The 72,089-nt window shown below is 38.9% G+C and overlaps 4 protein-coding genes across 4 annotated transcripts; 2 read left to right on the plus strand and 2 right to left on the minus strand.

Annotated features, from left to right (window-relative positions):
• Positions 1 to 10,169: 10,169 nt before the first annotated feature.
• LOC125111466 (olfactory receptor 52B4-like) lies at positions 10,170 to 11,114 on the minus strand. The gene has a single exon (XM_047753404.1). It carries the CDS (start codon positions 11,112 to 11,114, stop codon positions 10,170 to 10,172), a length of 945 nt encoding a protein of 314 aa, XP_047609360.1.
• Positions 11,115 to 19,443: 8,329 nt separating this feature from the next.
• Positions 19,444 to 20,388, plus strand: LOC125111788 (olfactory receptor 52B4-like). Its single transcript, XM_047753861.1, has one exon. The coding sequence runs from the start codon at positions 19,444 to 19,446 to the stop codon at positions 20,386 to 20,388; it is 945 nt and encodes a 314-aa protein (XP_047609817.1).
• A 20,181-nt stretch (positions 20,389 to 40,569) lies between these two features.
• LOC125111999 (olfactory receptor 52B4-like) lies at positions 40,570 to 41,514 on the plus strand. The gene has a single exon (XM_047754238.1). The coding sequence runs from the start codon at positions 40,570 to 40,572 to the stop codon at positions 41,512 to 41,514; it is 945 nt and encodes a 314-aa protein (XP_047610194.1).
• A 14,391-nt stretch (positions 41,515 to 55,905) lies between these two features.
• On the minus strand, positions 55,906 to 56,850 carry LOC125111937 (olfactory receptor 52B4-like). The gene has a single exon (XM_047754108.1). It carries the CDS (start codon positions 56,848 to 56,850, stop codon positions 55,906 to 55,908), a length of 945 nt encoding a protein of 314 aa, XP_047610064.1.
• Positions 56,851 to 72,089: the final 15,239 nt, after the last annotated feature.

Here is a 72,089-nt window from a genome sequence, read left to right on the forward strand (position 1 = left end):
TCGAACTGACCAAAATTAAAGGAACACCCAAGGCACATATTAATCCAACTGACCAAAATTAAAGACAAAGAGAAAATATTGAAAGCAGCTAGGGAAAAGAAACAAATAACATACAAGGGAACCCCAATATAGTAATCAGCAAATATTTTCAGCAGAAACTCTGTAGGCCAGAAGGGAGTGGCAAAATATACTTAACATGATGAAAGGAAAAAACATCCAATCAATATTACTGTAGCCAGCAAGGCTCTCATTCAGATTTGAAGGAGAAATCAAAAGCTTCACAGATAAGCAAAAGCTAAGAGAATTCAGCAACACTAAAACAGCTTTACAACAAATACTAAAGGAGCTTCCCTAGGCAGAAAAGAAAAGACAGCAATAGGAAGCGAAAATACCACAAATGACAAGGCTCACCAGTAAAAGCATATATACAGTAAAGATATGAAATCATCCATGTACATTTATGCTACCCGACTCAGAAATCTTGAGAAGAGGAGAGTACAAATTCAGGACACTGGAGATATACTTGCAATTAAGAGACCAACAATTTAAAACAATCTGGTAAATATATAGACTCCTATATCAAAAATTCAGGGCAACTGCAAATCAAAAATCTGCAATTGATACACAAACAAACAAGAAAAATCAACTCAAATACAACACTAAAGATAGTCATCAAGCCACAAGAGGAAAGAACAAGAGAAGAAGGGAAGAAAAAAAGCAACAAAAACAAATCCAAAACCGTCAATAAAATGGCAATAAGAACATACATATCAATGATTACCTTAAATATTAATGGACTATATGCCCCAACCAAAAGACATACACTGGATGAAGGGATACAAAAACAAGACCCATATATATTCTGTCTTCCAGAGACCCACTTCACTTCTAGGGACACATACAAATTGAAAGTGAGCAGATGGAAAAAAATATTCCATGCAAATGGGAACCAAAAGAAAGCTGGAGTAGCAATACTCATATCAGACAAAACAGACCTTAAAATGAAGAATATTTTAAGAGACAAGGAAGGTCACCACCTAATGATCAAAGGATCAATCCAAGAAGAAGATAAAACAATTTTAAATATCTATGCACCCAACATAGGTTCACCACAATATATAAGTCAACTGCTAACAACCTTAAAAGGACAAATCGACAATAACACAATCATAGTGGGGGATTTTAACACCCCACTTACAGAAATGGACAGATCATACAGACAGAAAGTCAATAAGGAAACAAAGGCCCTGAATGATGCATTAAACCAGATGGACTTAATAGACATTTATGGGACATTCCATCCAAATGCAACAGGATACACATTCTTCTCAAGTGCACATGGAACATTCTCTAAGATTATCACATTCTGGGCTACAAATCCAACCTCAGTAACTTTAAGAAAATTGAAATCATATCAAGCATCTTTTCCAACCACAACGCTATATGACTGCAAATCAACAACAAGAAAAAAACCGCAAAAAACACAAACACGTGGAGACTCAACAACATGCTACTAAACAACCAATGGATCACTGAAGAAGTCCAAGAGGAAATTAAAAAATACCTAGAAGCAAGTGACAGCAAAGATACGACACTCCAAAACCTATGGGATGCAGCAAAATCAGGTCTAAGAGGGAAGTTTATAGCAATATAACCCTACCTCGAGAAACAAGAAAAAGTTCAAATAAGCAATGTAACTTTACATCTAAAGCAGCTTGAGAGAGAAGAACAGACAAGACCTAAAGTTAGTAGAAGGAAAGAAATCATAAACATCAGAGCAGAAATCAATGAAATAGAAATGAAGAAAACTATAGAAAAGATCAATGAAACAAAAAGCTGGTTCTTTGAAAAGATCAACAAAATTGACCCTTAGCCAGACTTATCATGAAAAAAAGAAAGAGGACTCAAATCAATAAAATTAGAAATGAAAAAGGAGAAGTAACAACGGACATCACAGAAATACAAAGGATCATAAGAGACTGCTACATACAACTATATGCCAATAAAATGGAAAACCTAGAAGAAATGGACAAATTCTTAGAAAAACACAATCTTACAAGACTAAACCAAGATGAAATAGAAAAGATGAATGGACCCATCACAAGAACTGAAATTGAAACTGTGATTAAAAAACTTCCAACAAACAAAGGTCCAGGACCAGACGGCTTCACGGGCAAATTCTATCAAACATTTGGAGAAGAGCTAACACCTATCCTTCTGAAATTCTTCCCAAAAATTGCAGAGGAAGGGATACTCCCAAACTCATTCTATGAGACCACCATCACCCTGATACCAAAACCAGACAAAGATAACACAAAAAAAAAAGAAAGAAAACTACAGGCCAATTTCACTGATGAACATCGATGCAAAAATCCTCAGGAAAATACTAGCAAACCAAATCCAAGAATACCTTAAAAGGATTGTACATCATGGTCAATGGGATTTATCCCAGGGATGCAAGGATTCTTCAATATCCACAAATCCATCAGTGTGATGCACAACATTAACAAACTGAAGAATAAAATCAATGTGATCCTCTCAACAGATGCAGAAAAAGCCTTTGACAAAATCCAACACCATTTCCGATAAAAACCCTTCAGAAAGTGGGCATGGAGGGAACCTACCTCAACATGATAAAGGCCATATATGACAAACTCACAGCTAACATCATTCTCAATGGTTGAAAGCTGAAAGAATTCCCACTGAGATCAGGAACAAGACAAGGATGTCCACTCTTGCCACTACTATTCAACATAGTTTTGAAAGTCCTAGCCGTGGCAATCAGAGAAGTAAAAGAAATAAAAGGAATCCAGATTGGAAAGGAAGATGAAAACTATCAGTGTTTGCTGGTGACATGATACTATACCTAGAGAATCCTAAAGACTCTACCAGAAAACTGTTAGAGCTCATCCATGAATTTGGCAAAGTCACAAGAAATAAAATTAATACACAGAAATCGACTGCATTTACATACTAACAACGAAAGATCAGAAAGAGAAATTAGGAAAGCAATTCCATTTACCATTGCATCAAAAAGAATAAAATACTTAGGAATAAATCTACCTAAAGAGACAAAGGACCTGTACTCTGAAAACTATAAGATGCTGATGAAGTAAATCAAAGAGGACACAAATAGATGGAAAGATATACCATGCTCTAGGATTGGAAGAGTCAATGTTATCAAAATGACTATACTACCCAAGGCAATCTACAGATTCAATGCAATCCCTATCAAAATAACAAAGACATTTTTCACAAGACTAGAACAAATATTTTATTCATTTATTTATTTATTTTATTTATTTTCCTTTGTCTTTTGAGGGCTGCACCTGCAGCATATGGAGGTTCCCAGGCTAGGGGTCGAATCAGAGCTGTAGCCACCAGCCTATGCCAGAGCCACAGCAATGACAGATCCAAGCTGCATCTGCAACCTACACCACAGCTCATGGCAACACCAGATCCTTAACCCACTGTGCGACGCCTGGGATCAAACCCACAACCTCATGGTTCCTAGTCGGATTTGTTTCCACTGTGCTGCAATGGGAACTCCAAACACAATATGTTAAAGTTTGTTTGGAAGCACAAAAGACCCAGAATAGCCAAAGACATCCTCAAGAAGAAAAATACAGCTGGAGGAATCAGGCTCCCTGACTTCCGATATACTACAAAGGTACAGTCATCAAAACTGTGTGGTACTGGCACAAAGACAGACATATAGATCAGTGGAACAGGATAGAAAGCCCAGAATTCAACCCATGCACCTACAGTCAACTCATCTATGACAAAGGAGGCAAGAATATACAATGGAGAAAAGACAGCCCCTTCAATAAGTGGTGCTAGGAATACTGCACAGCCACAAGGAAAAGAATGAAATTAGAACACTCCCTAACACCATACACAAAAATAAACTCAAAATGGATTAAAGACCTAGATATAAGACCAGATACTATACAACTCTTAAAGGAAAACATAGGCCAAACACTCTCTGACTTAAAAGACAGCAACACCTTCTCAAATCCACATCCTAGAGTAATGACAGTAAAAACAAAAATAAACAAATGGGACTTAATTAAACTTAAAAGTTTCTGCACAGCAAAGGAAACCCTAAACAAAATGAAAAGACAACCCACTAGAATGGGAGAAAATCTTTGCAAATGAATCAACTGACAAGGGAGTATCTCCAAAATTTATAAACATCTTCTGTAGCTCAATACCAGAAAAAACGAACAACCCCATCAAAAAATGGGCAGAAGATCTAAACAGACAGTTCTCCAAAGAAGACATACAGATGGCCAAAAAACCATGAAAAGATGTTCAGCATCACTAATTATTAGGGAAATGCAAATCAAACCCACTATGAGGTGCCACCTTACACAGGTCAGAATGGCCATCATCAAAAAGTCTACAAACAATAAGTGCTGGAGAAAAAGTGACCCTATTACCCTGTTGGTGGGATTGTAAATTGGTGCAACCACTGTGGAAAACAGTATGGAGGTTCCTCAGAAAACTAAAAACAGAACTACCGTTTGATCTAGCAATCCCACTCCTGGACATCTATCTATCCAGAGAAAACCATAACTCTAAAAGACACATGTACTCCAATCTTCACTGCAGCACTATCTGCAATAGCCAAGACATGGAAACAACCTAAATGTCCATCGACAGAGGAGTGGATAAAGAAGATGTGGTATATATACACAATGGAATATTACTCAGCCATTAAAAGGAAAGAAATCATGGCATTTTTAGCAACATGGATGGACCTAGAAATTATTATGCTAAGTGAAGTCAGTCAGACAGTGAGACACCAACATCAAATGCTATCACTTACATGTGGAATCTAAAAGAAGGACATAAGGAACTTCTTTGCAGAACAGATACTGATGTACAGACTTTGAAAAATTTACAGTTTCCAAATGAGACAGGTTGGGGGGGGCTACATTGGGGGTGTGGGATGGAAATGCTATAAAAATTGGTTGTGATGATTGTTGTACAACTATAAATGTAATAAAATTCATTGAGTAATAAAAAAGATACTCATTACTAAACACTTAAATGTACGTTATTAGTGTGTGTGTGTGTGAACATTGGCGTGTCTGTATGTGTGCATGTGAACAAAGGACAACATTTTATGTGTGTCTGTGTGAATATGTGTGTGTGTCATTCCCCCACTACTTATTATAGCTACTAACATTACTAACATAGGGAGTACTAAATTTAGAAAATAATTTTTCATTTTAAAGAGCAAGTGTATGGAGTTCCCATCGTGGTGTAGTGGTTAACGAATCCAACTAGGAGCCACGAGGTGGCGGGTTCCATCCCTGGCCTTGCTCAGAGGGTTAAGGATCCGGCCTTGCCGTGAGCTGTGGTGTAGGTTGCAGACCTGGCTCGGATTTGGCGTTGCTGTGGCTCTGGTGCAGGCCGGGGGCTACAGCTCCAATTAGACCCCTGGCCTGGGAACCTCCATATGCCGCGGGAGCGGCCCAAGAAATGGCAAAAAGACAAAAAAAAAAAAGAGCAAGTGTATGAAATTCTCATTATAGGCTATTGGGAAAATAGTTAAATACATAAAGGAGTTTCTTTTGTGACTTATGCTTATCTTATAATATATACATATTATCAGATAATATATGTATCATATTCATATATGATATGAATTATCATATTTTATATATATATATCATATAATTCCACCTTCTCTCCTACTTCAAAGTAATCAAGAGATGTGCAAAATCTTATATCCTATTGTTTTCACAGAGATTTTTAACAAATGTTTTCTTATATTTGAAATGTATTTTAATTAATTTGTACTAGCTACAGATTATAACAATTTCAGTTTTTCATAAAGTAACTAATCATTCATATTTAACATATAGTATATTTCACAGTTTTCAGTTTTCAAAATAACATTCTTTGCAAATAGTTCCTCATTTCGTCTGTCTTTAATTTTAGTTACATAGGAGAACTAAACTTTATGTAGCCAAACACACACGCCCACACAAAGTTGTTCTGGAGTTCCTGCTGTGGCACAGAGGGTCAAGGATGCAGCCCTGCCACAGCTGTGTTGCAGGTTGCATCTGCTGCTTGGATTTGATCCCTGGCCCAGGAAATTCCATATGCCATGGGTGTGGCCGAAAAAGAAAAAGAAAAAAAGAAGTTGTTCTTATTCTAAGATAATTTCCATTACTTCTTTTTCATTCAATTTACTTTAGACTTTACGTTCTTATATTTATTATTTCAACAATATCCTTTTTTAGTGAAACCTAATAAACATAATTACCAATAATTATATTCATAAAACATAACTATTAACTCAGAAAATATTTTGCCATTTAACTGTATTTTTATGCATTAGTATATTGTGTCATGATTTGTATGTCATATTTTTATTTAATGTTGCATACTAAGCATTTCCTGTCACACAAAATATACTTAATATGTATATTAATTTATTACCTAATATATTTTCATGTCAACAATATATTTTAAAACCTATATCTTAGTTCACCTGTAGACTCTTGGTGAATGTTTATCTTCAAATGATTGCCAGTATCAATAAAGTCATCATAAATGTAATTATGCATAAACTTTAGCTGGGCTCTAGGTGGTTTTTTAAATATGGAATAGGTTCTTGAAAAGTGCATGAACATCTGACATGCTTCTGGCCAGGTGGAATATGTACAAAATGTTAAGAAAATACTTATTATAAATACTAGGGTCATTTATGTTTTTCAACTATACTGAAAATAATTAAATGAAAATTTCTTAAATTAAGATGTCATTATGAGCTAAACTGTAGTTTAACAAATTTTATCTAGCAGAAATTTCTATATAAGTTTTTATTTCCACAAAAATAATGACCTTCTTCCAACAGCAAAAAGTACACAATCTAAATACCCTTAGCAATGCTTAGCTGTCCAAAAAATTCAAGGATAAAATTCTGAGTGAGGCAGGAGGTTAGAGGTTAACGACAGTGTCCTAGCCCAACCAGTCTATAACCCTCAGGGACAAGCCTGTTGTCCAACAAATTCAGGGTTTGAAAAGGAATGTAGATGTGAGAGAGAGAGACTGTGTCACTACACTGTAGAGCAGAAATTGGCACAAAACTGTAAATCAATATACTTTAATAAAAAAATAAAAATTTTTAATTCAGGATTTGTTTGTTTTGATCCACTGCAAGGAAGGAGACTGGAAGAACAGTAGGGTATCTCACTAAACAAATGAAAATACAGTTATTACAGGATTTAGGATACAGATTGGTTTTAGGCAAATTACAAATAAATCAGTGTTTTGGCGAGCTCCAAGTAAAGCAAGGGTATCTGTAACTTATTTATTTTGTCTTTTTAGGGCCATACCTGCTGCATATAGAGATTCCCAGGCTAGGGGTCTAATCGAAGCTGTAGCCACCAGCCTATGCCATATCTGAGCCGCATCTGCAACCTACACCACAGCTCATGGCAACACTGGATCCTTAGCCCACTGAGAGAGGCCAGGGATCCAACCTGCAACCCCATGGCTCCTAATTGGATTCATTTCCACTATGCCACGACAGGAACTCCCCAAAGGTATCTATAAAGGGATGGACAGAAGTTCTTAAATTTTGTTTTAGACACAACTGCCTGAGCTGAGAATGGGTGGCTAAGCTGTCCTAGTTGGCATCTGATGGAGGTACTTTTGATTTGAAAAATCTGTAATTCCCTACTTAGACATATGTAATTAAAACTGGATGAAGTCTTCACTAAGATGAGAACATTTGGCTGATACTTATCTGATAAATAGCTAAGTTATAGAAAAATAGGCATTTTTTAGATAGAGCATTTTAGGCACTAGAAAAAGCAAGTTCAAAGAGCCTACACTTAAAATGATACTGGAGAGTTCAAAGAGAGAAAGTCAGGGCTGTAGCAATGCAGCTGTGAAGGGGAGGCAGGAGATAAAGCAGATGAGATAAATAGGAGTCCAATACGGTAGGTCCAAATACACAGAGTTTAAGATTTGAGGATTTGATTTATAGGCTTCTCTTTTCTGGGTGATTCTTGGAAAATCATTGGGGAGGTACAGGAGGAAATCGATGCCATGGAAGCAGAGGAGAGGGTTCAAGAACAGAACTTTGAGCCATTTCCAAATGCTATTTACAGGTTGAAAACATAAGGTGAGAAAAATGACCACTGACAAACACACAAATTACACCATTTACTGCCCATATCATAAAGGCTCTGTGATATAAAGTATAGGGTAGGAGTTCACATCATGGATCTGCGGGTTATATACCTGACTAGTATCCATGAGGATGCAGACTTGATCCCTGGCCCTGCTCAGTGGGTTAGGTATCAGGCACTGCAGTGAGCATGGTCTAGGTTGCAGACACAGCTAAGATCTGGCATTGCTGTGGCTGTGGTGTAGGCCTCAGCTGCAGTTCTGGTTTGATCTCTAGCTTGGGAACTCCCACATTCTGCAGGTGCAGCCCTAAGACGCAAAAACTATGGGGTAATATGCCACCATGTTCTCTTCAGGAGAAGCAATGAAATCGTTGATGGAAACTGTAGGTAGTTAACAAATACTGCAGAAAGGACTAGATTCATCCTGACAGGATTAGTGGAGTGAAAAAAGTCTGGAAATTCCTGATATTCCTAAAAATTATGATTGTTTGTGCTTCGGGGGGAACGTGTAGCTGTAAGAAGCATTCTGTACAAGGTAATTAAGACACTAATTAATGCTCTGTCTTGTTGGTATGATGGAAATAATGTATCACAAGAGAAAAATAGAAAGCTGAGTCAAAATTTATTAGGTTCAGAAGTATAATCTTTAAAAACACTAAGGTAAGTTAGTCCCTTTATTTTGTGTATATTCTTGATTCCAGTAAGACTCAAAAGAAAGTATCTTATTTTGCATTTTGTGTGTGTATGTGTGTGTAACATGTGTGTGATGTATATGTATATATGCTAATTTAAATTGGAGAATCCTTAAAATCCAAAATTAAATGAATCTCAAAATGGGGTGATGAAAAAAATCTGTGACTACTTTTTGTATTCAGATGAAAATGGTAGAAATAATACATCTTAGTAGCCCAAAGGCATACATATTTATTATCTTTAGCCTAAATGTTATTAGTTTCTTACTTTTATGAAAAGTAGTCAATAAGATCACTAATCAGTTGCTGACATTTTTGTTTTGGGTGTGACATTGTAGGACATGGCATGATAATGTTTCCATCATGGAAACTAGAAGAAGACAAATAAATTTCAAAAATTATATATTATGCCATCAGAGAACTAGAACAGTAAAAAAAGATTAGACGAATAAAACTTCAGGAGGCAGGCAAGCCATTCAGAAGCAAACTGTCAATTGCCAAGCACTCTTTCCCCTAGCAACTATTTGCTAATTCTGGGTGTAGGCTAAGGATCAGTCTTGGCCCAGGAGGAAGGCTTCTCCTGGGGGAAAGTGAAGCCAGCAGAGCTTTTAGAGGCTACATAGGACTGCAATAAAAATTTCAAAACTTGGAGACCTCAAATGCATAGCTCTTTTTTCCTATGGGACAGGTGCTGAATACTGTGGCTGCACTAAATGCTGGTGTCTAAACCAGGAGATTTAAAAGGCCATATGAAATCCGTTGCATTCCTACGATGCCTAAGTCAGAAAACCTTACCAGCAGGAGTGGGTGTAACTAACTGTATTCCAACCTCTCATTTTCTGTCATTTTTCGCTTTTGAGGCTACAAAACATGAAATCTGAAAAGCTAAGTTAAAAGATCTCTAGAAGGAAAAACTGAGTCTTCCACAGTTATTTTTAAGATTGAGGAGAAAAAGGTCTTCCAGGATCTTAGTTTAAATCGCTGGTTAGTTCTGTCCTAGAAATAAGAGCATAAAAGACAAAGACAGAGTGTGACTAAACTGCTGAAACCTGGTCTTATCACAGGGTAGAGTGATCAGCTGCTCACCTTATCTGAACCACAGAAGACAGAAAAACACTTGTGATAGAAGATAATATTATTTGTAGCCTCTAATAGATTTTTTATTAGCATAGTAGTCTAAAACTAAGAAATGCTTGATGTAAAAAGAAGAAAAACTTTATGATCAGTGATCAAGAAAAGAAAAGCAGACTGATGCTAAAGCTTACCTCAAGCCCAGGGAGAATTTTTAAGAAAAGCACAATGTTAATTTCCACCAGCACATTCATGTCTGCTTTGTAAAGAACGCGTGAACCACCTGGTCCCTGATCTGTTTGGTCTTGATCCCATAAATGATGGGGTTCAGCATAGGTGGGGCTAGAATATAGACATTGGCTAGCAGAACATGAACGTGGGGTGAGATGTGACGTCCAAACCGCTGAGTGAGGACCGAGAAGATGCCAGGTGCGTAGAAGAGAATGATGACACACACGTGGGAGCCACATGTGTTGAGAGCTTTGTGGCGAGCATCTCGGGAAGGGATGTGGAAGACAGCACGGAGAATCAGCACATAAGAAATAAAAATTAGCACAACATCTACGACCAGAGTTGACATTAGGACGAAAAACCCATACCAGATATTCACGCCTATGTCATCACAGGAAACACGAGCCAAGACAATGTGCTTACAAGCAGTGTTTGAAAGGATGTTACTTTTGCAGAAGGTCAGTCTCTTCAGAAGAAATATTATGGGGAATATTGTACCAAAACTTCTCAGAAAGACAGTCACTCCAGTTTTCCCTATCAGTGCATGTGTAAGGACAGTGGTGTATCTCAGAGGGTGGCATATGGCAACGTAGCGGTCAAACGCCATCACCAGCAGGGTGCCTGACTCATAGATGAAGGTGGAAGAGAGGAAAAACACCTGTGTGATGCAGCGACCCAGGGAGATCTCCCCAGCACGGAACCAGAAGATGGCCAGGGCCTGAGGCACTGTGCAGGTGGACAGGACCAGGTCGGCCCCGGCCAGCATGCACAGGAACAGGAACATGGGTTCATGCAGGCTGCGCCTCGTGAGGATGATGAAGATGAGCAGGCTGTTCCCAAGCAGGGCAGTGGCGTAGGAAATGAAGAAGGGGATGGAAATCCACAGGTGCTGGTCCTCGAGGCCGGGGATGCCCAGCAAGTAGAAGACGGTGTGGCTGACCCCAGTGCGGTTTAAGGCAGTCATGTCCACTAGGACTCCACCATCTATGTGCAGAGATAGGGGGGAAAATGCAGATTATATTCGAAGATTTTCTTTGGTATCATCAGCACTTTGGCACCTTCCTGATCCCATTCAGTTCAGAAGATGGCATGGCTGTGTTATACAGAAAGATGAAGAAGTTTATTCTCGAAATGAGATCTTAATCACAAAAACAATATAGATACTTAAGTAACCAAGAAAACTAAATTAAGTTAATATCTCAGGTGTGCAAAATAAAACTAATATAGTAAAAAAAAAAAAAAGGAGGAAGCAATTATTTCTCTATCTGTGAAGCTTTTAAAGTACATAGCTGAAGTACCTCTTGAAGATAGTATAATATTCCAACAGGAAGGAAGAATAGCAAAGAGAGTTTTTCTTATGAGAGGCACAGAATAGAGCTAAGGAGCTCAAGAAATAAAGTCTGGTTCAAAGGTAACCTTCCATGTACTAGAGGAGTTGGTTGTCTAATCCAGCTTCACTCTGAGAAGCTTCTCCAACGCCTCACGCAGGCTTTCACAGTCTTGATCCAGAGGCCTTTAGCATCCCGCTTTGTTCTGCTAAGAGAACTCTCTCTATTCAGGGAGCTTCTCACCATCTGCCTGACAAGTCTTTCCCTCAGTTTCTTTTTCTCCTGCTTTCACAGGGAGTCTAGTGTCAGAGTACCTATCTCATAGACAGGAGCATATCTGATTATCTGGCAACAGATGGTGAACTTTCTGTGGTTTGTGTGATATCCTTTGTGCATTTCAGAACCTAGCACACTGAGGCATAATGTAAGACTTCAAAACCTCTAGCAATTTAATGCAATAACAAATAACAAATGTTGCATGGGTGGGATGATTAGATCAGGGCAGGAAGTCATGAATAAGCCCCTGAATAAATACCTGGGATATTTACAGGAATCAGGATTTGGGGCCAATCCGTGGACTCAGGTCCCTCAAACCCAGTGTTCCCACACTCTCCCTCCATTACAGCATTTTCTGTTCTGGAACATTCTATAATTGTGACGCAGGCCCAGTGGTGTACTGCTAAACTGGCTCATCCAGAAAATAAGTTGGAGCTCCTGCTGTGGCGCAGCAGGTTAAGGATCTGCCTGCAGCAGCTCAGGTCACTGTGGAGGCACAGGGTTTGATCCACAGCCCAGCACAGTGGGTTAAGGATCTGGTGTTGCTGTAGCTGTGGTGCTGGTCACAGCTGTGGCTCAGATTTGATCCCTCACACGGGAACTTCCATATGCCCTGGGTGGGGCAAAAATAAATAAATAAGGATAAATAAAATAAAATGAAGTAAAGTAATATAAAAGGCCTATTATATAGTGTTTGCCAATTTCTATGATGTACATACTGCTCTGTTCTCTCCAATTGGGTCTATTTCATACCAAAGAAAGGTCCTAATATTTTCAGCCTAGGTTAGGACCCATAACAACTATTCAGGAGCAAGTTTTCCCCTGAAATTTCTCCCCACAGCCATGCAATTTCACTCACCTTCTTCATATGGAGTTCTCATGAGCTACAGCGGAATTACACACCATAGGACTTTCAGAGCGATGGGAACCAAGGGTCTGAGATATTATGCATTTGCCTGAAGCCCTCAGGGACAACTATTACCCCAGGGAGTGTATACATAGAGCCATCCTTTCAACAATGCCCTCTCTGAACTGTCCATTTGGGTCACATCATTACGGCTCTCCAACCCTGTTCATACCACCCTGTGCCCACAACATCATTCCTGGACAGGTGGGCCCATGTGGTTTTCCCAATTAATAAACATATTACTACACAAATATTCCCGTTTGCCTTTTAATGGGCATTATCAAATATTGATTCTATTTTTACTCAGCACAAGTCATTTGAAATTAACATATAAATTATTTTTAAACTGAGTATAATAAATATATTCCTTCAAAGTTTAGACAAACTTGAAATTCGATGTATGCCATATGTTTAAAGACATTTAAGCTTTAGAGATTATAATAATGATGTTTTAAATATTTACATAAGAATATTTTAATATCTTTTTTAAATCTACCTGTGTGAGCCAAGGTCAACTGTGAAAAACATTCTTTATCATCTTTTTCTTTGGCTACTAAGTTACCTATGTTCAATTTTCTTATTTGGTAAAGTTCCTCTTGATAAAATTATCTCCTCCTTTTTATAGTATGTTCATATATTTTAATTTGTATTTAGTTAATCAAAGTAAATAGTAAATATTTGTAAAGGAAAAACAGTTTACATTTATGAAGGATTTTTGTGTTTGTATAGGGTAATAAAACTGCAGAATTCTAGTCAAAATGATTTAAGAAGCTGATTCAGAAGAACTCTCCTCCCACTTAAATTAGAGAGGAGCTTGATAAAAATTATTTTGTTGTTGTTTTTGATGAGTTCTCCTTTCGTTATAAAAAAATGTCCACTCATTGATGGAAGCTGATGGTTAATGTAACCTACTAGTCAAATTGCCTAGGTCACAAGACCCAGATATCTGGTCAAACAATGGTCTGGATGCTGCTGTTAAGATATTTTTCAGATGCAATTAAAATTTTTTTAATTTATTTTTATCATTATTTCCCCCTATACACAATTAACATTACTTTGGGCAAAACGCATTACTCTCCACAATGTGGGTGAGTCTCATGGAGCCAGCTGAAGATCTTAAGAAAAAGCAGACTAAAGTCCTGGCTAGAGTGAATAGTGCTATTATGAACACACGGTGCATATACCTTTTTGAGTTTTGGAGTTCCCACTGTCACACAATGAGGTTGGGAGCACCAAGACGCAGGTTTGATCTCCAGGTAGACACACTGGGTTAAAGGATCCAGCATTGCTGCTGCAGCAGCTTAGGTCCCAACTGTCACTCAGATCTGACCTCTGGCCCAGGAACTCCATATGCTGTAGGGAGGCTAAAAAAGAAAAAGAGAGAGAGAGAGAAGAAATTCCCCCAAATATGTTTTGCTTATTCTTTCTGTGAGTTGGTAATAAATCTTTCACTACCCTCATGTCACAGAAAGATTCTCCTTGTTTTCTTCTAAAGGCTTTATGGTTTATATCTTTATGTTTAGATCTATGGTCATTCTTGAATTAATTTTTAGGAACAGTGTAATTTAAGAATAGAAATCTATTTGTTTCCATAGAGATACGCAGTTTTACTAGAACCATTTTTTAATTTGACTCTTCATTATTAATTGGATTGTTTTGTCAGAGGTATTGAAAAACCAAATGTCCCTATAATTGAGTTTCCAGTTCTTGGATCTATGTTCTATTCTATTCCATTTATTTTTTGTCTGTTTTTTATGTCAGTACCACACTACTGAAGCTTTATAGTAAATATTTACTTCTGGTAGAGTAGCTTCTGTAACATTGTTCTTCTTTTCCAAATGGCTTTAGCTATTTAAGTTCTTTTGCTTTTCGATAACAAAGTTTAGAATCAATTTATAAATCCGCTTCTAAAAATGCTGCTAGGAATATAATTGTAGTTGCATTGAATCTACAAATTCAATTCTGGATATAACTGGAATCAATAATATTGAGTCTTCCAATCCACTGACATGAAGTATCTCATCTTTTATATAGGTCTGCTTTAATTTTTCTCAGCGATGTTTTGTAGTTTTCTGTATGAAGACCCTGAACTTGTTAAACTGGTTCTTAGATATTTAATGGAGGCACTGATTCTGTAGTAAATGATATACTTCTTAATTTAATTTTCTGGTTACTTGATACTCATATAGAAGAATACAATTTATTTATGTATTTTAAACCACATTCTATGACATGGCTGAATTCAAGTATTAGTTTTGATAGTTTTCTCATATTAAAAAATAAAACTCATTACTTTGGTTTCTAGAATATGAAAACTTCATTTTAAATTTGCCAAAATTGTCTTTGGGAGTATTCCTTCTTCTTCAACCTTTTGAAAAAGTTTCAGGAGGATGGGCACCAGATCCTCTTTATATGTTTGATAGAATTCGCCTGTGAAGCCATCTGGTCCTGGACTTTCATTTGTAGGGAGTGTTTTTATGACATCTTCAATTTCATTTCTAGTGATCAGTTGGTCTGTTTCTTCTTGATTCAGATTTGGCAGGCAGTAAGATTCTAGAAAATTGTCCATTTCTTACAGACTGTCAAATTTGTTGCCATATAGTTGTTCATAGTATTCTCTTATGGTTTTTTGTATTTCTGCACAATCTGTTGTGATTTCCCCTTTTTCATTTATAATTTTGTTTATTTGAGTTCCTTCTCTCCTCTTTTTAGTGAGTCTGGCCAGGGGTTTGTCATTTTTTTTACCTTTTCAAAGAACTAGCTCTTACTTTTATTAATTTTCTCTATTGTTTTTTGAATCTATTTTATTGATTTCTTCTTTGATCTTTAGAATTTCCTTCCTTCTGCTGACTTTAGGTCTTTTGTGTTCTTCTTTTTCTAATTCGTTTAGGTGGAGGGTTAAATTGTCAATTTGGGATCTTTCTTCTTTTTTGAGGAAGGCAAAGACATTCTATGATGCCACCATCACCCTCATTCCAAAACCAGACAAAGATAACACCAAAAAAGGAAACTATCGGCCAATATCTTTGATGAATATAGATGCAAAAATTCTCAACAAAATCTTAACCAACCAAATGCAATAACATATCAAAAAAAATCATACACTGTGACCAGGTTCATCCCAGGTTCACAAGGATGGTTCAACATACGCAAACCAATCAGCATCATACACCACATTAACAAAAAAAAAGTCAAAAATCATATGATCATCTCAATAGACACAGAAAAAGCATTTGACAAAGTCCAACATCCATTCATGATCAAGACCCTCGCCAAAGTGGGTATAGAGGGAACATTCCTGAATATAATCAAAGCCATTTATGAGAAACCCACAGCAAATATAATCCTCAATGGGGAAAAACTGAAAGCCTTCTCACTCCAATCTGGAACAAGACAGGGATGCCCACTCTCACCACTGCTCTTCAACATAGTTTTGGAAGTCCTAGCCACAGCAATTAGACAAACAAAAGAAATAAAAGGCATCCATATGCAGATAACATGATACTATACATAGAAAACCCTAAGGACTCAACCCCAAAACTCCTTGAACTGATTCATAAATTCAGCAAAGTAGCAGGATATAAGATTCACATTCAGAAGTCAGTTGCATTTCTGTATACCAGCAATGAAATATTAGGAAAGGAATACAAAAATATGATACTTTTTAAAATTTCACCTCAAAAAATCAAATACCTCAGAATACACCTGACCAAGGAGGTGAAGGACTTATATGCCGAGAACTATAAAATTTTAATCAAAGAAATCAAAGAAGACATAAAGAAATGGAAAGATATTCCATGTTCCTGGATTGGGAAAATCAGTATTGTAAAAATGGCCATACCACCCAAAGCAATCTACAGATTCAGTGCAATCCCTATCAAATTACCCATGACATTTTTCACAGAAGTAGAATAAACAATCCAAACATTTATATGGAACCACAAAAGACCCAGAATCGCCAAAGCAATCCTGAGAAACAAAAACCAAGCAGGAGGCATAACTCTCCCAGACTTCAAGAAATACTACAAAGCCACAGTCATCAAAACAGTGTGGTACTGGTATCAAAACAGACAGACAGACCAATGGAACAAAAGAGAGAATCCGGAAATAAACCCTGACACCTATGGTCAATTCATCTTTGACAAGGGAGGCAAGAACATCAAATGGGAAAAAGAAAGTCTATTCAGCAAGCATTGCTGGGAAACCTGGACAGCTGCATGCAAAGCAATGAAACTAGAACACACCCTCACACCATGCACAAAAATAAACTCCAAATGGCTGGAAGACTTAAATATAAGACAGGACACCATCAAACTCCTAGAAGAGAACATAGGCAAAACACTCTCCGACATCAACATCATGAATATTTTCTCAGGTCAGTCTCCCAAAGCAATAGAAATTAGAGCAAAAATAAACCCATGGGACCTCATCAAACTGAAAAGCTTTTGAACAGCAAAGGAAACCAAAAAAAAAAAAAAGGACAACTTACAGAATGGGAGAAAATAGTTTCAAATGATGCAACCGACAACAGCTTAATCTCTAGAATATATAAACAACTTATACAACTCAACAGCAAAAAAGCCAATCAACCAATGGAAAAATGGGCAAAAGACCTGAATAGACATTTCTCCAAAGAAGATATACAGATGGCCAGCAAACACATGAAAAAATGCTCAACATCGCTGGTTATAAGAGAAATGCAAATCAAAACTACCATGAGATACCACCTCACACCAGTCAGAATGGCCATCATTAATAAATCCACAAATAACAAGTGCTGGAGGGGGTGTGGAGAAAAGGGAACCCTCCTGCACTGTTGGTGGGAATGTAAACTGGTACAGCCACGATGGAGAACAGTTTGGAGATACCTTAGAAATCTATACATAGAACTTCCATATGACCCCGCAATCCCACTCTTGGGCATCTATCCGGACAAAACTCTACTTAAAAGAGACACATGCACCCGCATGTTCATTGCAGCACTATTCGCAATAGCCAGGACATGGAAACAACCCAAATGTCCATCGACGGATGATTGGATTCGGAAGAAGTGGTATATATACACAATGGAATACTACTCAGCCATAAAAAAGAATGACATAATGCCATTTGCAGCAACATGGATGGAACTAGAGAATCTCATACTGAGTGAAATGAGTCAGAAAGACAAAGACAAATACCATATGATATCACTTATAACTGGAATCTAATATCCAGCACAAATGAACATCTCCACAGAAAAGAAAATCATGGACTTGGAGAATAAACTTGTAGCTGCCCGATGGGAGAGGGAGGGAGTGGGAGGGATCAGGATCTTGGGCTTATCAGACACAACTTAGAATAGATTTATAAGGAGATCCTGCTGAGTAGCATTGAGAACTATGTCTAGATACTCATATTGCAACAGAACAAAGAGTGGGAAAAAAAATGTATACATGTAAGAGTAACTTGATCCCCATGCTGTACAGCGGGAAAAAAAATAAATTTGCCAAAATTTAAAATAAATAAATAAATTTATCAAAATTACAAAGAAAACGTTTTAGGAATAAGTATTTTTTAAAGTGTCTCAGGAGTTCCCTTGTGGCACAATGGGTTAAGGATCTGGCACTGTCATTGCAGCAGCTTGGGTCTATGCTGTGGTGCAGGTTTGAACCCTGGCCTGGGAACTTCCACATGCCCTGAGCACAGACCAAAAAAAAAAAAAAAATTCTTCTAAGTGTCTCAGTGTCTGATAGTCAATTTATTTCTGCTGTTTAAGACAAGATTAATAGTTACTAATTCTCATTAAAATGGAAAGAGGAATGTTTAGTGTAATGATGTAAACTATTTATTGGAAATAAGATATGTGCACACCCAGTCTGGGGATGGCATTGTGGAGGAGGGGTTGGTGTTGACAGACACAGAGAAGCATAACCTGACCCACGTGTAGCCACAGAGGGGGCACACTGGGAATGCAGCTCTAAATCTGGGTTCCCTGGGGTAGCAGCTTGCCCTGGAGTCTTCAGGGAAAAACGCATAAAATTCTCTGCTTCCTGACACCCAATACCTAGAGTCCTCCTTGATGCACTTCTAGGCTATGAAGACTGCAGGTGAAGCAGGTAAGTTATTTATCACTGCAGTGTAAACTTGTGGGGGGTAGGGAAGGAGAGGGCTCCATCCAGACTAGAGGACTGAAGGACCTAAAGTAGACATTTGAAAATATTAAGACTTACTTTTGTCTAGCATTAAGGAAGCAGAAGGACATCTGATGCTCTCAATTTAAAAACTCCTAGTGCTTGACTTGGAAAGCATCCAAGCTCCTTAACTTGTAATCACAGCCAAAATACTTCTGTTTCTATCTTTTTACCTTTGCATAATAGATGTAATCACACAACCACAGGACTGAAAACTGTAAAAAATCCATTACATACTTGTATGACAACAGTCTATCCTTAAAGTCTCAAATGACTTCATCTCATTCACCACCTAATTTACCTCCATCCAATGACATCCTACAGCCAAATAGACTGAATTACTCATTTCCATTAGGTTCCTACAATAGGGTTTTTTTTTTTTTTTGGTACCATTAATATATTTCCTTAACATATTATATTGGGTAGCTATTTAAGTGTCCATCTTCTCTGTAAGATTGTTACTTCATTTTTTAAAAAAGAGATAATATCTTATTCATTTTTTCATTTTATATTGTTCCCGGCTCAATATATGGAAAAGAATCAGGTAAGTTTGGAATATTTCAACTATGTCTGTAAACAGGAAGTCAGGTCAAGGTCATATGTCTAGGTATGCTTTCCTTTAACCACACCGGGGTCAGCCACACCGTCTTCTACTTGCTGGGCATCCCCGGCCTCGAGGACCAGCACCTGTGGATTTCCATCCCCTTCTTCATTTCCTACGCCACCGCCCTGCTTGGGAACAGCCTGCTCATCTCCATCATCCTCACGAGGCGCAGCCTGCATGAACCCATGTTCCTGTTCCTGGGCATGCTGGCCGGGGCCGACCTGGTCCTGTCCACCTGCACAGTGCCTCAGGCCCTGGCCATCTTCTGGTTCCGTGCTGGGGAGATCTCCCTGGATCGCTGCATCACTCAGCTCTTCTTCATCCATTCCACCTTCATCTCTGAGTCAGGCATCCTGCTGGTGATGGCGTTTGACCGCTACGTTGCCATATGCCACCCTCTGAGATACACCACTATTCTGACACACACGCTGATTGGGAAGATTGGAGTAACTATCTTTCTGAGAAGTTATTGTACCCTTTTCCCCATCATATTTCTTTTGAAAAGACTAACTTTTTGCAGAAATAACGTTCTTCCACACACTGGTTGTGAGCACATTGGCTTGGCCAAATTTTCCTGTGATGACATTCGAGTGAACATCTGGTATGGGTTTTTTGTCCTAATGTCAACAGTGGTCTTAGATGTTGTGCTCATTTTCACTTCATATGTGCTGATTCTCCGTGCTGTCCTCCGCATCCCTTCCCAAGATGCTCGTCACAAAGCTCTCAACACATGCGGCTCCCACGTCTGTGTCATCATCCTCTTTTATGGGCCCGGGATCTTCTCAGTCCTCACTCAGCGGTTTGGGCACCACATCCCACCCCATATCCACATCTTACTAGCCAATGTCTGCATTGTGGCTCCTCCTGTGCTGAATCCCATCATTTACGGGATCAAAACCAAACAGATCCGGGACCAGGTGACCCATCTCTTGTTTCCAAAAAAGATATGACTTTGGGAATGGTAGCAAAACTACAGTTTTTCTCAACATTTCTCACTCAGAGTCTGCGTAATAAACCAGTGCACCTTTTTAATTCATTCCTAGTCCATAACTTGAGATAAGTATTTGGAAAGAGATGAATTATGGATAACTGATAGACTATTCCTTCCTGGCTGGTCGCATCCTTCATGTGATGCAGTAGTTCTCTCTCCTCTTATCTACCTTGGAACATTGTTCTACATATTCTCCTTCTGTCTACTCCACCACAGTGTTATCTTTGAGGGGCTCACCTCTGTCCGCATACACTCTGTTATTTGTTCTATCTAAAGGAAGGAAGGGGGGGGAGGGGAGGGAAGAGAAGGCTCAGAGAGAGGGAAGGAGAGAGGGAAGCAAGCAAAAGTCTCAGGCATTCCCGTTCCCCTGCAGACTTACCCCTTCCTCTGCCTCCTCCTCCTCCCCTTCCTCCTCTTCTTCCCCTTCTCCCCTCCCTCTCCCTCATCTTTCTCCCTCTCCATCACAGAAAAACACCTTGAATGACTTGTCTATATGTTCAGGATTCGGTATATTTCTCTCCTTTTTTTAAATCTCACACTGATCATTTTCCCTTTGCCACTGCATGTGTGTCACAGTGACCACACTGCTGAATCCAGGGCTCTGTATCCATTCTACATCTTACATGACACATGAGAAATATTTGACACGATCAAACATTCTCTCATTCTAGAAGCTTCTCATTCATCCCACCTTAGACACTCTATTAGAAATAAAACCTGCGTAAAATAACCCATTTTTTTCAAAATAGAGATATTCACTGCTAATATTTTGCAGAAGATTGCTGTTTCCTACTGTGCGTGGGGGGAAGTAAATAATTTTTTTAAATTGGACTACATTCCACCGACTATTCTAGAATACACCCCTCACTTAGGAAAGTAATCTAGACATATTCCCATTTCTAAAACTACACATTTCTGCAGGCATTTTTAGTGCCTTTCCATTGCATTTATGTGAAGATGTGCCATAGGGAATTTAGCCAAGCATACGTTTTTCAAAAAGCTTGTTTTTTTTAATGGCTATACCCCTGGCATATGGAAGTTCCTAGGCCATGAACTGAATCCAAGTGGCAGCTATGATCTACGCCACAGCTGCAGCGACACCAGATCCTTTAACCCCACTGTGCCAGCTGGGAATCAAATCTGCACCTTCGCAGTGACCTGAGGCACTGCAGTGGGGTTTTTTGACCCACTGCGCCCCAGTGGTAACTCCTTCATAAAGCACTTTTTAAAAAGCATTTCTCACATGCAATTATTATTTATTGACTGTTCATTTCCCAGTCAAGAGCAGGCTCACCATTCTATATATTGCCTAGGGTCCATTATGCCATCTGAAAGAGTAGGTACTAAATCAAGATGTTTAAAGTACACTTCTTTGTAAATTGTACAATTATGAAATTATCACTTTAAAATAATTATAAATAATGAAATTCATAAAGAAGTTACACTATTTGCTTCTAGTAGTGTGGTCTACCTTTTTTATTCTTGGTTTTTTATGTATTTTACATATTGGAAACATTTTTCACATAGCTTAATACAGTAATTAATTTATAACATAATTTTAGCTGGCTTTAAAATAAGTCAGTTTATGGAAGAACCATAATTTACTTAGCCATTTCATTATTATTAACATGCAGGATATTTCGAATTTTTCAGCTGCCCAAAAAAAGTAATGTTTATTAAAACATTTCCTCATTTTGCCTGTCCATTAATTTTAGCCTTGAGTCCCTAAATATTATGGGGTCAAAGTATGGACCTTTTCCTTGTTTCTTTTCTCCCTTTGCTTTTCTCTGTGTTCCTCCAAAGAGATTCAAAATCAAACAAAACATATGTTATTTTAATGTTTGGCTTCTATTTAATTTATCATTTGAATAATTTCAAAATATTTTTGGTCATTGAAGCATATTTTCACATATTTGAACTGTGCAAGTATTGCATGCCTTTCTTTTTTTCAGCTAATGTTATGTGACATGTATTTTCCTTTGGCTTTAAGAACAACATATAAGTATTAAGATTTATAAGTATAATTATGCTGTTATGTGGTCTCCTGTATTTTAGCAAACTAGTGGATTCTTCTCAAATGTTTATATCTAATAATTGACAGTATAAATAAAATTGTTATGAACATAATCATTAATAAACATTTGCTGAATATGTGTTTTTTACATGCAAAAAAAATTTAATGCACCTTTTATAAATTCTAGGATAATTCATGTTTTCCAAAATTGAATGGCATCCAATAGCGATATGTAAAATTGATTCCATTTTCAACTAAATTATATTTTTCTTTGTCTTAAAGATACAATTTAATACAGTGAAATTTACTGTGTATAGATTACATTTCTATGAGTTTCAATAAACATGTAATCAATACTGTAATGAAGATAGTAGAACAATTCCACCACTCTACCAAAAAATCCAGGTGCCCCTTCCTAGTCAGCTACTCCTACCAGCTCTAGAAGCCTTACATCTGCTTCCTGTACTTACATTTTGCCTTTTTCAAAATGTACTGCAAATGGATTCATGCAGTTTTTAATTTAGTCACTTTTTTGTATTGGTGAATTGTAAGTTTTTAATATATTCTAGATATGAGACCCTTAAGAGAAATGTACCTTGAAAGTATTTTCTTGCAGTCAAGGGGTTATCTCTTCACTTCCTTGATATGTGCTTTCAAATATAAAAGTTTTTTTTAATGATTTTTATTTTTTCCATCATAGCTGGTTTACAGTGTTCTGTCGATTTTCTACCATACAGCTAGATGACCCAGTCACACACGCACATATACATTCCTTTTTCTCATATGATTATGCTCCATCATAAGTGACTCAATACCATTTCCAGTGCTATACAGCAGGATCTCATTGCTTATCCACTCCAAATGCAATAGTCTGCATCTATTAACCCCAAACTCCCAGTCCATCCTACTCCCTCCCCTTCCCCCTTGGCAATCACAAGTCTGTTCTCCAAGTTCATAATTTTCTTTTCTGTGAAAAGGTTGATTTGTGCCATATACTAGATTCCAGATATGTGATATCTTGTCTTTCTCTTTCTGACTTACTTCTCTTAGTATGAGAGTCTCCAGTTCCATCTATGTTGCTGCCAATGGCATTATTTTGTTCTTTTTATGACTGAATAGTATTCCATTGTGTACATATACCACATTTTCTTAATATATTCATCTCTTGATGGATATTTAGGCTGTTCCCATATCTTGGCTATTGTGAATAGTGCTTCAAAGAACATACAGGTGCATGTATCTTTTTCAAGGAAAGTTTTGTCTGGATATATGCACATGAGTGGGATTGCTGGGTCGTATGGTTGTTCTATATTTAATTTTCTATGGTACCTCCGTCAAGTGTAGAAGTTTTTAATTAATTTTTTTATGGCTGCACCCATGGCACACGGAATTTCCCTGGGCCAGAGATTGAATCTGAGCCACAGCTGCAACCTACAATGCATCTGTGGCAACACTGTATCTTTCAACCACTGCACCAGGCCAGGGATCAAACCCATGCTTCCCAGCAACCTGAGCTGCTGAAGTTGGATTCTTAACCTACTGTGCTGCACAGCCCTAAAAAGCAAAAAAGAAAGGGGGGGCAAACAAATCTACATAGACATATCATTCAAGAATATATATAGCTGGTAAATACACATATAAAAAGATCTTCAATGTAATACATCACTGGAGAATGGAAAATTAAAACAAGATACCATTACACACCTATTAGAATGGAGAAAAATTCAACATATTAACAATGCTAAATGCTGTTAAGGAGATAAAGTAACAGGAATTCTCATTCATTACTGGTAAGAATACAAAATTGTGCAGCAACCTAGAAAGACAGTTTGCAGTATTTTACAAAACTAAACATACTCTTAGTATATAGTCCAGCAAAAATATTTTGGTATTTACCTACATGAGTTGAAAAATGTATATCCACAGAAAAACCTGCACAAGACTCTTAAGAACAGCTTTAGTCAAAATTGCCAAAATGTGAAAACAACCAAGATGTCCTTCAGGAGGTGAATAGAAAATAAATGGATTTTAAAAACTAAATAAAAGTATTTGGGTTGGAAAGGGAGATATAAACCTGTATTTATTAACAGATATTTAACAGATGAATTGATTGCATATACAGAAAAGGCTAAGAATCTACACAGCACTAAGAGTTAGCAAGGCCATAGGATACAAATTTAAAAAACAAAAATAAATCCTACTTTTATATTCTAGCAGCAAATAATTAAAACAAAATTAAAAATCATTTCATTTATTATAGCACCAAAAGAAAACACAATAAAGTACCTAAAATTTTGTAGAATTTAATAGCCAGGGTGGTCAAGAAAAGAGACATGGCCCTATTAGCAGGGTGGTCAATTGAACACAATGTGGTTTTGAAAGAGGAAAAACACTAAGTGTCCTGAAGAGCACTGGTGAGTGAGGACTAACCTAAGACGGGACTTCTCCGGCTGTCATGTCAAGGAGTCTCAGGGATTGCTGCCCGAATGTTTACAAAATCTACTCAATTCTAAGAGAGACCATTGGTCCTTCTCTTTAGCCCTCAACTCCACAGCTGGGCTCCCCTGGTGGGTCAAATTAAAATTCCAACAGAAGGGCTCTAATAAGGCTTTACAGAAAAAACATTTCCCTAGCCACTGCTTACAGTTCTCCAACAATAAGACCAAAGAAGATGAAAATCCCCACAAGCTAAATTGTACTCAATAATTATTATTAACTCTCAGAGTTCCACTTGTGGCGCAGCAGAAACAAAGCCAACTAGTATCCATGAGGATATGGGTTCGATCCCTGGCTTCACTCAGTGGGTCAGGGATCTGGCGTTGTCATGAGCTGTGGTGTAGTTTGCAGATGTGGCTCACATCCTGCATTGCTGTGGCTGTGGCATAGACTGGCAGTTACAGCCCTGATTTGATCGAACTGGGAACTTCCATATGCCGTGAATGCAGCCCTAAAAAAGCTATATATATATATTATTAACTCTAAACAGGATCCTGGCACTGATAAATATCCTGTAGCACAGTGAGTTGTTGAGACTTCAATATTTTTTAATGGGGCACATTTAGAGATCTCTACCCAGCAGCCAAAATAGTTCTTAAAGATTTGCCTAGATCCCCTCAAGGGACAAGCCTGTTAAACTTAAGTGAGAGAGTTGTGCTCTGTGGGGTAGGTTACTATAGACACCCTCCTGAGAGCACCCTGACAATAGCCAGCAGGATAGCAGGACACTTTACACAAGGCAATCAATTCATCAAGACTATGTGATACTCAGTAACTGTCCTATTAGCCATATATCTAAGAGAATTAAAAACATATGTTCACACAAAAATGTATACACAAATGTTCACAGCAGCATTATGCATAAGAGCCAAAAAGTAGAAACAACCCAAATGTCCATCAACTGGTAAATGCAGTAACAAAATTAAGTATAGGTGTGCAATAGAATATTACTTGGCCATAAAAAAGGAATAAAGTACTGATACATAACTACTTCATGGATGAACCTTGAAAATATCATGCTAAGTAGAAGAAATCAGTTACAAAAAAAGCACGGATTATGTTTCGATTTATATAAAGTCCAGAATAGACAAATCTATGGGGACAGAAAGTACATTAGTGGTTGCTTAGGGCTATGGTGAATGGGAGGTTGGGGAGTGATAGTGAGGTTTGAGGTGATGAAAATGTTCTAAAACTGACCATGGTGATAGCTACACATATCTGTGAATATACTTTCTAAAAAAACATTGAACTATATATGTGAAACTGATGACTTGTATACTATGTAAACTGTATCTTAGAGCTGTTTTTTTTTTAAAAAAAAACTTTAAACAATTAAATTCCTATTGATGATATATGTGCTCAAGTGTCTATAAGAAAGTGTACTGATGTCTACAATCTATTTTGAAATATTTTTTCCTTTTTAAAAATATCTTTTTTTGATAGATAATGCTCCTTTCAAAAAGAGTTATAAAATGAATGGAAATGAATATCCCTATGTGTCAAAGGAAACATTTGAAAGCCTCATGTACAGTCACAGGTAAGCTAGGGTCTGATTCTTGCTTCTGGTTGTTTTACATTCAACATAGTTTCCATTTTTATAATTCATTTTCCAAATCTTCTATAATAATCCCTTTTGTTTCTTAAGAGTTAAGCCAGGAAATGTAAATTGATATACAAGTACATCAATTCATTGGGTTGGAAGAGAGAGCAGAATAGAGCTGCAAATTTTAAGAGTTTAGAGAAGTAGTTAAGCCATAAATCTCCAAATACTTTCCCCCTGTGGAATGTCCACTCATTCTTTTTGTGAGAGCAAAGTCCACATGAAATATATTTCTAAATAAGATAAACTGATGAATAAAAGGATGGATAAAAGGAATACTAGATAATAGGTATATATAGAAAAAGTATAGTAAGATGTTGATGGCAGAATATGGGTGGTGGGTATATAGACACTCACTATAAAATTCCTTTATTTTTGCTATGTCTTTGAAAAAAATCATAAGAAAATTCTAGAGAGAAATATGTTATGTTATCCTATGAAAATGAACATTAGTATCATTGAGTTACAACACATTGAATTAAAACAAATTAATGAGTCAAAACCAATAATAAAAAAATGCAAAGCAAGCATAGAGAAGATAAAAGTCTCCTTTACACTAAAATGTGAAATAACAAATGTAGAAGCAATCATCAAGACAAGAATATACCATTTTGCAAGCATCATAATGATAGCTGGCTCTGGCAGGAATAATGAATGATTCAAAACTCTCTGAGATAAATCCATTATGGAACAGTGCATTCCAACAGCCTCAAAAAGAAAGCCATCCTTTTGGGGAGAAATACAGTAGAACCACTTTAATAGGTCAAATCGATACCTCTATAATGAGACAAAAAAGGATGACACATGCCTCCTGATATGATCCACTGAGGATAGCACAATATCAATTAGTTGTCTTCCTAGCAAAAGTCCATAGCTGCTATCAACTCATGAGGAAATGATCAGAAAAACTCAAATTGACAGATATTACACCAAAAAGGGAGGATCTGTACTCCTTGAAAATGACAATGCCACAAAAGGCAAGGAAAGCCTGAGGAGGTGTTCTGCTTTAAAGGAGAATGAAGAGGAGAGGGAAAATGGTGATTAAAGAGAACACAGCTTCCATGTCCTTCCCCAGAGCTCAAAGGCTGGACAAGTTGGACAGTTATCTACAAACAAAAACAGATCTGGGGGAGCTTTTGTAGAGTCAACTTGGGAAGTTTCAGCTATACCAAAAGAAGAGGAAAGAAAAGATAAGAAAAGGAAAAGGAAGGAAGGAAGGGGAGAGAAGAAAGAAAGGGAAAGGAGAGAGAGAAAGGAAAGGAAAAGAAAATGAAGAAAGAAGAAAAAAGTCACACAGAAGGAAATTTGTATATAAATTTATGTAAGACTAATTAAATAAAAAGAAAAAATATATATTTAAGTCCATTTGCTCAAGTGTATCATTTAAGGGCAGTGTTTCCTTATTGATTTTCTGTCTGTGCTATCTGTTCATTAATGTAAGTGGGGTGTTGAAGCTCCCTACTAATCAATGTGTTATCATCAATTTCTCCCTTTTTGTTATTATATGCTTTATGTATTTAGGTGCTCCTATGTTGGGTGCATATATATTTTTACCATTGTTATATCTTCTTTGTGGATTGAGCCCTTGATCATTATGTAATGTCCTACTTATCTCTTGTTATAGTCTTTGTTTTAAAATCTATTTTGTCTAATATAAGTATTGCTACACATATTTCTTTTAATTTTTATTTGCATGGAATATCTCTATCCACCCTTTCACTTTCAGTCTGTGTGTCTTTAGATTTGAAGTGTCTCTTGTAGGCAGCATATATATGGGCTTTTTTTTTTTTTAATCCCTTCAGCTACTCTGTCTTTTGATTGGAGCATTTAGTCCATTTACATTTAAAGTAATTATTGATAAGAATGTACATACTGCTATTTTTTCATTGTTATTGAATTGATTATCTTTTTAATCCTTTCTTCTTCTTTAGCTCTCTTGTGGTTTGTGTTTTATTGGTTTGTTTGTTTGTTTTTTGTTTTTTAGGGCTACACCCAAGGCATATGGAGGTTCCCAGGCTAGGGGTCTAATCAGAGCTACAGCTGTGCTATGCCACAGCTATAGCAATGCAGGATCCAAGCCATACCTACACCACAGCTTGCAGCAACAACAGATCCTTATCCCACTGATCAAGGCCAGGGATTGAACCCACAACCTCATGGTTCCTAGTCAGATTTGTTTCCACTGTGCCATGACGGGAACTCCCAAGTCTCAAGTGTTTTGATACTACCATTAGTGTTATGTTTGTATTCCTTCCTCTTTTCTGTGTATCTATAATAGATTTTTGGTTTGTGGTTACAATGAGATATATAATTTATACAATGAGGTATATATATATAGTTGCTAATCAAATTCAAATTCAAACACATTCCTACAATTCTGGACTTTATGCATCCCCACATTTATGGTTTTTGACATCATATTTTACATCTTTTTGTTTCATATATCCCTTAACTACTTATGTGGCTATAGATGATTTTACTCCTTTTGTCCTTTTACTTTCCTACTAGCTATATAAGTGGTTGATCTACTACCTTTACTGTGTGTTTGCGGGAAAGTAAGATTTTTTTCCATTTTATAATTTTCATATATCTAGTTGTAGTCCTTTCCTTTCCACTTAGAGAAGTCTCTTTAACATTTATGATAAAGCTGGTTTGTAGTACTGAACTCTTACCTTTTGCTTATCTATAAAACTCTTTCTCTCTCCTTCAAATCTTTTTGTTTTAGGGTTTTTTTTTTCCTTTCATCATTTTGAATACATCATGTCACACATTTTTCAGACCTGCAAAGTTTTCACTGAAAAGTCAGCTGACGGTGTGATGGGAGTCTACTTGTATGTAACTAGTTGCCTTTCTCATGCTGTTTTTAAGATTCTCTCTTCATCTTTAACTTTTGTCAGTTTAATTAAAATGTGCCTTGGGCACAAGGGGGGCAGGCATCAGAAGTAAGAAAGGCTACAATTCTATTGTCTGCAAAAAGGACACCACGCCAAAAATCTATTAAAATGAAAAGACAGAGAACTATAACTCAGATAAGGGAGAAAGAAAAAAAAAAACAGAAAAACAGCTAAGTGATCTGGAGATTATCAGCCTCCAGGTAAAAGACTTTAAATAGATGATGCTGAAGATGATGCAAGACACTGGAAATAAACTGGAGGCAAAGATGGGTAATTTACAGCAAACACTGAGCAAAGAAATACAAGATTTAAAACTTAAAGCAAGTGCAGATGCAAAATACAATAACTGAAATAAAAAATTCATTAGAAGCAACCAATAGCAGAATATAGGAGGCAGAAGAACAAATAAGCGAGGTGCAGGACATAATAGTGGAAATTTCTGATTCAGAAGAGAAAAGAGAAAAAAGATTGAAAAGAAATGAAGAGAGTCTCAGAGAACTCTAGGACAATGTTAAATGCACCAACATCCATATTTATAGGGATAACATAAGGACAAGAGAAGGAGAAAGGGACAGAAAAATTATATCAAGGAGATAGTACCTGAAAATTTCCCTAACATGGGAAAGGGACCACTCACTCAAATCCAGGAAGTGCAGCAAGAACCATATAAAATAAACCCAAGGAGCAACACCCCGAGACACATATTAATCAAACTGACCAAAATTAAAGACTGAAATATTGAAAGCAGCTAGGGGAAAGAAACAAATAACATACAAGAGAATCCTGATAAGGTTATCAGGCCTTATAACTTAACTTATCAGAAACTCTGCAGGCCAGAAGGGAGTGGCAAAATACACATAATGTGATGAAAGGAAAAAAGCTCCAACCAAGATTACTTTACCCAGCAAAACACTCATTCAGATTTGAAGGAGAAATCAAAAGCTTTGCAGATAAGCAGAAGATAAGAGAATTCAGCAACACTAAACCAGCTATACAACAAATACTAAAGGAGCTTCTCTAAGCAGAAAACAAAAGGCCACAACTAGAAACAAAAATACCACAAATGACAAGGCTCAGCTATAAAGGCACATATACAGTAAAGATAGGAAATAATCCATGAAAAATTATGCTGTCAAAATCAGAAATCACAAGAGTAGGGTACAAATATAGGACACTGGAGATTCACTTGCAATTAAAAGACAAGCAACTCACAACAATCATATATATATATTCCTATGTCAAAACTTCAGGGCAACTGCAAATCAAAAATCTACAACTGATACACAAACAAACAAGAAAAATCAACTCAAATACAACACTAAAGATAGTCATCAAACCACAAGAGGAAAGAACAAGAGAAGAAGGGAAGAAAAAAAGCAACAAAAACAAATCCAAAACCGTCAATAAAATGGCAATAAGAACATACATATCAATGATTACCTTAAATATTAATGGACTATATGCCCCAACTAAAAGACGTAGACTGGATGAAGGGATACAAAAACAAGACCCATATATATTCTGTCTTCAAGAGACCCACTTCACTTCTAGGGACACATACAAATTGAAAGTGAGCAGATGGAAAAAAATATTCCATGCAAATGGGAACCAAAAGAAAGCTGGAGTAGCAATACTCATATCAGACAAAACAGACCTTAAAATGAAGAATATTTTAAGAGACAAGGAAGGTCACTACCTAATGATCAAAGGATCAATCCAAGAAGAAGATATAACAATTTTAAATATCTATGCACCCAACATAGGTTCACCACAATATATAAGGCAACTGATAACAACCTTAAAAGGACAAATCGACAATAACACAATCATAGTGGGGGACCTTAACACCCCACTTACAGAAATGGACAGATCATACAGACAGAAAATCAATAAGGAAACACAGACCCTGAATGAAGCATTAAACCAGATGGACTTAATAGACATTTATAGGGCATTCCATCCAAATGCAACAGAATACACATTCTTCTCAAGTCCACATGGAACATTCTCTAAGATTGATCACATCCTGGGCTCAAATCCAACCTCGGTAACTTTAAGGAAATTGAAATCATATCAAGGATCTTTTCCAACCACAACTGCAAATCAACAGCAAGAAAAAAACCGCAAAAAACACAAACACGTGGAGACTCAACAACATGCTACTAAACAACCAATGGATCACTGAAGAAATCAAAGAAGAAATTAAAAAATACCTAGAAGCAAATGACAACAAAAATACGACACCCCAAAACCTATGGGATGCAGCAAAAGCCCTTTAAGAGGAAAGTTTATAGCAATACAACCCACCTCAGGAAACAAGAAAAACCTCAAATAAGCAACCTAACTCTACCTCTAAAGCAGCTCGAGAGAGAAGAACAGACAAGACCTAAAGTTAGTATAAGGAAAGAAATCATAAACATCAGAGCAGAAATCAATGAAATAGAAATGAAGAAAACCATAGAAAAGATCAATGAAACAAAAAGCTGGTTCTTTGAAAAGATCAACAAAATTGACCCTTAGCCAGACTTATCATGAAAAAAAGAAAGAGGACTCAAATCAATAAAATTAGAAATGAAAAAGGAGAAGTAACAATGGACATCGCAGAAATACAAAGGATCATAAGAGACTGCTACATACAACTATATGCCAATAAAATGGAAAACCTAGAAGAAATGGACAAATTCTTAGAAAAATACAATCTTACAAGACTAAACCAAGATGAAATAGAAAAGATGAATGGACCCATCACAAGAACTGAAATTGAAACTGTGATTTAAAAACTTCCAACAAACAAAGGTCCAGGACCAGATGGCTTCACAGGCAAATTCTATCAAACATTTAGAGAAGAGCTAACACCTATCCTTCTGAAACTCTTCCCAAAAGTTGCAGAGGAAGGGACACTCCCAAACTCATTCTATGAGACCACCATCACCCTGATACCAAAACCAGACAAAGATACCACACAAAAAAAGAAACAAAACTACAGGCCAATTTCACTGATGAACATCGATGCAAAAATCCTCAGGAAAATACTAGCAAACCAAATCCAAGAATACCTTAAAAGGATTGTACATCATGGTCAATGGGGTTTATCCCAGGGATGCAAGGATTCTTCAATATCCACAAATCCATCAGTGTGATGCACAACATTAACAAACTGAAGAATAAAATCAATGTGATCCTCTCAACAGATGCAGAAAAAGCCTTTGACAAAATCCAACACCATTTCTGATAAAAACCCTTCAGAAAGTGGGCATGGAGGGAACCTACCTCAACATGATAAAGGCCATATATGACAAACTCACAGCTAACATCATTCTCAATTGTTGAAAGCTGAAAGAATTCCCACTAAGATCAGGGACAACTACTACTATTCAACATAGTTTTGGGAGTCCTAGCCATGGCAATCAGAGAAGTAAAAGAAATAAAAGGAATCCAGATTGGAAAGGAAGATGAAAACTATCAGTGTTTGCTGGTGACATGATACTACACCTAGAGAATCCTAAAGACTCTACCAGAAAACTGTTGGAGCTCATCCATGAATTTGGCAAGGTCACAGCACACAAAATTAATACACAGAAATCGACTGCATTTACATACTAACAATGAAAGATCAGAAAGAGAAATTAGGAAAGCAATTCCATTTACCATTGCATCCAAAAGAATAAAATACCTAGGAGTAAACCTACCTAAAGAGACTAAAGACCTGCACTCTGAAAACTCTAAGACACTGATGAAAGAAATCAAAGAGGACACAAATAGATGCAAAGATATACCATGCTCTTGGATTGGAAGAATCACTGTCATCAAAATGACTATACTACCCAAGGCAATCTACAGATTCAATGCAATCCTATCAAATTACCAAGGACATTTTTCACAGAACTCAAACACAATATGCTAAAGCTTGTTTGGAAGCACAAAAGACCCAGAATTGCCAAAGACATCCTCAAGAAGAAAAATGGAGCTGGAGGAATCAGGCTCCCTGGCTTCAGACTATACTACAAAGTGACAATCATCAAAACCATATGGTACTGGCACAAAGACAGACATATAGATCACTGGAACAGGATGAAAGCCCAGAATTCAACCCATGCACCTACAGTCTATGACAAAGGAGGCAAGAATATACAATGGAGAAAAGACAGCCCCTTCAATAAGTGGTGCTGGGAAAACTGCACAGCCACATGGAAAAGAAGGAAATTAGAACACTCCCTAACACCATACACAAAAATAAACTCAAAATGGATTAAAGACCTAGATATAAGACCAGATACTATACAACTCTTAAAGGAAAACATAGGCCAAACACTCTCTGACTTAAAGGAGAGAAACATATTCTCAGATCCACCTCTTAGAGTGATGACAGTAAAATAAAAAATAAACAAATGGGACCTAATTAAACTAAAAAGTTTCTGCACAGCAAAGGAAACCCTAAACAAAACAAAAAGACAACCCACTAGAATGGGAGAAAATCTTTGCAAATGAATCAACTGACAAGGGAGTATCTCCAAAATTTATAAACATCTTCTGTAGCTCAATACCAGAAAAAACGAACAACCCCATCAAAAAATGGGCAGAAGATCTAAACAGACAGTTCTCCAAAGAAGACATACAGATGGCCAAAAAAAACATGAAAAGATGTTCAGCATCACTAATTATTAGGGAAATGCAAGTCAAACCCATTATGAGGTGCCACCTTACACAGGTCAGAATGGCCATCATCAAAAAGTCTACAAACAATAAGTGCTGGAGAAAAAGTGACCCTATTACCCTGTTGGTGGGATTGTAAATTGGTGCAACCAATGTGGAAAACAGTATGGAGGTTCCTCAGAAAACTAAAAACAGAACTACCATTTGATCTAGCAATCCCACTCCTGGACATCTATCTATCCAGAGAAAACCATAACTCTAAAAGACACATGTACTCCAATCTTCACTGCAGCACTATATACAATAGCAAAGACATGGAAACAACCTAAATGTCCATCGACAGAGGAGTGGATAAAGAAGATGTGGTATATATACACAATGGAATATTACTCAGCCATTAAAAGGAAAGAAATCATGGCATTTTTAGCAACATGGATGGACCTAGAAATTATCATGCTAAGTGAAGTCAGTCAGACATCAACATCAAATGCTCTCACTTACATGTGGAATCTAAAAAAAGGACACAACAAACTTCTTTGCAGAACAGATACTGATGCACAGACTTTGAAAAACTTATGGTTTCCAAATGAGACAGGTTGGGGTGTGGGGGGATGCACTGAGGGTTTGGGATGGAAATGGTATAAAATTTGGTTGTGATGATTGTTGTACAACTATAAATGTAATAAAATTCATTGAGTAATTAAAAATAAATTAATAAATAATCAAAACAAAAATGTGCCTTGGTGTGGCCCTCAGCTTCATTTTGTTTGGAATTCTGTAACTCATGGACCTGGACATTTGTTTCCTTCCTAGGTTTAGAGACGTTTTCAGCTATTATTTCTTCAAAGACGTTCTCTTCTCCCTTCTCTCTCTCTCTCTTCTCCTTCTGGGACTCCTATAATGCAAATGCTAGTGCACTTGATGTTATCTTAAAGGTCACTTAAATCATTCTCATTTTATTTAATTCTTTTTTCCTTTTTCTCTTCATCTTAGGTGATTTCCACTGCACTTTCTGTTCACTGATTCATTCCTCTGTGTCCTCCAATCTACTGTTTATTCCTTCTTGTGCCTGTTTTATTTCAGTTATTATCTTCTTCATCTCTGTTTGCTTCTTCTTTGTATTTTCTCTTTGTTGAATCTCCCACTGTGCTCATTCATTCTTCTCCCAGGCATGTCGAGCATCTTTTAGATCATGACCTTGAACTCTTTGGGTAGATTGTTTTTAATCTCCACTCTGCTTAGTTCTTCTGGAGTTTTGTCCTGTTCCTCTGCTTGGAACACACTCTTCCATCTCCTTATTTTGCCTAATTCTTTGTGTTTATTTCTATGTATTAGGTAGGTCACTTATGTTTCCTGATCTTGGAGAAGTGTTATTATATAGAAGACTCCTAGTGGACCCATAAGAACACTCCCCTCTGGTCACCAGGACTATATGCTCTATGGGCACCCCTTATGTGAACTGCATGGGCCCAAATACTGTGGGCATGTTGTTAGGCAGGTCTGTCCCCCAGAGTGGTTGGCCACCAGGCCCTACCTCATTGGATGGTTGACAGCCCACCTGTAGATGGAACGATGTTGTACTGCAGCTGCAGAACCTAGGGGGTGTCCTGGGGTCTGCTCACCCGTGGGCAGGTCTAGCTCCCATGGTAGTTGGCTCCAGGGACTGGCTGTGGGGGAGCTGCAACTGGCGCTATCCAAACTGGTACAGTGGGCTGGGTCCCAAGGTGGCTTGCTGTGGGGACCAGGGAGATTCAAGGCTAATAGCAGCCCACAGATGGGCAGGTAAGCCCCCAATGCTAATAAGATACAGTGAGGACTCCACCATGGTGTGTGCCAGCACCAGTGTCATGACAGAATGGGCTCCCCAAAATGACTGTCATGAGCATCTGTGTCCCCAGGAAAAATCTCAGTTGCCTCTTGCCTTTCCAGGAGACTCTCTAAGATCAGCAAGTAATGCTGACTCAGGCTGATTTCAAATTACTGCCTTTTTTATGTTGGGATTTGTTAGATTTTACACACATCCCTCAAGAGAAAAATCTGTTTCCTAAAACCTTCAGTCTCTCCTATATGTGATCTGCACTGTCCCTCAAAGCCAGACTTTCTGGGGACTCATCTTCCCAGTGCAGGAGGAGCCCAATGTAAGGCTCAAACCTCTTACTCCTTGGGAGAACCTTTGCAATTGTTATTATCCTCCCATTTTCAAGGCACCTGCCTGGTGGTGTGGTCTTGACTATATTGCATCTCTGCCACTTCCACTGATCTTTACATTTGTATAGCTTTGTTGTAAAAAATATTTTCTACTTGTCTTGAGGTCTTTCTCATCAATAGTTTCTCTACAAAGAGTTGTAATTTTGCTGTGCCCATGGAGTAGGTGAGCTCAGGGTCTTCCTACTCCACCATCTTGGCCATGAAATATAGTATAAATTTAAGTCTGTCTCAGTTACAATGTAACTCTTTTGTGTAATGTGTTTGTGAAATAATTATTTTGGCGTTCCCTTCGTGGCTCAGTGGTTAAGTAACCCGACTAAGATCCATGAGGATGTGGGTTTGATCCCTGGCCTTGCTCAGTGGGTCCAGCACTGCCATGAGCTGTGGTATAGGTGGCAGACTCAGCCCAAATCCCACATTGCTGTGGCTTTGGCATAGGCTGGCAGATACAGCTCTGATTCAAACCCTAGCCTGGGAACTTCTACATGCCACGGGTGCAGCCCTAAAAAGCAAAAAAAAAAAAAAATTAAAAAAAATAATTATGCTGATTTTAGGTGTACTGATTGAAAACAAGATTGATATTTATTAATTGCCATTAAAATGGAAATAGGAATATTTGTGGTAATACTAACATTCTATTAGAAATACATATATGAGCCCACCTAATCAAGGGATGTATAGAGGAAAAGAGTGGAAAGGGCAGGCTTAAAGATCCATAATGATATGATCCACATATGTGAGACAAACGAGATGTTGAAAAGGCAGCTCTAAATCTGGCATCCCTAAGGTAAGAGCTTCCCCTAAGGCTTTGAGGTAAATACATAAAATCTCAGTTCCCTGGTACACATCACTCTGATGGCCCTGTTGTGACTTATCCCAGTCTAACCTGTGAGAACTCCATTTAAAATAGGTGAGTGACATTTTATTGCTGTGGAGTGAAATTTCCACCAAGAAGACCCTACACAGAGCAGTAGTTATGCAACCTAAAGTAAGTGGTTGAAAATATTAGGACCATTGTCTAGAGTCAAGTAAACACAGTTGGGGAGGCCAAAGCAGTTGTGTGCTGGAGCCACTTGTACCTGCCCCCATGTGCCCATCCCACCACTGAGCCACAGCCATAAACGTGGGCTGTCCCAGGAGGCGGGAGCCTCGTGTCTGGGAAATGAGAATGGGAAGACATGAAGCTGTTCATTACCTCTCAGCACCAAGGATCCCTAAGCCCCTCCAGAGAAGGCTGTATGTTGACCGCAGATCCTACGACTCCAAATACCCAAGGCATTAAGGAGGGCTATTCATGGCTGCCCTTACTGATCCTTCAGCACACCCATCCAATGCATTTGTCATGTGGTTGTTCCGTTGAACATTTTGAGGAGTTACACTTTGCCTTAATATGCTGAGGTCTGGAACTGCCCAAAGGAAAAAGACAATCCACAAACCTTAGAAAATTTAAAATTAATAGGGGGAACATTGCCAGGTAGTCAAATTTGCTCCTAGTCTTGAGATAGATGCTCTGATGATTAGACTCCTTGTGAAATCAGAGGCAATAAATGACTTGTGGGGAGAAAATTCTCACAAGTACATTGCTGACATAATGGGCAGATGGTGAAAAATATCCCGAATAGGGACAGCTATCTCAGGAACAAAAAGGGATGATAAATTCTCCAGGATACGGAAGCTCTCTGGATCAACACTGGGGGAACATTCATGAGGCATTTGGCAATTTGTTTTGGATTTGATTAAACAAACATCGAGAACTCACAATTTTACCCGTAGACCAGACCCCCCAAGACTGAGTTCCACAGACTCTCTCCTCTGCCTCCTCTTTACTCCCAAAGTGTCCAGTGTCCATCCTCATCTGTAAGCCGGTCCTCCTCAGGCTCCTCTTTGCAACATTTATGTTGCTTCACTTTTATAATCTTTTCTTGTTATAACTTTGTCAGCATACAGCGCACACATATCCCCCTAGATGGCATCTTCATATTTATGTCAATTTCTTCCATCTCCTTCAGGGGGATGGTTTCCTTGGGATGGTGTGTAATCTCCTATTGGCTGTATGGCCATACACTGACCTGGTGATAATGACTGCCCACAGCAGGGACGTGCTCACAATATTTTACTGGGCTTCTTTTCCATGATTTTATTTTTAGGACAATTTTAGCCATGACTTAGAGGATAGATTAGGAATGTTTAAAAGGAGAGGATTTTTCCAATCTGGAAAATAGATGTAGAGGTGAGAATAATCAAACCTGAAATGGCAGAGAACAAATGATTATGTGATTTACTATGTGCTGGATCTTCATTCGGGCCTGGAAAAAAAAAAAAGCAGAGATCTTGAACGTTGTTAATCTGCATACTTTATAATTTCATGGATTCCTAAATTTCTCACTACCTGAGTTTCGCCCCCGTCTCACCTCCTGAGAACAGAGATGGCATGTGAATCAAGCTCAACGTATAATCAGGGTGGACAAGAAAGCAGAGAAGCACTAGAGTTTGCCCTCCATGATGCAAAACAACTTCTTTTACAAATAACCACTTAAGGTATTGATTCGGGGGGACCATGAGACCTCAGCCCACCAAACCACCTGTTTCTTCTAGAATCTGAAACAACTTAACCTTTTTTCTTTCTTGGCCAGTGGCTCTTAGAATTTGGGCCCACTGGCCCTCCTTCCATGTTAACACTCAGCCCCTCTTCTTCTGCAGTAGGACGGGTAACAGAAGTATATCTGGACCTTCTCAGCCTTCAGCTGGCCTGGATCCATGACACACACGTACTTTAGGTCTTTACCAAAATTTTATCACTGTTGCCGAGAGACGTGACAAGATAACACATCAAAAATTGATGTGGTTTCAAATACAATTTCAAAACTCATGTTATATTACCCCTATCTTTATTCTGCAGTCAAAAGGATAGAGTATAGCTACGTGCTCAGGGAATTCACCTGTTCTTCTCCTCCCTGATGCCCTCCCCATTGCCACAAGCCCTTCTCGGTTTCATTCAGTTCAGAAAGGTCTTTTGCTCCTTAATCCATTCACAGAAGACGAAAATTTATGTGGTAAATTTTAAAATCTGCAAACCTCAGCTGTATTCCTTAGAGCTGTGACAAGATTCTTGAGCCTATTTTGGAAATTAGGTGATGACAATACCTACCTACTTCCCTGAGTTGTTAGAAGCCATTAATGGGGCACCATAGGTAGCATTTTTACACTAGTCCCTAGAATTGGGATTAAAAAAATAATTGATCCTGGAGTTTCCATAATAACTCAGTGGTAACAAACCCCACTAGTATGCATGAGGACTTGAGTTCAACCCCTGGCCTCATTGAGTGGGTTAAGAATGCCATGAGCTGTGGTGTAGGTCACACATGCAGCCTGGATCTGGCATTGCTGTGGCTGTGGCGTAGACCAGCAGCTACAGCTCCTATTCAATCCCTAGCCTCGGAACTTCCACATGCTGCGGGTGCAGCCCAAAAAAAAAAAGACAAAAAGAAAATTGATCCTATCCATGTCCCTGTGGCAGTAATCCATAAATATATTAATTTACAATGCTAGGGCAAATATTCCAGTTTCCTGACATTCTAGTCTTTTCTGTGTTTCTCCCTTCCAATTTATCTTCCACTAGTTGCCAGGGTAGGATATCCAAAATGCTCTCCAGTTTCTTAACTCATCATGGCTGATCATTTACTTACAGTTGAGTTCAGGATCTGTAATTTGCATTTTGAGCAAATCTGTTTTGGCTGCCATCTTTCTCCAATTACTGCGATTTGCTGTGTCGCAACCACGCGAAGATGAAAACGGCACTGAGCAAACTTGACATTTTCACGTCGAGTGGTTCTCAGTAAATCCCCAAATGTCCGTGTTCCCTTCTCCACTTGGTACCCCTGCCAGCTACTGACACCCCAAACCATCTTCAACGGTGAGTTCAAAATTAACTCCTTCTTAAAACCAGCACGGATACAGAGTGAATTACTCCTGCCATTGTGTTCCTGTTTTCGCCTAATTTTGCACCACCAGATGTTAATCATTATTAACCTACTCATTTAATATTCTGTACTCAGACAGGAATCTATATTGCTCATGAGATTGAAATTTCATTCAGAAAACAAGTCATATCTTATTTATTTTTGTATACATCACAACTACTGGCATCCTCAGAATGGAATGGGATCTAAGAGACGCCAAAACCATCTGGTAAAATAAAAGAAAATGTTTGCAGGGAATCTGAGTTTTCCTCTGTCTCCATGAATAGGCATGAAGTTCTGAAACATCTCCCTCAGCATGACTGCCTTAAACCGCACTGGGGTCAGCCACACCGTCTTCTACTTGCTGGGCATCCCCGGCCTCGAGGACCAGCACCTGTGGATTTCCATCCCCTTCTTCATTTCCTACGCCACCGCCCTGCTTGGGAACAGCCTGCTCATCTTCATCATCCTCACGAGGCGCAGCCTGCATGAACCCATGTTCCTGTTCCTGTGCATGCTGGCCGGGGCCGACCTGGTCCTGTCCACCTGCACAGTGCCTCAGGCCCTGGCCATCTTCTGGTTCCGTGCTGGGGAGATCTCCCTGGGTCGCTGCATCACACAGGTGTTTTTCCTCTCTTCCACCTTCATCTATGAGTCAGGCACCCTGCTGGTGATGGCGTTTGACCACTACGTTGCCATATGCCACCCTCTGAGATACACCACTATTCTGACACACACGCTGATTGGGAAGATTGGAGTAACTATCTTTCTGAGAAGTTATTGTACAGTTTTTCCTGTAATATTTCTTACGAAAAGACTGACTTTTTGTAAAAATTACATCCTCCCTAACACTGCTTGTAAGCACATTGTCCTGGCGAAAATTTCCTGTAACGATATCCGACTGAACATTTGGTATGGCTTTTTTGTCCTAATGTCAACTTTGGTCTTAGATGTTGTGCTAATTTTTGTTTCATATATGCTGATTCTCCGTGCCGTCTTCCACATGCCATCCCGAGATGCTCGTCACAAAGCTCTCAACACGTGTGGCTCCCATGTCTGCGTCATCATCCTCTTTTATGGACCCGGGATCTTCTCAGTCCTCACGCAGCGGTTTGGACACCACATCCCACTCCATATTCACGTTCTGCTGGCCAATGTCTATATTCTCATTCCACCTATGTTAAATCCCATCATTTATGGGGTTAAGACCAAGCAGATTTGGGACCTGCTGGTTCATTTGCTCTTTCCAAGGCAAAGATGACTATAATAATTGAAATTAGCCTTGTACTTTCCTCAGGAATTCTCGCCGTGCTTGAGGTTAGCTTTTGTATCAAGACGCAGAGAGGTGCAATGGAAATACTAGTTAAATAACTCCATGTCTTGTTATCTTGGAGCAATTGTGTCAGGAATGTGTATGTAGATACTTCTTCCAAAGCCTTTAATAAGTCATTAGAAATCAGTGTCTTTGGGATCTGAGTTCATTTTCTCATTCATAGAATTCAGAACTAGATTAGCTCACCTCCCACTGCTAGACTAGAGGTTAGTATGTAATGACCAGGAGGCAGTGGCTTTTCCTGGATAATTTGTAAACTATTCTTTACTGGGTTATTCTAGGCTTCAAATGACTGCATTTGTTTTATTCTTTCATTCAGACATTTTTCCAGCCATTTGCCCCTATGTTATATCTATCTTTGTAATTTTGTTTTTTAGACAATTACAAAATTCATCTATATCTTGAAATTCATATATAGTCACCACTGACATCACATTAGCATAAATTCATGAGCATATTTGTAAATATATTTTTATTCTCTTAAAACATGAAACAGCAAAAGTTTATTAATGCTTGTTTTATTTATATTATCAATTGTTTGGAAGAAAATATTCAACATGAGACCAAATGCAGTGCAAACACGTAAGAGTCTACTAAGCAAGTATCAAATAAAAAACACACTGATATATGCAGAGATGTGGACAAGACGGCCAGGTTGGAAGACCTTGAGCTCACCTACTCTGAGGAGCACACCAAAATTACAACTCTTTACAGAACAGCTATCAATGACCTGAAGACTAGCAGAAAACATTCTTCACAACTAAAAAGGAAGAACCACAACAAGACCAGTAGGAGGGGCAGAAACATAATATAGTCAAGACCCACCCCCCCAGGTGGTTGGCCCCAACAACCAACGGGTTAGAACCATTCCAGGGAACCCCCAGGCCAAGCAGCCAGCCATGTAAGGGTCACGGCATTGCCTACCAGTGGACCGGCACAAGCCCTGGTTTCCCAAGAACCCCCCAAGCAGCCACCCCAGGAACCAGCCCTACCCACTGCCAGGGTGGCACCAACACAGCACATCATTTGGACCCTGTAGCCAGCTGTGCAAGGACTCTGCCCACCCACCAACAGGCACAACCAGCCCCAGGACTCCCTTTGTGCCAGGACCAGGAAGACAACTGCCTTTGCACAAACGCAGTTTGGCAGTCAACCAGGCCACGTGCCAGCCCGCCTGTGAATGCACCCACAGCATTTGGCCTCACCATTAGAGAAGGACCCAGGCAGCCCACATGCCTGTGTCCAGAAGACCAGAGGGGAGTATGCTGCTGGGCCCCACAAGACACCTCCTACCTAACAATACTTCGCCAAGATCGAAACACATAGCCGACGTACCTAATACATAGAAATGACAACAGAAAATTAGAATGAGGTGACAGAAGAATAGGTTCCAAACAAAAACAAAATAAAACCCCCAAAGGAGAATTAAGCCAAAGGGACATAAGCAATTTACCCAACAAAGAGTTCAAGGTCATGATTGTAAAGATGCTCCCAACAGTGGAAGAGGGTTCTCTTTTCTCCACACACTTCCCAATATTTATTCTTTGTAGACTTTTTGATAACAGCCAGTTTGACTCGTGTGAGGTGACACATCATTGTAGTTTTGACCGCATTTCTCTAAATGTCCATCGACAGAGATAAAGAAGATGTGGTACATATATACAATGGAATATTATCCCATCATAAAAAAGAAATAATGTCATTTGCAGCAACATGGATGGACCTAGAGATTATCATACTGAGTGAAGTAAGTCAGACAGAGACAAATAAATATCATATGATATCACTTATATGTGGAATCTAATAAAAAATATAAAATGTTTTTGTTTAAAAAAAACAGAAACAAACTCACAGTTTTCAAAACCAATCTTACGGTTACCATAGGTGAAACTGTTGCAGGGAGGGAAGAATTGGGAGGGTAGGAATAGCATATACACACTATTGTATAAAATAGATGATTAATGAGAACCTACTGTAAAGCACAGGCAAACCTACTCAATAGTTTGTAATAACTTACATGGAAAAAAAAGAATGGATATATGTACATGTAAGATTAATTCATTGCTGTACACTTGAAACTAATACAATATTATGAAGCAACTATACCCCAATAAATTAAATTTTATTTTTATTTCTTGCTTTTTAGGGCCACACCTGCAGCATATGGAGGTTCCCAGGCTAGTGGCTGAATGAGAGCTACAGCTGCCGGCCTACAGCACAGTCACTACAATACCAGGTCTTAGCTGCATCTCTGACCTATGCTGCAGCTTGCAGCAACTCCGGATTCTTAACCCACTGAGTGAGACCACATCCTCAAGGATCCTAGCTGGGTTCATTAACCACTGAGCTATGACTGGAACTCCCAATAAAATTAAATTTTAAAAAAAAACTCTACTTAAAAGAGACACATGTACCAGCATGTTCATTGCAGCACTAATCACAATAGCCAGGACATGGAAACAACCCAAATGTCCATCGACAGATGATTGGATTCGGAAGATGTGGTATATATACACAATGGAATACTACTCAGCCATAAAAAAGAATGACATAATGCCATTTGCAGCAACATGGATGGAACTAGAGAATCTCATACTGAGTGAAATGAGTCAGAAAGACAAAGACAAATACCATATGATATCACCTATAACTGGAATCTAATATCCAGCACAAATGAACATCTCCACAAAAAAGAAAATCATGGACTTGGAAAACAGATTTGTGGCTGCCTGATGGGAGAGGGAGGGAGTGGGAGGGATCAGGAGCTTGGGCTTATCAGACACAACTTAGAATAGATTTATAAGGAGATCCTGCTGAGTAGCATTGAGAACTATGTCTAGATACTCATATTGCAACAGAACAAAGGGTGGGGGAAAAAATGTATACATGTAAGAGTAACTTGATCCCCTTGCTGTACAGTGGGAAAAAATAAAAGAAATAAAAAATATAAAACAGTAGATTAGATGATACGGAAGAACAGATCAGCAAGCCGGTTGCCAGAGAAGAAGCAGGGGCAAAATAAATGAGGGGGATTAAGAGGTAGAAACCTCCAGTTATAAAGTAAATAAGCCACAGTGGTATACCATGCAACAAAAGTAAGATGGTCAATAATAATGCAATAATGGTATGGAGACAAGTTACTAGATATATCAGGATGATCATTTTGTAATATATGCAAATGTCAAATCAATATGTATTGAACCTGAAACTAACATAATATTGTACCTCAGTAATATTTCAATTTAAAAAAAAAGAAGAGACTTGAAAGTTTTCTGTTGCTCCTCTTAATATAATGTACCTTTCACATCTAACTTCTTTTAAGATTATTTTTTGTCTTTTTGTTTATTTAGAACAATTATTATATGCCTGTGGTTTGCTCTGTATGCATCTTCTTGGGATTTTTCTGAGTTTAATAAATGTGGAAAATTATAACTTTCATTATTTTTTAAGTCTCTCAGCCATTATCTTCTTGAATATTATTTCCACCCCAATTTCTCTCTTCTCTGGTGGAGACCACAGTTATTCTTCTCTATATTTCAAATGTGTCTATTATGTGTCTTTTACTTATTTTTTTGGCCATCCTCTTCGTCCCCCTCTCACTTCAGGGTCTGTCATTTGTATTACTCTATCTTCTGGTTCACTGATCCTTTCTTCTCTTTTTTAAAATCTGTTGTGTATGCCCACCCATTGAATGGTTATTTCCAGGTAATTATTATTTCAATTTTGTAATAACATTTGAATTGTTTCAATACCCTAATTTTCTAGAATTTCACTATACTTTCAATATCTTGACTATATTTTGCTCATTTTTAACAATATTCCATAAATCTTCCCTGATAATTCCAATAACTGGATCATTTGATGGTATTCTATTTTTTGTTTTTACTCTTGACCATTGATCATAAAGTCTTGCCTCTCTTCATGTCAAGTAATTTTATTTAATAATCTATATTGTAATAAAAGACTATGGTTGCAGTTGTTCTAAGAGACATGTTCTCCTATCTTCTGCTAAATAGATAAGATGAGCAGCTGATGGTTTCAATCCAATGAGGACTTGAGCTGAAAGAAGAAATGATGCAGCTTTTCACTGAGAACCTAGAAGGCCTTTGCATCTCCAGTCAAAAAAATGCATAACATTCTGTTATTTTCTCCAGGGCTCTTTTAAGGTAACTCTTTAGACTCTACCAGGTGCAACTCAAATTTGGAAAATGATATAAAAAGAGATTAGCCACAAAATTTAGGCATGTATGCCTCACTCTAGTTCATCTTTCTTTCCTCAAAAATCACAGGAATGCAAGAGATTTTATGCTGCTTTTTAGATGTTCTTTGCTTGTTTCCCAAAATCTAGTGCAGCTCCAGAATTCAATAAATATCTCACACACCAAAAAAAGCAAAGAATTTAAAGCCCCCAAAGTTTAGAATTTGTTACTCTAACCCTGTAAAGCCACTAAAAACTTTGGTAGTGTCTGTTTTCCCATAGCAGTGGCCCTCTTCCTCAGCCAACATCAATCCTGAGCTCTGGCCAAAGTCAACAAATACTGCATTTGGAAAAAAAAAAGTCTTGAGATTGTCCACTGTTGAATAGTTTTTCTCTGTCTTTGTTGCTTTCCCAGCTCTCTGATGTCTTAATATAGGATTTTCTTTCAAGAAACTAGGTAATGCCTGAATTGAAAATATGAAAATAACAAATAAGTACCATTTGTTCTGAACTGAACTAATATTACTACATTTGGGGGCAATAGTAAATATTTCTATCTTTCACTGGGAGACACAAAAGAAAAGATCACTGATCTTTTTTCAGCTTACTTATCTTACTTTGAGATTCACTTAATCTTCAAATTATCCTGCATTAGCAATTACAAAATGCAAAATGAGATACATTCTTTGGTGTCTCACTGAATCGAGAACATACACAAAATGAGGAGCCCATTTCCCTTAGTATTTTCAGATAAAATTTCTACTCCTGGCCTTCATAAATTTTGACCCAATATTGTATTTCATTTACATTATATCCACAAGAGAGAATCATTAATTAATGATTATCATGTATAGTTTGGATCTTAGTTACATATTTTTTCAAAAACATTAAAACCCATGGTTTATAGAATATCAGAAATTTCCAAAACTTTTTCACTCCACCAATCCTGGCAGAAAAAATCTAATCATTTCTGTGGTTATTTGTTAACAACCACCAGTTTTATTGTGTCTCCTAAAGAGGGTGTCATGGTCCATTGCTCTATACTTTATATCACGGAGTTTTATTATATGGGCACACTGGTACCCTTTGTGTGATCAAGTTGTCAATAATCATTTTTCTGTCCTCATTTGATCTACCCTTAAATAGTATTTGAAAAATAGCTGAGAGTCTCTCTTTAAACACTTATATCTTCCTAACAGTTTTTCAAACATCAACCAGGGGGAAAAAAATCTGTGAATAAAATGCTTCAGTTCCTTACCTTTTACTGTGAGGACTGACATTATTGGACTCCTATTCATCTTACCAACTTTATCTCCTACCTCTCCCACAAATACCTGCTGCACATCTGACCTTCTGATCTTCTCACTCTGCAATCTGATTATAGCCATAGACCCTTGGCACTTTTTTCCTGCATTCAAAATGCTCTCAGTCTGTAATTCCATGACTTACTATTTAACAAATAATTCTCAGAGGAAACTTCCTCTTCTCAGTGAGAATTTCTCTGACAACCCAATATTAATTGCCTATGCTCAAACAGGGCATTAAAGATTTCTTAAACCCACAGAATGGGAGAAAATCTTTTCAAATGAAACAACCAACAAGAGATTAATCTCCAAAATATACAAACATTTCACACAGCTTTATAACAAAGAAACTAAACACCCAATCAAAAAATGACCAAAAAGACAACTTACAGAATGGGAGAAAATAGTTTCAAATGATGCAACAGACAAGGGCTTAATCTCTAGAATATACAAGCAACTTATACAACTCAACAGCAAAAAAGCCAACCACTCAATAGAAAAATGGGCAAAAGACCTGAATAGACCATTCTCCAAGGAAGATATACAGATGGCCAACAAGTGCATGAAAAAATGCTCAACATCCCTGATTATTAGAGAAATGCAAATCAAAACTACCATGAGATATCACCTCACACCAGTTAGAATGGCCATCAAATAACGAGTGCTGGAGGAAGTGTGGAGAAAAGGGAACCCTCCTGCACTGTTGGTGGGAATGTAAACTGGTAGAGCCACGATGGAGAACAGTGTGGAAGAACCTTAGAAATCTATACGTAGAACTACCATATGACCCTGCAATCCCACTCTTGGGCGTATATCTGGACACAGCTTTCCTTAAAAAAAGACACATGCACCCACATGTTCATTGCAGCACTATTCACAATAGCCAAGACATGGGAATAACCCAAATGTCCATCAACAGATGATTGGATTCGGAAGATGTGGTATATATACACAATGGAATACTACTCAGCCATAAAAAAGAATGACATAATGCCATTTGCAGCAACATGGATGGAACTAGAGACTCTCATACTGAGTGAAATAAGTCAGAAAGAGAAAGACAAATAACATATGATATCACTTATAACTGGAATCTAATATACAGCACAAATGAATGTTTCCACAGAAAAGAAAATCATAGACTTGTAGAACAGACTTGCAGCTGCCCAGGGGAGGGAGGGAGTGGGAGGGATTGGGAGCTTGGGATTAATGGATGCAAACTATTGCTCTTGGAACGGATTTACAAGGAGATCCTGCTATGTAGCATTGAGAACTATGTATAGATACCTACATCGCAATACAACAATAGGAAAAAAAGTATGTTTACATGTATGTGTAAGTTGGTCCCCATGCTTTACAGTGGAAATAAATAAATAATGATCAGAAGATTTAAACAGACATTTCTCCAAAGAAGACAGATGGCCAAAAAACACATGAAAAGATGTTCAACATCACTAATTATTAGAGAAATGCAAATCAAAGCTACAATGAGGTACCACCATCAAAGAGACAATGGCCATCATCAAAAACTCGACAAACAATAAATACTGGAGGGGGTGTGGAGAAAAGGGAACCCTCCTACACTGTTGATGGGAATGTAAATTTGTACAACCACTATGGAGAAGAACTCATAAAACTCAATATAGAACTACCATATGATTCAGCAATCCTACTTTTGGCATTATATACAGATAAAATCATAATTTGAAAATATACACGTACTTCAATTTTCATTGCAGCACTATTTACAATAGCCAATGCATGGAAGAAACTTGAATGTCCATTGATAGAAAGGAGGATAAAGAAGATGTGGTACATATATATAATGAAATATTACTCAGCCATAAAAAAGAATTAAATAATGCTATTTGCAGCAACATGGATGGGCCTAGAGATTATCATATTAAGTGAAGTAAGTCAGACAGAAAAGATAAATACCATATGATAACACTTGTATGTGGAATCTAATAAAAATTATACAAAAGAACTAATTTATAAAATATAAGCAAACTCGCAGATCTCAAAATCAAACTTATGGTTATCAGAGGGGAAACTGTGGTGGAGAGGGATAAATTGGGAGGATGGGATTAATACATACACATTACTATATATAAAATGGATAACTAATAAGGACCTCCTGTTTGTACAGGGAGGTCTACTCAGTGTTCTCTAATAACTTATATGGGAAAAAAAGAAAGGATGTATGTATAACTGATTCGCTTTGCTGTAAACCTGAAGTCAGTACAAACTGTAAACCAACTATACCCCCAACAAAATCATTAAAAACCAATTAAATTTTTAAAAATATTTTAAACCAAAATTCATAAAGGAATTTCATCCAAATCCAACTGGGACATCTCAGCCACTCATCCTTATCTCAGGCAAATGGGCTCTAAATCAAAATTCCAGACCATTAGGAAATAATTATATTAGCAAGTCCAAACTCATACTACTCACTGAACAACAGGCCAATAAATCGAGACGATTTGCTGTTAGGGAAGGAATAACAACTTTATTCAGAAAGCCAGCAGACCAAAAAGATGGTGGACTAGTGCCCCAAAGAAGCATCTTACCCAAGTTATAACCTGGGCTTCTTTTATACTAAAAGGGGAGAGAATATGATTTTGGTGCCAGTCCCCAGAAGGGGTGTGAAAATCCTTTGTCCTTGCAGCTGTCCACACAGGTCTGATCACCATGTTCCCATAAAGCTCCAATGAGATGAATGTTCTCTCTTACACAACTTTTTATCTCTACGTGAATGAAAAGTCTCATGGCTTTAACACTTGGGAGGCAGAGCCTTGAGAAAGGGTCACTTTGTGTAGTTCAAGACTATAGGCAACATTCTTTAACCAGCTTAGCAGGCAGAGGTGCAGAGCCAACATGACTAAGCACAGGCAACCGAGCACAAACCTTAGCACCAAAGAAAGAGATCCAATACGGAGTCAAGTTAGTTCTTCTCCGTTACATGATGGTGACGCCTTTATACACAGCCCTGCTTTGCTTTAAGCCTGTCCAAATGCTGACTGATTTATATTTTGCCTAAAACCAATTCATAGATTGGTTGTTCATAAACCATTTCTAAATCCTGTTGCTCTGTTCCTTTTATTTGTTTGGTCAGACACCTCATTGTTCCTCTTGTGTGCAGTTTCTCTCGCCGAAATAGGGAAAAGAAAACTTGAATTTGTTAGACTGCAGGTTTATTTCTGCGGTCGTGAACTGATCAGGCTAGGACAGTGTCATTAATCCCCAATCTCTAACCCCAGTCGTGCTTCTACGCATGTTTGTTTTTGATGGACAAGCACTGCCATGGGCACTCTGATCATGTCCTTCAAGACACAGGAGAATAAAAATCATTATTTTAGCTGAAATAAACTTTAGGAAAAAAAGCTCTGATAAAAATTTGCATTAAATTTTAATTCACAGTAATGTCAATTTAACAAAATTTTATTTAATTTTTTGCAGCATAGTTAAAAACACAAATGATCCTAGTATTTATTATGTGTATCTTCTTAATACTTTGTACATATTCGACCTGGACAGGAATAAGTTACATATAAATTTTTTTATTTTCAAGAATCTCTCTTATAAGAATAAAAATACTCTTAAGACTGGTTTTTAACCCAGATATTATTTAGAAGTATGTTGCTGAATCTCTAAGTATTCAGATATTTTCAAGCTCTTTTTGTTAATGATTTCTCACTTGAGAATATACTTCATAAGATTAATATTTTTTAAATGTATTAAGGTATGTTTTATGGCCCAGAATGTGGTCTAGCTTGGTGAATGTTTAGTGTGAACTTGAAAGTGATCTTTGATCTGCTCTGAAAAAAATTATTCCACAAGTGTCTACCAGATCAGGTTGGTTCGTAGTTTTGTAGTGTCAACTGTATCTTTATGGATTTTTTGCCTGTCTGGTCTATCAATTACTGAAGGAAGAGTGATAATGTCTCCAACTATAATAGTAGGTTTGTCTCTTTCTCCACACAGTTCTATTTGGTTTTGGCTCACAAATTTTGACCTTCTGTTGTTAGGGGCATGTATGATTCAATTGCTGTGCCTTCTGGAGAATCAATCCCTGCACCACTATATAGCACAACTCTCTACCCCAGATAATTTTCCTCGATCTGAGGTATGCTTTGTCTCAAATTAATATAGCTACTTCAGATTTCTTTTGGTTAGTGTTAATAAGGTTGGTCTTCTTATATTATTTTATTTTTAACCCATCTGACTTTATAGTTTACTTAGGTTTTTATAGACAACATAGAGTTGGAGTTTTATTTATTGTTGTAAAAAAAAATAAGCATGTGACATGAGATCTACCTACTTAAAATTTTAAATACACAGTTTAGTTTTATTAACTATAAGCACAATGTTGGTCAGCAGATTTCATTAACTTTTTCATCTTGTGTGACTGAAACGATATGCCTCCTAAACAGCAATTTTGCGTTTGCTGGTGATCACCATTCTACTTCCTGCTTCTATGAGTCTGACTACATTAGACACTTCATATAAGTGGAATCACGTAGTATTCGTCCTCCCATGACTGGCCTATTCCACTTAACATGGTGCCCTTGAGGTCCATTCATGTATCTGCAAATAGTGGGGCTTCCTTCTTCCTCGTGGATGAATAACGTTCCATGTGTGTGTGTGAGATATCTTCTGTATCCATTCATCGGTACATGGACGTTTAGGTCATTGCCATATATGGCTATTGTGGATAATGCTGCAATGGACACGCCAGGACAGATATCTCTTCAAGATCCTGATTTCAATTACTCTGACTCTACATTCAGAAGCAGGTTTGCTGGGTCATGTAGTCATTCTATTTTTTAATTTTTTAGGAACTTCCATACTGTTTTCCATGGTGGCTGAACCAATATGCATGTCCACCAACAGTGCACGATACCTCCATTTTTTCCATATCCTCACCAACACTTGCTCTCTCTTTTCTCTTTTACGGAATATCCATTTAAACAGGGGTGGCATTATTAGTGATTGTGGTGGTGTGTTCCATTCCCTGATGATTAGTGATGATAAGCATCATTTTATGTACCTCCTGACCATTTGTATGTCTTCTCTGGGAAAATGTCTATTCAGTTCTTCTGCCCTTTTAATTAGGTGGCTTGGATTTTTTTGCTATTAAGTTGTGAGTTCCCTATATATTTTGGATATTAACCCCTTATAAGATAGATCTTCTGCAAGTCTTATCTCTCATTCCATACTTTGCTTTTTCAGTCTGTTGTTTCTTTTGCTTGCAGAGCATTTGAGTTTGATATAGTCCTTCTTAATGATTTTTTTTGCTTCTGTCATTTGTGTTTTTGGTGCTATGCATTAAACATTATTGCCAAAGAGCTCATGCAGTGGGTTAAGAATCCAACTGAAGTAGCTCAGGTCACTTTGACACCATGGGTTCGATCCCAGCCCAGTGCAGTGGGTTAAGGACCCAGCATTGCTGCAGCTGTGGTGTATATTGCAGCTGTGGCTTGGATTCAATCCCTGGACCAGGAACTTTCATGTGCCATGGGTGTGGCTGAAAAAATATTATTGCTAATATCAACATCAAGGAGTTTTTCCCCTGTTTTATTTTAGTTTTATGGTTTGGGGTCTGAAGCCTTTAATCCATTTTGAGGTGAGGGGTTTGAGTGTAGTAAGATAGGGGTCCAATTTCATTTTTCTGTTTGTGATGACCCCATTTTCCCAATACCACTTATTAAAGAGACTATCTTTTCCCCATTGAGTATTCTTGACTCCCTTGTCAAATATTAGTGGACTATACAGGTTAAAGTTTATTTCTAGGCTCACTTCTGCTCCATTGATGATTATGTATGGCTCTTTTTATGCCAATACCCTACTATTCTGATCACTATAGTTGGTAATATTGTTTTAAATAATTGTAGATTTATAGGTGGTTGTAAAAAAAAAAGTATAAAGGGTGGTTCCTCACACAATTCACTAAATTTTACCCAATAGTAACATCTTGCATATCTATAGAGCAATATCTAAACCAAAAAAAATGACATTGGTAAAATCCATAAATCTTCTTTAGATATCAACAATTTTACATGCACTTATTTCAGGGGAGTGGTTCTATGCAATTTTATCATATGTGCAGGCTTGTGTTGGCACTACCACAATTAACAGAAGGCGTCCACTGCCACAAAGCTTCCTCACACTATCCTTTCATAGCTTTACCCACCTCTCTGTCTATTCTTAATTCTTGGAAACTACTAGCCTATCCTCTATCTCTACAATTCTGTTATCTCAAGAGTGTTATATAAATAAGCTCATACAGTGTAAAAGCAAAATTGTTTTTAAAAAATAAAGGTAAAATAAGCACATTTAAAGACAAGCCAAAGTAAATAAGTATCATAATAAAAAACCAAATATATAGAACACTTACTCTATGCAAGATAAGTCCTTTACATTTGTTAATCTATTTGATCCTCACAAAAAAACTCAATAATATTGATTAAGTCTATTTCTAAAAACACCAAGATAAAAAGCCAAACATACTGGACAAATATATTTTTTATTGATAGATAAAAAATGATAACAGTAGAAAAGAATAACATAGTGCTTTTAAGAGCTAAATGGACAAAAACAAGAAGAGCCATTAGCCTGTAGGAAATGTAGTAACCAAAACCAAACAATGGGAAACTACAACTGAAATGATTTTACCCTTGTGCACAATAGGCTTATCTTGGAAATATTGCAGATAACTCCAGGCCACCGTGATAAAACAAATACACAATAAAACAAGTAACACAAACTTTTTGGCTTCCTAGTATATATAAAAGTTATTTTACAATATACTGCAGTGTACTAAGTGTGCAATGGCATTATGTCTAAATAAATGTACATGGCTCAATTTAAAAATACTTCATTGATAAAAATTGCCAACCATTTTCTGACCATCCAGGTTTGCCACAAACCTTTAAGGTTTAAATACCGCAATATGTGTGAAACGCAGGAAAGTGAAGTGCATTGAACAAGGTACACCTGTACCTATGTCACAGAGATACAATAAGCTATAACCACCTGACAGATAAGTGTGAAACGTGTTTACTTCAAAAGATGAGATATGACTGTATCATAAAAGCTTAATCACAATAGCAATCAAAAGATACAAATAAAAAATTACAGTGTGCTTTCATTTCTGGCCTTAAAACTGAAAGAGATTTTTAATGATGAAAATACCCATTCCTTTTGCCAATGCATTAAGATATATTTTTCATATACCTTTGACATGAGAGAAAAACACGCTTCATTCCTGAGTGCAGTTTTATAGAATTCATGAAAATTTTGCGGTTCACATTCTAGGACTGTATCATTAAGAAAAAAGTTGAAAAATATGAACGGACTTTATGTAAAAGATTATAGTAGGCCAATTTATAGCAGTTACATTAGGAAAACTCAAACATCCAATAGCAATGAAAATATTACCATAGAATATTATGTAAACATTAAAAACTACCATTATAAGATTTTTAATAATACATATATGCTTATTTTATGATTTAGTGAAAAACCAAGATTTCAAGACTTTACATAATTTGATCTCAATTATCTTAATATATTAACATGGAAAAAGGAAAATTGAGCTTGAACCTGTAAATAGACAACCATAAAGATGTGGAAGAAGAGCTTAAAAGAAGCAGCCTTGGGAGTTCCCACTGTGTCTCAGGGAGTTAAGAACTAGTATCCATGAGGATTCAGGTTGGATCTCTGGCCTCACTCAATGGGTTAAGAAGCCAGCATTGCTGCAAGTTACTGCAAGCTGCAGCTCAGATCTGGTGTTGCTGTAGCTGTGGTGTAGGCTGTCAGCTGCAGCTCCAATTTGACCGCTACCCTGGGAACTTCCATATGCTGCAGGTGTGGCCCTAAAAAGAAATGAAGCAACCGTGATGAACTAAATGATGGTAAAACTAGGCATTGAAGATGCAGAAATACATCATGTAGATTATAACATTAAACATGAACAAGGTCAGCAATATGTTGATGGTAAGGAAAGTAGATTCCAAATCCTTCTATGTACCATGATCCATACCTGGAGAATATAACATGACCTGGGAAATGTGAGGAGTTAATGCCCTAGGGTGTCTGAAGTTCAGGTTGCTTGCAAGGAGATATGGGAAGTGGTGCTGTAAAGAAAGCCAGGAAATAGCACAGCTCCTGCTCTGCTATTTGAACAACAGGGTCTGACATAGAGACTAGGGGAGTTTCCAATCTCAGGATTCTCCCAGCATACACCAGCCCAGCAGAAACCACCTCGGTCTGTTCCCAGCCTTAAGTGTTAACCTGTAGCATAAGAATCACACGATCCATGTTCATTACCCCATAAAAGACATACAAGATGATAGGATACAAATTACAATAGAGATAACTGCAAAGCCGAGGAATCACTGATTCTAAGAATGTCATTTACCTAGAACAAAGGACATAAAGGAACAGAGATCACATGTGATTTTCCAGATATCAAATGATGTCTCAGAGAATAAGAAACTCAACTAGAGAATAGCTGAGCAAATTCCCAGGCCACAAAATGGTTCTTACTGACAGATTTTCAATTCCCACTAGTGTTTAAAAGAACACATACATGACTTCAGGAAAAGAATCCAACTGGCATAGGTTCTTTGCAGAAGGTCAGAAATAATAAAGCTTTTGAGAGTGTTTTGCCAATGGAAGATGTAACTCATGACAATTCAATGATAAAGCCTGCCTCCAAATAAAATTTGTAGCACTATTTCTAAGTGCTTCAGCTGACACCTGCCACCATTGATAGCTAGACATGCTGAAAACTCTGTTCCTATTCCAAAGCTATTTCTGCTTCAGGAAAAATAGGTGAGCCACCTGCTCTCGAATTGCCTTGGTCTTGATCCCATAAATGATGGGATTCAGCATCGGGGGAGCCAGCACGCAGACATTGGCCAGCAAAATGTGGATATGAGCTGGGATGTGGCGTCCAAACCTCTGAGTCAGGGTGGTGAAGATGGCAGGCCCATAAAAGAGGATGATGATGCAGACATGGGAGCCACACGTGTTGAGAGCTTTGTGACGAGCATCTTGGGAAGGCATGTGGAAGACAGCACGGAGAATCAGCATGTAGGACACAAAAATTAGCAGGACGTCTAAGACCACCGTTGACACGATGACAAAGAGGCCATACCAGATGTTCACTCGAATGTCATTACAGGCATATTTGGCCAAGCCGATGTGTTCACAATAAGTGTGTGGAATAATGTTATTTTGGCAGAACGTCAGCCTTTTCAAAAGAAATACGATGGGGAAAAGGGCACAATAACTTCTCAGGACGATGGTAACACCAATCTTCCCAATCAGCGTGTGTGTCAGAACAGTGGTGTATCTCAGAGGGTGGCATATGGCAACGTAGCGGTCAAACGCCATCACCAGCAGGATGCCTGACTCAGACATGAAGATGCAGTGTGTGATGAAGAACTGAGTGATGCAGCGACCCAGGGAGATCTCCCCAGCACGGAACCAGAAGATGGCCAGGGCCTGAGGCACTGTGCAGGTGGACAGGACCAGGTCGGCCCCGGCCAGCATGCACAGGAACAGGAACATGGGTTCACGCAGGCTGCGCCTCGTGAGGATGATGAAGATGAGCAGGCTGTTGCCAAGCAGGGCGGTGACGTAGGAAATGAAGAAGGGGATGGAAATCCACAGGTGCTGGTCCTCGAGGCCGGGGATGCCCAGCAAGTAGAAGACGGTGTGGCTGACCCCGGTGTGGTTAAAGGAAAGCATACCTGCGGCACCACCAGAGACGTCACCTCATGGTCACCGGCTGAGATGAAAACACAGATTTTCTGGGGATGCTCTTTGTGAAGTCACCAGCAGCCTTTAGCCCATTTCACACTCTCCACCTTCCTTGACCATGCAGAGAAGAAGACACCTACAGTGGTGAATAAGGTATGTTCTCTGCCCTCAATGAGGGACACTCTAATTAAAAGGTACGTGGTTTCAACTAACCAAACTAAAAGACACTGGTGTACATTTTCTCCGACAAATCGATGGTAATCAATGTAGAGAGGAGAACAGGAGGAGAAGGGAGTGATGTCTGTTTCCTTTTTTGGCCAAAGACCAAGCCACTGACCTCAGGGGTGTTTGCCCCTTCGGTCTCCTGATAGAGCAACTTTGGGCCAATACCTGTTCATCCCAGAAATCTCCTTCCAAAGGCTTCCATTCCTACACCATCTTTGCACATCTGCCCAAGAAGGCCTGGAGGGCTCCTCTTTCCCTCCCTGCTTTGGGAGCCCCAACAAAGATCTCAAGGCTGCTCTCCTATCTCCCAAGACACACCTGCAATTTCTAGGTGAATGTCTCTCCTTTCTCATGCCCAAGTGAATTACTAAGGCACCTGGCACTGTAAAGATGGTGTCCCTTTATTTGCTAACCTGCAGTAACATCTGACAGACCAGGCACGCACCTGCCTTCCCAGACCTCACCCACCACATCTGCTCAAACCAGAGATCTGGGCCTCTGGTCATGACCATGCTTTGTGTACTTACATCAAGACCTTCCAAGAGTCTGTCCCTTCTGGCCCGTCTGGGACATAGCACCTGCACAGTCCTGACCCAGCTCTTGGAGCCACCCCCATCTGCTGGTGTTTAAGGCCCTCACCTGCCTTAGACTGAGCCTCCAGGGACAGACACTAAACTGGAGATGAAGTCAGCCTGTTGTGTGGCAGGATGGGGGCATTTTTTCCTCTGTCATTAGAGTCCTTGAGGGAAGCACTTACACCAGGGCTCCCGGGACAGACGTTGGTTGCAGAAAATCCTTGCCCAGTGGATTTCAAGTGAAATGAAAGCAGAAGCAACAAGAAGAAGGCGAATGTATAATCAAGAAGCAACCTTAGGGTACGTTGGACTTGGGAAGGAAGAGACAAGAAATAAAATAATTACAAATGAATCTACAGACACACTTATATTGTTAGATTGTTACCTCTTGGACTAGAAAGAAGTTATCTCATTTTGGATTGTTTTTATCTTGTTATCGTAAACATACAAACACACACACAAACACAGAAAACAAAACAAATGGCCTAAGGAATTGTAAGGCAAAGATCACCCAGGTCAAGAAATGCAAATGGACCCTGACTATTTTCCAGCTGCCCCAACTGAGCAGCTGATTCTAGACACATGGGGTCTGCTCCCAGACCCCTCAATTTACCTGCAGCTACTGGCTCCTCCTGGGGCCTGGAATGCTCCGGATGCACTCCCCTTCCCAAGACCAGAACCGCTGGCCCAGATGCACCCGATAGTTCTTCCTCTCTCCCTACCCCGGGTGGGGGACTCATGCCCCTCAGCCTGGCAGCAAAGCGCTGTGCACCCATACTTAAAATCCACAGAGAATACCGCTCTCCTGAAGTTCAATTTGCTGCCACCACAGAGAACCACATGGAAACTCTCTTCTGCCATCATCTTCATGCAAGCGCAGGCCACGCACAGAGCTTCCTGGACTGAAGCCCAGTTGACAGGGTGTTTGTCTCGCCCACAGACTCCCATTCGGGGCTCTTCTAGCCCTCAGTCTCTATGGGAGATGGGACTAAGATGGCAGAATAGAAGGACTGGAGCTCAGCTTCTCTCCTAAAAACAACAAAATTCACAACTAAAGGCTGAGCAATCTTCACCCAAATGGACCAGAAACCTTAAAAAAAGATATCCTACTCCAGAAGAAAAAGAGGACACATCAAGAGGTAAGATGGGTGATTTCATGATATAACAACCCCATACCTCCTGGGTGGGAAGCCCCACAGACTGGAAACTAAGTGGTTCACAGAGACTCACCTACAGGAGTGAGAATTCTGAGCCCAACATCAAACTCCCATGTGTGGGGGTCTGGCAATGGGAGAAAGAGCCCCTGGATCATCTGGCATTGAAGGCTAGTGGGGCTTGTGTGCAGGAGCTCCACAGGACTGGGGGAAATGGAGACCCCATTCTTAAAAGGTGCACACAGACTTTCATGGGAACTGGGTCCCAGAGCAAAGCAAAGTCCCCATAGGAATCTGGGTCAAACCTGACCACAGTTCTTGGAGGACCTCCTGGGAAAACGGGTGAATGTAGCTTGTGTGGGAAGGATATTGGAGGCAAAGCTCTCAGGAATATTCAGCAGCCTGTCTTTCTCTGGAGGTGGCCATTGTGGGAAAATCTGGCCCCACCCATCAGTCAGCTGCTGAGAAGCCCCAGGGCAAACAACAACCCGGGTGGGATCACAGCCCCACCCCTCAGTAAACATGCTACCTAAATACCCCTCAGGCACACAGATGCCTCTAATCCCATCCTGAGACTAATCCCCAACCACCAGAGGGATTAGAATCAGCTCCACCTACCAGTGGGCAGGCATCAGGAAGCCTACAGCAAGCTCCCATACTGACTTCAGTCACAAGGAGGGCAGACACTAGAAGTAAGAGAGGCTACAACTCTATTATCTGTAAAAAGTTCACCACACCAAAAACCTATAAAAATGAAAAGACAGAGAGCTATAACTCAGATAAGGGAGAAAGGAAAAACCCCAGAATATCAGCTAAGAGATGAGGAGATTCTCAGCCTCCAGGAAAAAGACTTTAGACTGTTGATGATGAAGATGATGCAAGACACTGGAAATAAACTGGAGGCAAAGATGGATAACTTATAGGAAACACTGAGCAAAGAGATACAAGATATAAAACTTAAACAAGAAGAGATGCAAAATACAATAACTGAAATAAAAAATTCACTAGAAGCAGTTAACAGCAGAATACATGAGGCAGAAGAACGAATAAGTGAGGTGGAGGACAGATAAGTGGAAATTACAGGTGCGGAACAGAAAAGAGAAAAAAGATTGAAAACAAATGAAGAGAGTCTCAATGAACTCTGGGACTATGTTAAACATACCAACATCCGTATTATAGGGGTGCCAGAAGGAGAAGAGAGAGACAAGGGGACAGAAAAAATATTCCAAGAAATAATAGCCAAAAACGTCCCTCACATGGGAAAGGAACCACTCACTCAAATCCAGGAAGCAGAACAAGTACCATATAAAATAAACCCAAGGAGGAATACACCAAGACACATATTAATCAAACTGAACAAAATTAAAGACAAAGAGAAAATCTTAAAAGCAGCTAGGGAAAAGAAATAAATGACATACAAGGGAATCCCAATAAGGTTATTGGCAGATTTTTCAGCAGAAACTCTGCAGGCTAGACGGAAGTGGCATGATAAACTTAACGTGATGAAAGGAAAAAAACCTCCAACCAAGATTACTTTACCCAGCAAGGCTCTCATTCAGATTTGAAGGAGAAATCAAAAGCTTCACAGATAAGCAAAAGCTGAGAGAATTCAGCAACATTAAGCCAGCCTTACAACAAATACTAAAGGAACTTCTCTAGGCAGAAAAGAAAAGGCCACAACAGGAAACAAAAATTCCACAAATGATAAGGCTCAACTGTAAAGGTATATATACTTTAAAGATACAAAATCATCCATGCACAATTATACCACCAAAATCAGAAATCATGAGAAGAGGTGGGTACAAATGCAGGACACTGGAGGTGAACTTACAATTAAGAGAACAACTTAAAACAATCTCATATACCTATAGACTCTTATATCAAAACTTCAGAATAACTGCAAACCAAAATCTACAATTGCTACACAAACAAAGAAAAGTCAACTCAAATACAACACTAAAGATAGTCATCAAGCCAGAAGAGGAGAGAACAGGAGAAGGAGGGAAGAAAAAAAGCAACAAAAACAAATCCAAAGCAATTAATAAAAATGGCAACAAGAACATACATATCAATAATTACCTTAAATGTTAATGGACTAAATGCCCCAACCAAAATGCATAGACTGGCTGAATGCATATAAAAACAAGACCCATATATATTCTGTCTTCAAGAGACCCACTTCACTTCTAGGGACACATACAAATTGGAAGTGAGAGGATGGAAGAAAATACTCCACACAAACAGAAATCAAAATAAAGCTGGAGTAGCAATACTCATTTCAGACAAAACAGACCTTAAAATGAAGAATATTTTAAGAGACAAGGAAGGTCACTACCTAATGATCAAAGGATCAATCCAAGAAGAAGATAAAACAATTTTAAATATCTATGCACCCAACATAGGTTCACCACAATATATAAGGCAACTGATAACAACCTTAGAAGGAGAAATCAACAATTACACAATAATAGTGGGGGACCTTAACACCCCACTTACAGAAATGGACAGATCATCCAGACAGAAAGTCAATAAGGAAACACAGGACCTGAATGATGCATTAAACCAGATGGACTTAATAGACATTTACAGGGCATTCCATCCAAATGCAATAGAATACACATTCTTCTCAAGTGCACATGGAACATTCTCTAAGATTGATCACATCCTGGGCTTGAATCCAACCTTGGTAATTTTAAGAAAATTGAAATTATATCAACCATCTTTTCTGACCACAATGCTATATTACTGGAAATCAACAACAAGAAAAAAAAACGCAAAAAACACAAACACATGGAGATTCAACAACATGCTACTAAACAACCAATGGATCACTGAAGAAATCAAAGAAGAAATTAAAAAATACCTAGAAGCAAATGACAACAAAAATACGACACTCCAAAACTTATGGGATGCAGCAAAATCAGGTCTAAGAGGGAAGTTTATAGCAATATAACCCTACCTCGAGAAACAAGAAAAAGTTCAAATAAGCAATGTAACTTTACATTTAAAGCAGCTTGAGCGAGAAGAACAGACAAGACCTAAAGTTAGTAGAAGGAAAGAATCATAAACATCAGAGCAGAAATCAATGAAATAGAAATGAAGAAAACCATAGAAGATCAATGAAACAAAAAGCTGGTTCTTTGAAAAGATCAACAAAATTGATAAACCCTTGGCCAGACTTATCAAGAAAAAAAGAGAGAGGACTCAAATCAATAAAATTAGAAATGAAAAAGGAGAAGTAACAATGGACATCACAGAAATACAAAGGATCACAAGAGACTACTATATGCAACTATATGCCAATAAAATGGAAAATCTCGAAGAAATGGAAAAATACTTAGAAAGGTACAATCTTCCAAGACTAACCTGGATGAAATAGAAAAGATGAATGTACCAATGACAAGAACTGAAATTGAAACTGTGATTAAAAAATTCCAACAAACAAAAGTCCAGGACCAGATGGCTTCACGGGCAAATTCTATCAAACATTTGGAAAAGAGCTAACACCTCTCCTTCTGAAACTATTTCAAAAAATTGCAGAGGAAGGGACACTCCCAAACTCATTCTATAAGACCACCATCACCCTGATACCAAAACCAGACAAAGATACCACACACACAAAAAAAAAGAAAGAAAACTACAGGCCAATATCACTGATGAACATCGATGCAAAAATCCTCAACAAAATACTAGCAAACCAAATCCAAGAATACCTTAAAAGGATTGTACATCATGGTCAAGTGGGATTTATCCCAGGGATGCAAGGATTCTTCAATATCCACAAATCCATCAGTGTGATGCACAACATTAACAAACTGAAAAATAAAAACCATATGATCTTCTCAATAGACACAGAAAAAGCCTTTGACAAAATCCAACACCCATTTGTGATAAAAACCCTTCAGAAAGAGGGCATAACGGGAATCTACCTCAACATGATAAAGGCCATATATGACAAACCCACAGCAAACATCATTCTCAATGGTGAAAAGCTGAAAGAATTCCCGCTGAGATCAGGAACAAGACAAGGATGTCCACTCTTGCCACTACTATTCAACATCATTTTGGAAGTCCTAGCCATGGCAATCAGAGAAGTAAAAGAAATAAAAGGAATCCAAATTGGAAAGGAAGAAGTACAACCATCACTGTCTGCAAATGACATGATACTACACCTGGAGAATCCACAAGACTCTATCAGAAAACTGTTGGAGCTCATCCATGAATTCGGCAAGGTCACAGCATACAAAATTAATACACAGAAACTGATGGCATGTCTATACACTAACAATGAAAGACCAGAAGGAGAAATTAGGGAAGCAATTCCATTTACCATTGCATCCAAAAGAATAAAAAACCTAGGAGTAAACCTACCTAAAGAGACTAAAGACCTGCACTCTGAAAATTCTAAGACACTGATGAAAGAAATCAAAGAGGACACAAATAGATGGAAAGATACACCATGCTCTTGGATTGGAAGAATCACTGTCATCAAAATGACTATACTACCCAAGGCAATCTACAGATTCAATGCAATCCCTGTCAAATTACCAAGAACATTTTTCACAGAACTCAAACACAATATGCTAAAGCTTGTTTGGAAGCACAAAAGACCCAGAATTGCCAAAGACATCCTCAAGAAGAAAAATGGAGCTGGAGGAATCAGGCTCCCTGGCTTCAGACTATACTACAAAGTGACAATCATCAAAACCATATGGTACTGGCACAAAGACAGACATATAGATCACTGGAACAGGATAGAAAGCCCAGAATTCAACCCACACACCTACAGTCAACTCATCTATGACAAAGGAGGCAAGAATATACAATGGAGAAAAGACAGCCCCTTCAATAAGTGGTGCTGGGAAAACCGGACAGCCACATGGAAAACACTCCCTAACACCATACACAAAAATAAACTCAAAATGGATTAAAGACCTAGATATAAGACCAGATACTATAAAACTCTTGAACACATAGGCCAAACACTCTCTGACATAAATGACAGCAACATTTCTCAGATCCACCTCCTAGTGTAATGATGGCAAAAATAAAAATAAACAAATGGGGCCTAATTAAACTTAAAAGTTTCTGCACAGCAAAGGAAACCCTAAACAAAATGAAAAGAAAACCCACAGAATTGGAGAAAATCTTTGCAAATGAATCAACTGACAAGGGATTAATCTCCAAAATTTATAAACAACTTCTGCAACCTCCATACCAAAAAAACAAACAACCCCATCAAGAAAATGGGCAGAAGATCTAAATATACAGTTCTCCAAAGAAGACATACAGATGGCCAAAAGACGCATGAAAAGAAGTTCAACACCACTCATTATTAGAGAAACACAAATCAAAAACACTATGAGGTACCACCTTACACCATCCAGAATGGCCATCATCAAAACGCCTACGAACAATAAGTGCTGGAGAGGGTGTGGAGAAAAAGGAACCCTAGTACGCTGTTGGTCGGATTGTAAATTGGTGCAACCACTGTGGAAAGCAGTATGGAGATTCCTCAGAAAACTAAACATAGAACTACCATTTGATCCAGCAATCCCACTCCTGGGCATCTACCCAGAGAAAATCATGACTCCCAAAGACACATGTACTCCAATGTTCATTGCAGCACTATTTACAATAGCCAAGACATGGAAAAAACCTAAATGTCCATTGACAGAGGAGAGGCTAAAGAAGAAGTGCTACATATACACAATGGAATATGAATCAGCCATTAAAATGAACAAAATACCGGCATTTTTGGCAATATGGATGGACTTAGAAATTGTCATGCTAAGTGAAGTCAGCCATAAAATGAGACACCAACATCGAATGCTTTCACTTACATGGAATCTGAAAAAAGGACATACTGAACTTCTTTGCAGAACAGATACTGACTCACAGACATTGAAAAACTTATGGTCTCTGGAGGAGACAGTTTGGGGGGTGTGGGGATGAACTTGGGCTGTGGGATGGAAATCCTGTGAAATTGGATTGTGATGATCATTATGTAACTACAGATGTGATAAATTCATTTGAGTAATAAAAAAAAAGAAATACAGATGTGTCAGACATATGCATTGTGCTGTGCAGGTGCCCAGTTCCAGATCCACAGTGAGCAAACCTCACCTTTGGGGTTATATTTATATTCATGACTTTTAGCAACTTGTGTCCAAGCGCTATTGTTTCATCTTCAGCAACACTGTCAACATTCCACTTGCCTCTATGTCTTAATGGGAACCATGACTGTCACTCAAAAAACAAAACAAAACAAAATACTACATTTCCAATAGTATATTTAAATCTTCATTTCCAGATGCTCAAAGTCTGATTAAAAAAAAATTACCATTACAACTTCCAAATGTCATTTCCCTCCACTTAGCAACCACTGGTGGTGTCGATACAATCTGCAAATTATTCTCCCACTCTATTTACCTAACACCTGATATAGATTCATCTTACCCACCCCATGGGTTTTTTTTTTTTATTGCAGCACTCTGAGTCCTACACAAAATTTAGCAGCCATGTTCATTTCAGCAGATACCACACTGGACAGACATTGGAAGAATGAGGAGCATCATAACATAGGGGAAAAGGGCCAGCCAGTTATGAAGATCAGCAATTCCCATCCAGAGATGGGACTCCCCACAAGGACAACCCTGAAACACCTGTGGAATGTGGTGGCAGTTCACCATCCCAGGGGAACAATGCAGGTAACATCCACACCTCCACAGAAACCACCGCAGAGTGCTCACCTTCACCTCCAATCTGCCCCAGATATTCCATGCAAGAAAGCCCCAATGGCTGCAAAGCCATCTGGAGAAACAAGGGCTGGCACTGCCCCTCAGCTTTCCTTCTACTCAGCGACAGCACTCACTCTAACCCACTGCAGCAACCACAAGATTTACCCCCGTGACACACACACGGTACCGTGTTTCAACGACTTCCTCAACAGTGGGGGTCTGACTCCACCACAGTCATCAACTTCTACAACAATTCCACTAGATCTCAATCCAAAACAGGAAATCCAGCAAGCTTGAAGCTCTAAATTTCCAATCTTGTGTCCATTTGTGAACTCGAAGGGCTCTTAGACAAACCATGCCCCACATTTGATTTAACCCAGTCCCATTCCCTCGGAATTTTTACATACACGTTATGTTTTGTAATTCACCCCTCTAATGACCCCGAGGTAATACCCACATACAGCATTTCACGTCTCTCTGTGTCACTGCCTTTTCCTTACCCACACACACACAGCTCAGGTAACAACATCTCCTAAATGACCTCCATTGATATTCTGGTTAAAATTACAAACCAGACCAATCATTTCTCACTCCAAAAAGGTGCTCGATACACCCTAAACACCAACTTTGATTTTGTGTGGCCATAAATTTGAAACCATCATCTCAATGGATCAACCCCTCACTCCCAATTCTGGTGCTGACTACCCACCATCAGCTCAGAGGCTATCTTAAAAGGCATTCAAACTACTACCACGAAAGAAAAGACAACCACGCTACCACCAGCACTGCCACCCACAGATATGTGGACCTGGACACCTGCGATAAACACAGGAAACTGACAGCGAGCCGAAATTCTCCCCTCTCTCAATCCACTTCAGCAAGTCCTGCCATTTCAACTCCAAGAGCTCTATAGGATCTGACCCTGGTGGGCTATGCCACAAAGGCCTCCAAGCCCTGATTCCCAGGTTCAAGGCCTCCAAGCCCTGATTCCCAGGTTCAAGCCCACAGTCAGTGACAGAGACATCAATGGCTTCCTGGATCCTGGGGGCTTCCATGGCTGAAGCACGGTCCTGGGAAGAAACCCCACCACGTCAGAAGACTAGGAGCAGAATGTGGTCCCAAACCTCCCTCCTCAGGACAGGAGATTACCAGTTGGAGAGGAAATTGACATCAGGTTGGCTCACTGCTTCCCAGAGAAAACCAGGAGAGGGGCACGCCCCTCACAGCCCCACCTGCAAGAACAGGGGAGGGTTGGCTCTAAAGCTAGAAGAGCCATTAGCTGAAGCCGAGGGCAAGCAGGTGGTCAGGTCCGGCATGGGAGCGGTGAGTGAAGCAGGCAAACAGCAGGGAATGTACAGAGAGCAAGAAACAGCCTTTTGAGCAGGTCTCACTCCACACACCTCCACACCAGCTGTCCAGAGCCACCACCTCACTCCCAGGACAGCTCCTCTCCTCTGGAACGACCCCACCAGCTGGGGGCCTCCAGGTGCACCTCGGCTCCATCCTGCCTACAGGCCACAGAGAAAGCTGACATCTACTTGGGGCAACAGCACCTAAACCAAGACCACCAGGCCAACCACCTCTGCTTGATATGCTCCTGTGAGTCACACAGGCTCTGCTGCCTCTGTTGACCAGACCCAAGAAGGCTTCACTTTCCAGGAGTGAGGATCCACTCTCGGAGGACCACACGATTCAAAACAATGAACCTATTCCGTCATATATGTTAGCTCTGTCGAGGGAGGAACGCACGAAGCAAAGTCGGTAAAGCCAGAGAAATTCAGTGAGGCATCTGAAGTAGATGGGCTGACCTCAAGATGGCACCAGCCCCTACTGTGAGGAGCCATTCTGCTGGGAAAGGGCTGGTGGTGGGGAAAACCTGGCAGCAGCAGCAATGTTCGGGGAGGGGTGTGGCAAAGGAGTTCGGTCTCCTCTCCAGGTCTCATGTCCACACAACTGTTGCCACCACCCTGCCTACAGCAGGGATTGACGTCCGCAGGCTTGATAGTCAGTCCTTCATCAGCAGCTTTCCAGATGTCCTTGTCCCATGTGCTTCAACCTCAACAGTCACATCCACCATCCCCCTAGGAACCTGTCAAGAAGAAAATGCTCCCTGGGAAAGAATGCTTTCCTCCAAGTAGCTCATGTGGCTTCAACATTAAACAACCAATGGGCTAAATTGGCAATAGCCATCTCCCACCAGCAATGAGAAGACACCTTTGCTTTGCTTTGAGTTACTTTTATTCTTATTGCTATGAAATCAGAGTTCATTTACAATGTCTCCCCAAGGTCTGCTGTACAGCAACGTGACCCAATCTCACACATTGCCCTGGGCTCTACAGTAGGATCCCATTGCCCATCCATTCCAGATACCACAGTTTGCATCCAAAAAAACCCCCCAAAGGCCCGCCCATCACACTCCAGGCCCTTTCCCCCTTGGGAACCCCAAAGTCTGCTCTTCATGTCCATCATCTGTCTCTGTTTCTTGTTTGTTTGTCTCTTTCTGATATTTTTATAGGATCATCTGTTCCATATTTTAGAGTCCACACATAAGGGACATCATCCAGTATTTGTCTTCTTCTCTCTGAATTACCTCACTTAGTAGGAGTCTCTAGATCCATCCATTTTGCTGCAAATCGCATTCCTTTGTCTTCTTTAAGGCTGAGTACTATGCCACTGTGTCTGTTACCACATCTTCTTAATCCATTCATGTGTTCATGGACACTGAGGTTGTTGCCATGTCCTGGCTATTGGGAATAGTGCTGCTATGAACACAGGGGTGCAGGGATCTGTTCTGATGAAAGTTTTGTCTGGAGGTACGCCCAGCACTGGAATGACTGCATCCTATGCTAGCTCTAGATTTACTTTCCTGAGGTACCACCATTCTGCTTTCCATGCTGGTTGTACCACTTTACATTCCCACCAAGAGTGCAGGAGGGGCCCTATTTTGCCACACCCTCTCCAGCATTTGCTATTTGTTGACAGATGACACGTTTTCTTCACAGGTGGGACAACTTCTTAAAGCAAGCTCATCCTCGCTATTGCTCAGGATGGAGACCTCAGCCTGAGCTCATGTCCGTTTCTCTGCTGGTCCTGCATTTCTATTCCATGCAAGGAGGCTCTCCTGGGGGAGCTTGGACCCCATCTCTATGCAATGTCTTTCCCGGGCACAACTCTATCAGTCCTTTCAAACGGAATGGTGTTGCTCTGGGTTCATGCAAAGGTTTCTGGTCACATTCCTTATGTCTATCACAGACTCTATTCTTTTTTTATTTTTTTTAATTTATTTATTTTCCCACTGTACAGCAAGGGGGTCAGGTTATCCTTACATGTATACATTACAATTACATTTTTCCCCAACCCTTTCTTCTGTTGCAACATGAGTATCTAGACAAAGTTCTCAATGCTATTCAGCAGGATCTCCTTGTAAATCTATTCTAAGTTGTATCTGATAAGCCCAAGCTCCCGATCCCTCCCACTCCCTCCCCCTCCCATCAGGCAGCCACAAGTCTCTTCTCCACATCCATGATTTTCTTTCCTGAGATGTTCATTTGTGCTGGATATTAGATTCCAGTTATGAGTGATATCATATGGTATTTGTCTTTGTCTTTCTGGCTCATTTCACTCAGGATGAGATTCTCTAGCTCCATCCATGTTGCTGCAAATGGCATTATGTCACTCTTTTTTATGGCTGAGTAGTATTCCATTGTGTATATATACCACTTCTTCCAAATCCAATCCTCTGTCAATGGACATTTGGGTTGTTTCCATGTCCTGGCTATTGTGAATAGTGCTGCAATGAACATGCGGGTGCATGTGTCTCTTTTAAGTAGAGATTTGTCCGGATAGATGCCCAAGAGTGGGATTGCGGGGTCATATGGAAGTTCTATGTATACATTTCTAAGGTATCTCCAAACTGTTCTCCATCGTGGCTGTACCAGTTTACATTCCCACCAACAGTGCAGGAGGGTTCCCTTTTCTCCACACCCCCTCCAGCACTTGTTATTTGTGGATTTATTAATGATGGCCATTCTGACTGGTGTGAGGTGGTATCTCATGGCAGTTTTGATTTGCATTTCTCTAATAACCAGCGATGTTGAGCATTTTTTCATGTGTTTGTTGGCCATCTGTACATCTTCTTTGGAGAAATGTCTATTCAGGTCTTTTGCCCATTTTTCCATTGGTTGATTGGCTTTTTTGCTGTTGGGTTGTATAAGTTGTTTATATATTCTAGAGATTAAGCCCTTGTCGGTTGCATCATTTGAAACTATTTTCTCCCATTCTGTAAGTTGTCTTTTTGTTTTCTTTTGGGTTTCCTTTGCTATGCAAAAGCTTTTCAGTTTGATGAGGTCCCATGGGTTTATTTTTGCTCTCATTTCTATTACTTCGGGAGACTGACCTGAGAAAATATTCATGATGTTGATGTCGGAGAGTGTTTTGCCTATGTTCTCTTCTAGGAGTTTGATGGTGTCCTGTCGTATATTGAAGTCTTTCAGCCATTTTGAGTTTATTTTTGTGCATGGTGTGAGGGTGTGTTCTAGTTTCATTGCTTTGCATGCAGCTGTCCAGGTTTCCCAGCAATTCTTGCTGAATAGACTTTCTTTTTCCCATTTGATGTTCTTGCCTCCCTTGTCAAAGATGAATTGACCATAGGTGTCAGGGTTTATTTCCGGATTCTCTCTTCTGTTCCATTGGTCTGTCTGTCTGTTTTGATACCAGTACCACACTGTTTTGATGACTGTGGCTTTGTAGTATTTCTGGAAGTCTGGGAGAGTGATGCCTCCTGCTTGGTTTTTGTTTCTCAGGATTGCTTTGGCGATTCTGGGTCTTTTGTGGTTCCATATAAATGTTTGGATTGTTTGTTCTAGTTCTGTGAAAAATGTCCTGGGTAATCTGATAGGGGTTGCATTGAATCTGTAGATTGCTTTGGGTAGTATGGCCATTTTTACAATACTGATTTTCCCAATCCAGGAACATGGAATATCTTTCCATTTCTTTACATCTTCTTTGATTTCTTTGATTAAAGTTTTATAGTTCTCGGCATAGAGGTCCTTTACCTCCTTGGTCAGGTGTATTCCGAGGTATTTGATTTTGTGAGGTGCAATTTTAAAAGGTATCGTATTTTTGTATTCCTTTTCTAATATTTCATTGCTGGTATACAGAAATGCAACTGACTTCTGAATGTGAATCTTATATCCTGCTACTTTGCTGAATTTATGAATCAGTTCAAGGAGTTTTGGGGTTGAGTCCTTAGGGTTTTCTATGTATAGCATCATGTCATCTGCACACAGTGACAGTTTGATCTCTTCTCTTCCTATTTGGATGCCTTTTATTTCTTTGGTTTGTCGAATTGCTGTGGCTAGGACTTCCAAAACTATGTTGAAGAGCAGTGGTGAGAGTGGGCATCCCTGTCTTGTTCCAGATTGGAGTGAGAAGGCTTTCCGTTTTTCCCCATTGAGGATTATATTTGCTGTGGGTTTATCATAAATGGCTTTGATTATATTCAGGAATGTTCCCTCTATACCCACTTTGGCGAGGGCCTTGATCATGAATGGATGTTGGACTTTGTCAAATGCTTTTTCTGCGTCTATTGAGATGATCATATGATTTTTGACTTTTTTTTTGTTAATGTGGTGTATGATGCTGATTGGTTTGCGTATGTTGAACCATCCTTGTGAACCTGGGATGAACCCAGCCTGGTCATGGTGTATGATTTTTTTGGTATGTTGTTGGATTCGGTTGGCTAAGATTTTGTTGAGAATTTTTGCATCTATATTCATCAATGATATTGGGCGATAGTTTTCTTTTTGGTGGTATCTCTGTCTGGTTTTGGAATGAGGGTGATGGTGGCATCATAGAATGTCTTTGGGAGTATTCCTTCTTCTTCAACCTTTTGAAAGAGTTTCAGGAGGATGGGCACCAATTCCTCTTTATATGTTTGATAAAATTCACCTGTGAAGCCATCTGGTCCTGGACTTTTATTTGTAGGGAGTGATTTTATGACCTCTTCAATTTCATTTCAAGTGATCGGTCTGTTCAGTTGGTCTGTTTCTACTTGATTCAGCTTTGGCAGGCTGTAAGATTCTAGAAAATTGTCCATTTCTTCCAGATTGTCAAACTTGTTGCCGTAGAGTTGTTCATAGTATTCTCTTATGGTTTTTTGTATTTCTGCTGTATCTGTTGTGATGTCTCCTTTTTCATTTCTAATTTTGGTTATTTGGGTTCTTTCTCTCCTCTTTTGAGTGAGTCTGGCCAGGGGTTTGTCAATTTGGTTCACCTTTTCAAAGAACCAGCTCTTGGTGTTATTAATTTTCTCTATTGTTTTTTGAGTCTCTATTTTATGGATATTTTCTTCTTTGATCTTTAAAATTTCCTTCCTTCTGCTGACTTTAGGACTTTTGTGTTCTTCTTTTTCTAATTCATTTAGGTGGAGGGTTGAGTTGTCAATTTGGGATCTTTCTTCTTTTTTGAGAAAGGCCTGTGTTGCTATAAATTTCCCTCTGAGCACTGCTTTCGCAGCATCCCATAGATTTTGA

This window comes from Phacochoerus africanus, chromosome 11 (assembly GCF_016906955.1).
Source record: "Phacochoerus africanus isolate WHEZ1 chromosome 11, ROS_Pafr_v1, whole genome shotgun sequence".
Classification (NCBI taxonomy): domain Eukaryota; kingdom Metazoa; phylum Chordata; class Mammalia; order Artiodactyla; family Suidae; genus Phacochoerus; species Phacochoerus africanus.

Excerpts from the sequence above, each read along its gene's own strand:
- LOC125111466 (XM_047753404.1), bottom strand. The coding sequence starts at position 11,114 with ATGACTGCCTTAAACCGCACTGGGGTCAGCCACACCGTCTTCTACTTG.
- LOC125111788 (XM_047753861.1), top strand. The coding sequence starts at position 19,444 with ATGCTTTCCTTTAACCACACCGGGGTCAGCCACACCGTCTTCTACTTG.
- LOC125111999 (XM_047754238.1), top strand. The coding sequence starts at position 40,570 with ATGACTGCCTTAAACCGCACTGGGGTCAGCCACACCGTCTTCTACTTG.
- LOC125111937 (XM_047754108.1), bottom strand. The coding sequence starts at position 56,850 with ATGCTTTCCTTTAACCACACCGGGGTCAGCCACACCGTCTTCTACTTG.